At 42.2% G+C, this 72,089-nt stretch overlaps 1 protein-coding gene across 1 annotated transcript; it reads right to left on the bottom strand.

Annotated features, from left to right (window-relative positions):
• Positions 1–18,579: 18,579 nt before the first annotated feature.
• LOC143997147 (desmocollin-2-like) lies at positions 18,580–56,340 on the bottom strand. Its single transcript, XM_077492607.1, has 16 exons — positions 56,063–56,340; positions 45,338–45,422; positions 44,460–44,668; positions 42,440–42,556; positions 41,152–41,307; positions 40,706–40,850; positions 39,562–39,728; positions 37,632–37,766; positions 37,250–37,435; positions 32,925–33,184; positions 32,244–32,383; positions 30,514–30,741; positions 29,430–29,660; positions 26,996–27,117; positions 24,800–25,090; positions 18,580–20,730 (listed from the first exon to the last, which is right to left on the bottom strand). Exons 1-16 carry the CDS (start codon positions 56,117–56,119, stop codon positions 20,530–20,532), a joined length of 2,730 nt encoding a protein of 909 aa, XP_077348733.1. The 5' UTR covers positions 56,120–56,340; the 3' UTR covers positions 18,580–20,529.
• Positions 56,341–72,089: the final 15,749 nt, after the last annotated feature.

Below are 72,089 nucleotides of genomic sequence, written 5' to 3' on the forward strand. Positions count from 1 at the left end.
AGAGTTTCCTTCGAACCCACAGGAATGGCAGGATGCTGTAGCCCAATTCCACTGTCAGTGGGATTTTCCTAACTGTGGTGGGGCAATTGATGGGAAGCATATCCGTATTGTCCCACCACCCAACTCAGGCTCTTGTTATTATAATTATAAAGGCTTTTGCAGTATAGTGATGCTAGCGGTAGTGTCTACAAATTACTTGTTCCTGTACCTGGATGTTGGGAAGGACGACCGCAACTTGGATGGAGGCGTGACGGCACAGACTGAATTCTACTGTTGGCTACAGAATGGCAACTTACATTTGCCACCTCCTGAAGAGAATGTCGAGGGCCTCAATTATTTTATTTGTAACAGATGAGGCCTTTGTCTAGGGGAACATCTTATGAGACCCTTTTCTATGAGGAAACTCACCCCAGAGCAGAGGATCTACAACTACAGGCTCTCTCATGCCCGAAAAGGGTTGTTGAAAATGCATTTGGAATACTATCCTTGTGGGTTCAGGCTGACATCAATTAACCTGGCTCAATACAAGCTAAACCATGTTGGATTGTGCTGCTGCATACTGCACAATTACTTACGTAGGAATGCAAGCAGCTACCTTGCCTCACTTCAAAGTGAGATTGACTTTTTAGTGTCAGGCCCAGCTGATCCTGCTGTGATGATGGCTCTGGAAAGTGGCCATGCTGGGTTGCCCTCCCAAACTGCCCAAACAGTATATGGACTACTTTGTGGGTAGAGGGGCAACGGCTTTGCAGCAAAATGTTGCTGATCAGGAATAAGTCTTTTATTTGATACTAAACTCTTATTTCATTTGAATTACTGTTTGTGTTTATCTGTCTCCTAGGTTCTCAAATGGCCTTTATTTTGGCCATTTTCTTTAATAGTGCAAACGTAACTTATTTGCTCCATGAGGTGACAATCTCTTCTTCAGCTAACTATTATGTTGTGCTGTGGGTCTGCTACACACACACAATGTTATTGTTGTTAATGTATGTAATGCATTCATGTTAATAATATTCAGCCTTTTCAACTCCTTTAATTGCTTTGAGGCCCTAAAATTGCCTGAGTTTCCAACATTTTAGAGCACATTGTCACTGTAACTACACCAACTTAACAAATATACTGGTATTAAGCATTGAAATAAGAAGCCACACATTGTTTAGTATAAAACATTTTACTCTAAGCACATTCACATGTGCGTTCTAAAAGGTTTTTGAACAAACCAACATTTGGTGTATAACATGTATGTTTGCCATTATTTTGCCTTTTTTGGGGCTAATTAGGCATGTTTAAAAACATAAGATACAAATCCCCAACTCAGGAAGTTACAAAGTTTGACTTTGCTAAAGTAAAGGCCATATGAGACATTAGTATCCCAAAACTGTGTTGATGTTGCCTTCCTCAGATGGGGTGATCTTACCCCTCTAAAACACAAAATTTGAAGCCACGTACACGTAGAGGCATAAATGTGAAATGTCCCTTATGATCCCCTGCCTAAAATGTTAGGTTATTTCCTAAAGCCCCAAAACACACAGTGTGTCAACATGTGCTATCTCCCATCATGGTGAGAGGAAGGGGTTGCACCCCTGAAACACGTCCATTAATCCCCCATGATGGAAGCTAGCACATGTTGACACACTGGTGGTTATTCCTGAAAGGCCAATCCACTTTGCACTACAAGTGCACTTGAAGTGCACTTGTAGTCCTTTCGGCTGATGGGCCTTTCATAGTTGCGCAATCATAATAGTCGTGCTTCTCAAGGATACACACCATCTCCACCATCTCAGCCTTGCTCATGGGGGTGGCTTTGTGCCTCCTATAAGATCCACCATCGCTGGGATACCTGGAATCTTCGGAATCTGCCACACTCCTAAATCTTCCACCTTGTGTGTCACATGCAGAAGAGAGCTGGTCACGCCCCAGCATCATGACACACTGAGAGCGGAGTTTCATTCTTGCGCAGTGTATATAAAGCCATAACACACAGTCGATGTAATAGCCATAAGAACGATCTGGGAATGGAGTACAAATGATTGGCATCACCAATAGGAAACATAAAACGAAGGTACAATTGTAAATTGGGGCATCAGTGGTTAGTGGTCTATACTGCTTATAGATTGAGGCCTATATTGGGACCAGATTATTTAGGAGTTTAACCTGACATTAGGATTTGTCTTGTGTTGTGTCTTGCAGGCATCTGCTAATTGATTTCACTCACAATGGTGCATACACAGCGCCCGCCTCGCACTTACTCCATCCAGGTCATGGGCAGCTTCCCCAGCTTCTCCTCCTGGCCAATCTGGTGGCTTCCCCTCCTAGCCAATCTGGTCTTAAGACCCCCTTCCTGATTGGCCGAGAGGAGAAGCAGGAAGACAATAGCGAATGTTGATTCGCTAATGTCACACAAGTGAGTGGGCTCTGTGCCCCGAGCCCAACTTTTTTGAAGCAAATTAGAGCATCAGGCTCTAATCATGTGCTTTAAAAAAAAAAATCTAACAAAACAAAATCTAACAACTCCATGTGTCTGATACCCTGCATGGAGATAATTGGACTGGCGAATGCAGAATAGGGGGGCGGAGCCCCTGCGCCCCTTATGGAGCGGCAACGGCTGACCACCAGTATCCCCTGTGGAAAATATATATCTGCTCAGATTATGACAGAGAATCCATATATATATATATAGGGAACGCAAGGGCTGCTGTCACCGAGGCTCCTACCCATGCCCAATGCGTATATATGCCAGCTGTGGCAGGAAAGCGGGTGGGTATGTCTCTGGGCATGCATGAACCAACACTCATGACACATACCCAGAAAAGGTGGGATAGAGTCATAAATATCTGCGGCTGAAGCATCCGGGCCAGACCAGCAGAGCTTTGGAATTGACACACACAACCTGTGCATCTGTGTCCCCTCACTGCCCACGTATACATCACGTATAAAAGAAGCTCTGCCCCACCAAGGGCCCAGAAGTTAACTCACCCCCATACAGAGCATCCAGCCAACCAGCTACAACATGCCTCCCTAACCGACACCAAACAACCCAAATCACTGGCGATCAGCCAAACTCCAAAAAAAAACTATATATATATATCTATATATATATATATATATATATATAAACACACACATATACACACACATACATACATGCACAACCAACCAAAGGGCAAGAGAGATGACCTAGTTCCACATACACAGAACCAAAAATATAAAACAAAAGGATAAAATAATACAATTATGAAACCTGCTGCAATGCAGAAGGGCCCCACCCATGTACACTTGTGTTAGATTGTATCAGGCCATTTTGTTACATGTACTGGGACATTTAGACCCTACCCTCATCATGTACTATATATATATATATATATATATATATATATATATATATATATATATATATATATATATATATATATATATATATATATATATATATGTATATATATATAGATAGATAGATAGATAGATAGATAGATAGATAGATAGATAGATAGATAGATAGGGGTATGTAGTCTAGTATCAATAAATAAAGGGAACGGTTGAAATAATCGACCAGTTCAACCAAATCTATAAGTCCATTTCCATTAATCATCAAATAATGACAATGCCATGAGCGTGTTCATTAGCAAAGATGAGAAAATGGGGTTTATAGAAAGCAAAAAAAGGAATCCAAATAAGGGTCCTGATAAAAACACCACGGTGACTTCACATATGCTTTGTAGAGTGAAGAAACATCCCCAACCACCAGGATAATAATGCGCTTACCAGATGGTGAAGCGTAATGAGCATATAACCTCACCCATCAGTAGCATAAAGCATGTATTTATGTAGCACGCTGGATCAGAATCTTGCACTAAGATTGGTATTCAAATGTTCCACAGGGCAATTTCTCCAATAATTGCTCCTCTGCTGCCACTTCCAGCAATGTCTTCTCTCTACTTCCTCCCGACCAGTATTCTACTTCCTCTCGACCTGTGAGATGGGCTGTCCCCGCTCTGTGGCTTGTTTTCCCTTCTTCTTTTCTTTTCCATTCTAGTTAATTTAACCACTCCCCCATCTGTCTATTACTTAACGCCCCTGGTCCTGTCCATCAGTAGCCTTTGATGAAGGAGCGCGGTCGCCACTCCATCGCGACCCGTACGCTCAGGAAAAACGTCCCTGACCAATGACATCATCCCCCTGCATCCCGCTCACAGCAGCGCTTCAAGCCTCTTTTTTGGATGAAACACTGTATCCACCGCGGCCGGCATATGTACATCTAAGCGGTGGAAGCTTGTGGAAAGCGGCCAAGCACACTGTGATCTGATGGAGGTTATGACCGATCTGAAGTTTTATCTGATGGATTACAATGCTTTTAACCCATTATGGAAATGTGAGTTTTTTTACCTAAAAAGTTTGTGAATAAAATTGTATCTTAAAGTGGTTCTGCACCTAAAAAAAAATATTAAAAGCCAGCAGCTACTAATATTGCAGCTGCTGACTTTTAATAAAATCACACTTACCTGTCCCAGGGTCCAGCGATGTCGGCGGCAGATGACGAGCGATCGCTCGTCTCGCTGCTGCCCCCGCCGCCATCCTCTGTCAGGGAATTGGGAAGTGAAGCATCGCGGCTTCACTGCCCGGTTCCCTACTGCGCATGCGTGAGTCGCTCTGCACGTCTCTTCTGGTCCCCCGCTGTGTCCTGGGAACTGTTTGTTTCTCAGAACACAACGGGGGGAGGGCGTCTGTGGGGGTCTGCGGCGGTCTGCCCGGAAGTGGGTGCAGATACCTGGATTATCCAGGTAACTGCACCCCCCTCCCCCCTGAAAGGTGCCGATTGTGGCACCGGAGGGGGGGAGGGATCAGATTAGCGGAACTTCCCCTTTATGGTGAATAACCACTTTAAATCTACACCCAGAGGCGCCCCTCTCTTTGTTTTGTGTGTGCATCCCACCTGAGCTGTAGCCTATAGGGTTTTTCTTTTGTTAATTAATTTTTTAATTTTGTCAAGCGCGGTTTATTTTTTCCATGTAAAAACAGGGGTGAACATCGGCGCTAGGTATGGTGATAACATAAAATGATATACTGTAGCAACTGGAATATAGGTATACATAAAATGTGTGTGAATAAGCACACATAATATTAAAACATTTGTTTAAAACATAATGTCAATAAATGATCTAACATCTTGTATGATTAGCACCTGGAGGCAGCTCCCTTAGAGTGAAGCAATGGGCTCTGTGTAGAAATGGGACCAGAGGGGCGCCAGACTGAGTGCAGTATAAATTATATATTTAATAAAAACAAGTAGTATCTCACAGGTTAAATTAGATGAGTTCAGTATGTGGTGAAAATCGCCAGTCCTGGAGTCTCATAAATGTCTTCACTTTGCAGCCTGGTGCAATGGTGTGATCTTACAGGGATCCAGAGAATGCTGGGAACCAGGAGGCAGGAAACAAGAAGCAGCTTGGTCGTGACTTCACAGGAACAGGAAATGTGATTATTCACAGTGGCAAGGAATGATAATGCATTTCGAAGCTACAGCTTCTTCATCAGACCATGATTGGCTGGCAAACCTGGCAGTCTTAAATACAGAGGAAATAGAAACAGAGAGATCTGATGGGCTGGCCAGCCCGTCAATCAAATAGACAGATTTAAAGAGATAGATGGTTGGAGACCGAAGTGAATGTAAATATGAGTAAGAAGCTTGCTGATTAATAGTGGAAGATGATAATTTTATGACATTTTCAGAAATTTATCAAATAATTGATTAAATACATAAATATAATATGTATAAATATACCTCAGATTTAAAATGAATACATTTTTATGAGTAAATTAACTAAAAAATGAATTAAGAAAATTATTAGCAATTGGTAATCAATCGATTAATATAAATTATAATGAATTAATAAAATGGTGAGAATGGAGGAAGGAAAGGACTCTATGCTAGATATAATATTAAGGTTCTAAGTTATATCATGACCAAAAATACTTCTCAAAAGGATAAAATTGAATCTTCAGATAATAAATGGTTAATAGATAATGATGGTGATACCTACTGTGTATATATGTGTGCACACATATAATCATACATATACACATGTACATGTTTACAACTGCACATACGTGCAGGTATGTGGGTATGTATATGCATGAGTTGTTATTGTATTGTAAAAAAAAAAAAAAAGAAGATCATCAGGCAGAAAAGTGGTTTATAGTGAGGGGCCTGAATTGTCCTAGAACCCCTTTATTGGCCTTAAGCCTGCTGGCCATGTTTCATAGGGCATGCACTGCATTATGGTTTAAAAAAAATAATAATAATAATAATAATTGCATGGGCTTAGACTGAAAATTTGGAACCCACAAGATTTGCTGCAAACCCATGGTAGCAGCTAATAGAAACCTTATTTATAATGGTAGGACATAGCACTGGAGTCAGACAACAAGGAGCACATTTTCATTTCAGAAAAACTTTATTTTAAGGCATTTCTAAGTGAAAATAATAATAAAAGAAAAATCCTAAATAAAAGGGTACAGGTCTTTTAAAAGTATAGTAACCCATTGATTGCAATGAGTTACTATACTTTTTTAGTAGGCCAGAACAAGATGTTGCAAAAAAAAATACAATGCGAATAATAAATCTTACTGTTTAAAGAGGTTATAAGAGCAAGAAAAAGCAGATGTTCTAGTGGAAAGTGTAAGATGGGAATTCCCTTATTTTGTAGAGATCTCCCCTTACTTTATATCTTTTAGACTTGATAGGAAGTGAAAGGAACAATTTATCCAAAACAGGACGCAGATTGCAAGTAAAATGTAAGCTGATGGGGAATAGCTTGTTTGCCCCCTGTATGGTATGTGAAACATCATTCTGGTAAACTTGTGATATCATTATAAATATATACATTTGTTAAATGTTCTCAGTGAGGATACTAATTCTGTACAATTGTTTAGCCTTAATTAGCCTTTTTTTTTTATCAAGATGGTTGAACTTTATTTGAAATGTCAAAACTCGAATCATGAAACATTTGAATTCTAGCAGCAATACCTAGATTAAATACATTGTGCCAGTTCACATAGAATGCTCTGTGAGATTGCATGTGATTTGAACGGCACTGAAGTGCAAATAACATGCGATGTCCGTGTGAAGCGATTTCAGCCAGATAGTATGGCTGAATTTGCATCGCATTCGGGCCAAACTTGCACAGGGCCTTTTTTTGGTCCATACCAGAATCGTATTCATGTCCGAACTGTCAGTTCACAGTGCGATATGCAAGCTGAAATGGGGGGGGAGACTCATTACCATTGTATTGACACTCCCAGCAGTTTGCATATGGCAGTGTGAACTGCCGTGCGAGTCGGGTGCAATGCGGAAACCCACAGTGGATTTGCAGTGTTCCAGCATCGCACCTATGTCAACCGGCACTGAAAGTGTGTTTCCTATGGCTGAAGTCAGCAACCTCTAGCACAAATGCCAGGGCATACACAATGCCTTTTCTGCTGGCATGTGAAGGCATTGGCTTTAATTGACAGCTTTCAAGACTGTCAATTACAAAGCCTGGCCCACACACCTCCCTGAGGTCAGTGAAAGCAACCACAAACCTGTGTCACCACGGTGCTCTGCAATGGGGTACAAAACACTTTTTTTTCGTACATCACAGGACATAGAGCAATCATATACATTACTACCTGGGTTATACACCGCCTATAGGTGAATGGTCACTGGCAGAATAAAAAAAGATAGGAAGTTCCCCTCTATATAACCCCTCCCATACAGGAAGTACTTCAGTTTTTTCGCCAGTGTCTTAAAAGGTGGATGGTCACTTTTTATGCTCTGTGAGTTTTCTAAACTATGGTCCTGAGCCGGTACTTAAAAATCAAGAGACATTGATAAGAATAATGGTACACAAGCCTCATAAAGAAGATCAGAAGCAACTACGAGGTTTTGCCTGTATTGCGACCCTAAGCGGCACTGGATCCTGCGTTGTTGAAATCCTGGGAACTTTGGAACGAAGGCATTTCATGTAGGGTGCTGTACAGGTCCAAGGGAGTGGACCCTCACATTAAAAGGTTAACCAGTCGGTGAAGGTCCTTGGTTGACAGAACCCGCCATGATGGGTAAAGTCTGGACCTCTGGCTTAGGCCATAGGCCTGTGGCGGGAGTGGTAAGTGGCCCCTGTGCAAGCAGGGGCTTATTATATTATTCCCTCTAACAGTATATAAACCTAGGCTGACATGTTTTTTTTTTTTTTTAAACTTCCCTTGCCGGACTGTGCTTGTTGTTTTGCCATCTAGGGGGAATGGGTTGCTGGTCTGCATTTTCTCCTTCCTGGGCACACGCGGGAGCCTGCACGTTGCAGTGCATGGTCGCGGCAAACTTTAAAAACTATCCTGTGGTGGCACTTGAGTCCTTTAGTGATGGCAAGAAACAGCCTGTTTTACTGTCAGGAAGACCATGTCATTTAAACAGGGGTCTTCCAAGGGAAAATTGTGGTACTAAGGGACTTGTGTATTACACTCACAAAGCCAGTTACCATTTGCTCCAGCAAGCTATGTCTTCCAGAAAGCGCACTGGGGAAAGCGCTGCAGCAAGGGGCACAAGTGTTCCACCAGTAGCTCCTGTAGAAGCTAATCAGAACTCTGCTCTAAAAGCCACCCTTGAAGTCCAGAGGAGACCAGGAAGTCTGAGCCGCTGCATCCTCACCAGGCATTTTGGCTACTACCAGTGCTTCTACCTCAGCTTTTGTTACTAAGGAGGATTTATCATCAGCTTTGGCTGGTTTAGAAAGCAAGATTGCTGGAATGATCGCTCTGTCACACAGGGTGGCAGAAAACATGACAGATACTCTTCCCCTATTCCTCCTATATTGGAGCAAGACTAGGTTGATGAGGTAGAAGAGGTAACGACTAATGATGCAGCTCATTTCCAAACAGAGTTATCTGCCTCAGGAGAATCCGAGCCTGAAGAGGCTCAGATTGTATCAGCCTCTCAATCACACTTCTCATCTATGCTGTTACGCAAATGGTTCATACAGATTTCAAGTTGCCTCCAGTAGAAGTCCCTGAAACCCCTAGTTCTTCCCTGGGTTCTTTGAAACCTCAGCAGGGTGTGCAGGTGTTTCCTTTTCACCCACTTTTGGAGCAGGTGGTATATTCCGACTGGGAGCACCCAGACAGGATATTTGTACCTCCAAAGAGATTTTCCCTATTATATCCAATGGAGCAAAGCTTTGGTAAAAGGTGGAGCATACAAGTTGTAGACGAAGGTTTCCTCCCTGAGTAAGACCTTATCTTGTCCAGTGGATAATGCACAGGTCTTTAAGGATCCAGCGGATGAAAAGCTGGAATCCCTGTTAAAGGCTTCATTCGCTCTGGCAGGTTCTGCTATTCAGCCCACAGTGGTGGCAATTGGTGTCTGTCAAGCCTTGAAGGATCATCCTAAATGGCCCAATAGGGTAGAAGAGTCTGCTGAGGGGGTAGCAGATTTTCCTTAGGTTATATGCTTTTCTATAGATGCCCCCAAAGATGCCATACACCAAATCTCCCATATAGCTCTTATCTGTGCACTTGCGCAGAATTTTGTGCAGAGCTTCCTTGTAAAGGGGTGATGGTTCCTTCTCCATGAAATGGAAAACCAGCTATGTGCTGCTTCCTCCTCAGGTATTTCAGGTACTAGGCCGTTTCAACGGCACCAGGGATCCTGGGCCAAAGGTAAACAGCAAGGCCAGGACCAAAAGAGGCCTTGGGTCCAAAACTCCTCTAATACTGGCACCAAACCTTCCTTGTGAAAGGATGCCTCGACTCGAGCGGGTGGGGAGAAGGCTCCTGCAGTTTGCAGGAGTTTAGGGAACGCTGGTTTCAGGCCAGGTGGGTCATCTTCACAGTGTCTCAGGGGTACAGGCTGGAGTTCCAGGTCTACATTCCTCAAAGATTTTTTAAAGGTCCAGCATTCCCTTGGACCTTTCAAATAAGGGCTTTTTATTCCAGGCACTAGATCACTTAAAGGGGCAAGGTGTGATTATGGCGGTCCGGGTTCCCAAAAGGGGTACAGGGTTTTATTCAAACCTATTCACGGTTCCAAAACCAAATGGGGAGATAAGACCGATCCTGGATCTAAAAGGCACTGAACCGTTATCTTTTAGTGTGGCCTCTTCAGATGGAATCAATCCACTCTGTGGTGGCCTCTCTCCAAGTAGGAGATTTCCTGGCTACCATAGACATCAGGGATGCGTACCTGCACATGTTAATTTTTCAGCCTCATCAAAGGCTTTTGTGCTTTGAGATAGAAGAGCAGTACTTTGAGTTTGTGGCTCTGCCCTTTGGGCTTGCAACTGCTCCCCCCCCCCCCCCCCCCCCCAAGTCTTCACAAAGGTCCTGGTGCCAGTGCAAGGTCTTGGGGATCTTGATTTCAGGCTACCTAGATGATTTTCTACTCAGGGATCAGTCATTGCAGCTTTTTATACATAATGTAGCCTTTATAGTTAAAATTCCTGGAACACCTTGGCTGGATCATAAATGTTGAGAAGTCGGCTTTGAATCCAGTTCAAAATCTGGAATACTTAGGTCTGGTTATGCACACAGTCCAGGCAAAGGTGTTCTTGCCTCCATGAAGGGTCAATGCCCTATAGCAGGGATATTACTGCACCTCCAGCTGTTGCAAAACTAAAAGTCCCATCATGCCTCTGCCTCTGGGTGTCATGCTTGTGGTTGTCAGAGTCTGGCTATGTCTCATGGGACTCGTAGTTCTGCAACAGCTGGAGGTCAGCTAATTGCGTATACTTGCCCTAAAGATTTAAGTTTGGCAAATAAAGGGAAAGAGACACTTCTATCCGACTCTGTATGAGTCTTCTGGGAAGGATGGTGTCCTCATTCGAGGCAATTCCTTATGCCCAGTTTCATTCCAGGGCATTACATCAGAACATTGTCTGGGTGGAACAAGAAGATGCAAGCTCTGGATTCTTGCATTATCATAACCCCCAAGGCTCATGGAAGTCTTAGATAGTGGTTACTAGACCAGTACAAGGAAGGTCTTTTCTTCCGGCGTTATGGAAGATAGTGACCACAGATGCCAGACTGTTCCACAGTCCAGGGGAAATGATCTCTGGTGTTATAGAGATTTCCATTTCCATCAATGTTCTAGAGCTACAGGCAATATGCATCGCGCTAAACTTTTGGACATTCAAGGTTACCTGGCAAGGGTGTAAACCAACAATGACACGGCTGTGACACCAAGAGCCACCTGGCTCACATGGAAGCCAGTCATGTGCTGTCTTGAGCAGAAAAGAATGTGCCAGTGCGGTCTGTAGTCAATATTCTGGGGGTGGAGAACTGGAAGGCGGATCACAGCTGCCAACAGATACCACCAGGAGAATGGTCTCTGCACCCACATTTATTATTTATTTATGCAGGTTTGTCTGCAATTGGGCACACCGGATATAGATATGCTGGCATCCAGGTTCAACTACAAAATTCAGTAGTTTGTGTCTAGCGCAAAGGATCCCCTTGCAATTGGGGTGGATGCGCTGGCAGTTCCCTCAACCCAGTTCTCCCTAATCTATGCATTCCACCCAATTCCTCTCCTGCCACATCTCTTGTGCAGAATCCGAGAGGAGATGATGTCTGTCATCCTGGTAGCGCTGGCCTGGGCCAGGAGGTCCTGCTACCCGGAGATAGTGAGATTGGCAGTAGGCGATCTACTGTCACAAGGTCATATATTCCACCCAAATTTATGCTCGCTAAACTTGACGTTGTGGCTACTGAAGCCAGAGTGCTAGGAGATAGTGATATCTATATTGGTGAATGCCAGAAAGGCAGTCACCAGGAAGAGCTATCACAGGGTTTGTAAGGCCTATATTGCGTAGTGTGATGTCAGAAGATTACTTCCTCGCAAATACATGATGGGGAAAATTATCTTTTCTTCAGTCAGGCTTAGAGAAGAAGTTAGCCTTGGCAACAATTAAAGGACAAGTTTCAGCCTTGTTAGTGTACTTCCAGAAGCCTTTGGCTTCACATTCCCTGGTCCGGACTTTTCTTCACGGAGTACCTCATTTGTTGCCTCCTGTTAAGTTATCTCTTTGTCCTTGGGATTTGAATTTGCTTCTGTCGGTGCTACATAAGCAACCTTTTGAACTGATCCAGGAAATTCTTTTGCACAGAAGTTAGCCTTTTTGCAATTACTTCTGCTAGAAGAGTTTCAGAAGTGGCAGCCCTTTATTGCAAAGAGCTGTATTTGATTATGTATCATAAGGTGGTGCTACGTCCTTTTCACCTAAGGTAACTTCTGGTTTTCATTTAAATCAAGATATTGTTCTATCTTTTCTCTCAGCCCAACTCACCAGAAGAGAAAAACAGTTGGACTTTTTGGATGTGGTGAGGGCAGTCAGAATCTGTCAGAAAAGGTCTGCAACCATCAGAAGTTCTGAGGCACGTTTTTGTTTTGCCTGAAGGGCCCAAGAAGGGTTAAGCGGCTTTCAAGGCATCCATTAGGCCTCATGCACACGAGACGCAGATGAAACCTCTGTTAAAAAAAAGCTGAAACGCGCGTTTAGAAACGCGCATTTTGCCGCGTTTGCATGCCGTGTTTAGACGCGTTTAGACGCGTTTGCGTTTAAACGCGTTTATAAAGATAACATCATGTAGACCCTCCCCAAGCTCTCAAAGCATTTTTTTTAACTATTTCTGCTATTTTGATCAGAGTGAGCAGCAGCAGCATAGAGAGCAGTTGTACACTTGCATTTGCCGTGTCACTTGCCACGGCACCTGCCACAAGTTGTGGATTGTCCACTTGCCACAAGTTGGGGATTGTCCACTTGCCACATCACCTGCCACGTCACCTGCCACAAATTGTGGATTGTCCACTTGCCACGTCACTTGCCACATCACCTGCCACGTCACTTGCCACGAGATGTGGATTGTCCACTTTCCACGTCATCTGCCATGCCACCTGCCACAAGCTGTGGATTGTCCACTTGCCACGTCACCAGCCACATCACCTGCCACAAGTTGTGGATTGTCTACTTGCCGCGTCACTTGCCGCATCACCTGCCACGTCACTTGCCACGTCACCTGCCACAAGTTGTGGATTGTTCACCTGCCACAAGTTGTGGATTGTCCACTTGCCACGTCACTTGCCACAAGCTGTGGATTGTCCACTTGCCACATCACTTGCCACGTCACCTGCCACGTCACTTGCCACGTCACCTGCCACAAGTTTTGTATTGTCCACTTGCCACGTCAGCTGCCACGAGATGTGGATTGTCCACTTTCCACGTCATCTGCCATGCCACCTGCCACAAGCTGTGGATTGTCCACTTGCCACGTCACCAGCCACATCACCTGCCACAAGTTGTGGATTGTCCACTTGCCACGTGACTTGCCACATCACCTGCCACGTCACTTGCCACATCACCTGCCACAAGTTGTGGATTGTCTACTTGCCGCGTCACCTGCCACGTAACCTGCCACAAGTTGTGGATTGTCCACTTGCCACGTCACTTGCCACAAGCTGTGGATTGTCCACTTGCCACGTCACCTGCCACAAGTTTTGGATTGTCCACTTGCCACGTCAGCTGCCACGTCACTTGCCACATCACCTGCCACAAGTTGTGGATTGTCCACTTGCCACGTCACTTGCCACATCACCTGCCACGTCACTTGCCACGAGATGTGGATTGTCCACTTGCCATGTCACTTGCCACGTCAGCTGCCACGTTACTTGCCACGTCAGCTGCCACGTCACTTGCCACAAGATGTGGATTGTCCACTTTCCACGTCACCTGCCATGCCATCTGCCACAAGTTGTGGATTGTCCACTTACCACGTCACCAGCCACATCACCTGCCACAAGTTGTGGATTGTCCACTTGCCACACCACTTTCCACGTCACCTGCCACGTCACCTGCCACAAGATGTGGATTGTCCACTTGCCACGTCACCAGCCACATCACCTGCCACAAGTTGTGGATTGTCCACTTGCCACGTCCCTTGCCACGTCCCCTGCCACATCACCTGCCACAAGTTGTGGATTGTCCACTTGCCACATCACCTGACACAAGTTGTGGATTGTCCACTCGCCACGTCACTTGCCACATCCCCTGCCACAAGTGGATTGTCCACTTGCCACAAGTTGTGGATTGTCCACTTGCCACGTCACCTGACACAAGTTGTGGATTGTCCACTCGCCACGTCACTTGCCACATCACCTGCCACAAGTGGATTGTCCACTTGCCACGTCACCTGCCACAAGTGGATTGTCCACTTGCCACGTCACCTGCCACAAGTTATGGATTGTCCACTTGCCACGTCACATGCCAGTCACCTGCCACAAGTTGTTGATTTTCCACTTGCCACGTCACCTGCCAAGTCACTTGCCGCGTCACCTGCCACGTCACTTGCCACGTCACCTGCCACAAGTTGTCTATTGTCCACTTGCCACGTCACATGCCAGTCACCTGCCACAAGTTGTTGATTTTCCACTTGCCACGTCACCTGCCAAGTCACTTGCCGCGTCACCTGCCAGGTCACTTGCCACGTCACCTGCCACAAGTTGTCTATTGTCCACTTTCCACGTCACTTGCCACTTCACCTGCCACATCACTTGCCACAAGTTGTGGATTGTCCACTTGCCACATCACTTGCCACCTGCCATGTCACTTGCCACAAGTTGTGGATTGTCCACTTGCCACAAGTTGTGGATTGTCCACTTGCAATTGTTTAAAATATTTTTCTAATGGTTTTTCATCATTTGCAATCATTTTAGAGATTTTTAATGTAAAAGAAAAAGGTCACCTTTAAAAACGCATATAAACGCAAACGCGGCTAAACGCGGTAGCGGCGTTTTGCCGCGTTTTGCGTCTGAAACGCAGACATTTTTGTTTCTGAACGCATTTTTTTGCTTCTGGAAAAACGAGATTAAACGCAACTGCATATAAAACGGAAAAAAACGAGACTGTGTGCATGGACACATAGGATAACATTGAATGAGTTCAGGTGCAGTTGAAAAAAACTGTCCAACTGCATCTGAACGCGCGTTTAACTGCGTCTCGTGTGCATGAGGCCTTACACTTTGGATTCACCAGTTAATCACTCAGGCCTATTGCCCCAAATGGTAAAGCTCCTCCCTTTGAGGTGAGAGCTCATTCTACCAGGGGTGTTGGAACCTTCTGGGCTTTTGGCTATCAGGTGTCAGTGGCAGAGATTTGCAAGGCCACTACTTCGTCTTTCGGTATATACGTTCAAGATTTTATCAGGTGGATGTTGAAGGCAGGAAAGGAGTTGATTTTTGGCCGTAGTGTCTTATAGGCTGCTGTATAAACCTGATGGTTGTTTTCATACATTGTCTCCCTCCCCTCAAAAAGAGATCGCTCTGGGCCACCCCAGATAGTAATGTATATGGCTACTCTGTATCGTGTGACGTACTCAAAGAAGAAGTGGCTTTTATAGCAAAGTAGGAAAAAAAGTATGGAGTAGGTCTGTTTCTGTTCCAGTATGACTGTGCAGAAATCCAGGCTCATAAAGACATGGTTTGACAAGCCCTAATCTTACCCTTTGGAAGAACTTCAGATGAATTGGAATAAAAACTGATCTTATCTCATCTGTCAGTATCTGACCTCTGGCAAATGCTCTTTTGGCTAAATGAGCACACATTTTCACAAACTGCTGTCAAGGCTGTTAAAGTTCCAAGGTGGAGGGGGAGTGGACTTCATTAATGCCTTTTTTGGAATTAGATGTCCAAGAAAATCTGATTGATTTGATTGTGTCCACAAACGTTTGGTCACCTAGTGTACAGAGCTGATAGTAAGTTGCCACTAGTGTTTGCATATGATATAGTGAAATATTATACGTGAACAACTTAATATAATAAAAAAAAAGCTAAACTTTTCCTGTACGCATATTTAAAAAAAAAAAAATCTGTAATTTATAGTTTCCCCAAGTACAAAATTTTCCAATTCCTCTAGTCTTGAAAATGGCAAAACAGAGGATCGATGGAAAAAAATTAAAAAAATTTGAACAAATGGCACAGCACAAATTCTGCTAGTTTTTTACCCAACATGCTGATTTCCTATAATCAATAATGCAGGTATTATGGCCACTAAAGTGAGCAGATCGCAGAAAATCAACATATTAAGCAAAATATGGGTAGAGCTTGTGATGGCTGGGCGAATGCCTGTGACATTCATCCAACTTTATAATAAAAAAATAAATAAATAGTGTCATTCTTTAGTGTATGAAAGGAAATGTGTCCAAGCGTCTGGTTCCAAAAGGTACAAGACCTAAAATGAACTGTAATATGGACTTGCTTTTTTTTTTTTTAAAACACCAAAAATAAAATCAAAAACACAAACACACCGTTTTAAAATGTTTCACTTTTATTTAAAAATACTATATAGAGCTGTACCCACGGAAGTACAGAAATTTGGCATTTCCAGATATTTGTTAACTCTGCATAATCATTAAAACAACATGTAATTGCTACAGTATTGAGGGAACCAATTACCTTTGCTACCTGACCTAAATATTTGCTTCTAGTTGAAGAGGAACTGCAGTCTGCTCAAATATAAATTTGTAATAAAAACATCCTTGCCATTCTGAAGCTTCCCTCCAACCACTTTGCATATTTTATATATACTATGATTCTTTTCTTGCAAAATATGCTACAGAAATCCCCCTCCACCAAGTCTGGCTGCATCCATATCAACTGAGCAGCTGAAGCTGCTGCCTGTTCACTTCCTGGATTTACACAGACACAGAGGCTCTCCTGCAGCTCTCATTGGCCCTCTTATGACTCCCCACCACCTGGCAAACTCACGAGTGTGAAAGATGTGCATGTCGTCATAAACTTAGGCTAATGACCGGACAAGAAACAGGAAGTGGGCTGTATAAGGCATTTACTGGCAGAAAAATAATGTTTTACCATCTCAAGTTAAAACATTGGCAGAAGATTGAACTGATGGAAAGTTGAAAAAAAAAAAAAATTTACTGATTGTCCACTTTAATGATTCTCCAGAAGCAAGAATAAGGCCCCTTTCACACGAGGGCCGTTTGTTTTTTGTCCATGCATTCGTTAACGGATGAAAAATGGACATCAAGGTATCTATTGAAAAACTGATGTAAATGGATGATCACCTATTTACATGCACATTCATCAACATCTGTTTTTTTTTTAAACAGATCAAAGCTATTTTTCTTCCATTAAAAAAAAAAACAGATCAGAGCAAAGAGATGTAAACTGACAAAACAGTCCATAATTCCATCCATAGAAATTTCCATTATTTTTGCATTGGGAGTGGATGTAAAAAAAAATAAAAAAAAGTTATGAGAAAGTAATTTTTTTTTCTTTGAAAAGACGTGACTTAAAGTGGTTGTTGACCCACTATACTAAAATAGTGTTATCCCCTCTGTATCATAACATTTGTCCCTGGGTCTGTGTAATGTAAAAACTGCAGATCTGTGCCTGTATAAGCTGCACTCCGAGTGCTCAGCTGACATTTCAACTCCCTTGTTTCTCCATCTCAGAGCTGCAGTGGGCGGGGCCAAGCCAGCCTGCTGACATCAGCCAGTGGAGGGGGGGGGGGGGGGGGGGAGAGGAGAGAGAGCGCCGACAATCAGCTGAGCGACGGGAGCAGTTTATACAGGTACAGATTGGCTGATTTTTTACATTACACAGGGACAGCTGTTCTAATGCTACAGAGGAGATAAGATTAATGATCAGATACAAGATGAGAGTGGGGGTTGGGGGGGGGGGGGGGGGGGGACACAGCTATGAGCAGGGAGGGGATGGAGGAGGAAGACAGAGGGCACAGACACAGGGAGAGCTGCAGCTGATGGAATCACGCAAATAGACCACAATGTCAGGGGCTAAGCAGCCATGATTATCGTGGTATGTTTGCAAGGGGGGGGGGGGTGGTATAGCCATGCAGGATCAGCGAGATATATATCTCATTTATATTTATATACACACACACGGCCAAAATGACACTGCAAAAGCATTGTGATGTATAACACGCTTTAAAGAAAAAGGTTCAGGGTTTTTTTGGAGGGGGGGGGGGGGGGTTAACAAACGCTTTAAATAAATTAATGGTCTGCATGTGTGAAAGGAGCCTAGGGATGACAGGGCAGGAGCTTGCACCTTTAATAAAAAAAAAAAAAAGTCTGGAGCTGCCATAAACCTTTAAGAGGACTAAAATATGGTCACAGATATACACTAAAACATGAATGGTTTCAAAGAAACTACAACTTGAAGTTTCAGGTATTCTTTGTAACCTATTCCTGCTAGACATTCAATGTTTTCAGGAACTAAGGTTTTTTAGTTAAAATTTTTATATATATATATATATATATATATATATATATATATATATATATATATATATATATATATATATATATATATATATATATATATATATATATATATATATATATATATATATATATATATATATATCCTTATTGGTATTAGGAGCCGTAAGGAAGCAGTAAAAAGTATCTAGAAATAGTTCATACACATACAGTATTATATTTGATGGACAGGTCTGAAAATCAATTGTAATGAAAACGCACATTTCTTATAAAAATATTTAAGAAAATAAAAACAAAAATCTGTACATTTGAAAGTGGTGTTTTATGTGCATCTACAAAAGCATTTTACACACGAACAGACTATTGTACACTTTCTAGCTTTAGATAACACAAGACAAAAAAACACAAAATGAGTACCTAACAGTTTAGAAACAAAAATACACCACTTATAATTTTAAAAAAGTACATATTTAAATATCAGTGCAATTTATCTTGTAAAAAAAAAAAACCCACACAATTACATATCAGTAGGTCATTGGGAATGGAATGAATTGGCTCTTAAATTGTATAAGTTACTCTATTCTTGTCATTGGTTAGTTACTGTATAGGCTAGTACCAAATTATCAAAAAGCTACTGTATGTTGGCATTGGTCTACATTGCCTAGATTGCAAATGGAATTGCAGAGAGCAGCCCGGACCTCCTCTTTGGTGTGTGTGCTCCCGTATAAAAAGTTGCTTTCTATAGGGGCACTCCAGCAGGCTCGCTCCTGAGCCCTGCTGTCTATGTCTAAAGTGAAACTGCAGAACTCTGAGCTGCCCCCCTCATCACTGGCTTTGATTGACAGCAGTGTGATCCAAGGCTCCCAGTGCTTCAGCAAAGCCAGCAAGACCAGGAAGTGAGGGCAGAGAAGAGCTGCAGATGGACGCAGCACTGACTTGAACGAGGGCTCAGGCAAGTAAAATGGGAGGCAAGGCATGCATCAAGAAAAAAAAAAAAATTTAGGCTTTATAAACCATCTTAAATTTTATTGGCAAATTAAGGCCATATAACCCCAGCGCCTCCACCCCTGCACTTTACAAAAGTTAAATTTGGACATGTGAATGCCGTCTAGGAACTAGATTAAAAACATAACCAAAACTGTCGCAGTGTAGCTTAGCCTTACGTAACAAAAGAGATTTGTGCATTGATTTTTAAGAGTAATTTTGCTTGTGTTGCAGCTCTGTATGTTGCAAGCATTATTTCTTGGAGGGGGAAAATGTAAAAAAAAAAAAAAAAAAGAAAAAAAAAAAAAAATAAGTATATACACAAAGAACAAGGTGCAAATATCTCCACCTAACATGGACTACTAACAAAAAGGCATAAAGAACCACAAAAAGTTGTTTACTGTGTACTCTAAACAACGTAGCCAAAAAAAAAAAAAAAAAAAAAAAAAAAAAAAAAGTTAAAAAAACCACAAGACACAACCTTTACATATAAGTTTAAGACAAGCTTTGGAGAGAAAAAAAAAAAATAATAATTATATGGTACATTTTTACTAGCACATTTATACCATGAAGTAATATTGAACAACTCTTTAAAACATTTGGAATTTGCACTATTGTTCTTTACTGCATATAAATAGTGATGCCGCAAGAGCAATAGTTTAAAAGGGTCAGTTGAAAAAAGTGCTAAAAAAAATAAAAAAAAAATAAAATAAATTGCATTCTTTTTAACTGTCATGTTCATAGTAACTTCATATGGGTATTTGAACGATTGCATTTAAAGGTTTAATTAAAATTTGATCCCGTGCCATGATCACAATAAAATTGCATACACACAAAATGGGGTTTCACAATTTGAAATCTTTGCATCTACAAAATAATCGTCCTAAAACAAATGTGGGAATCGATCTTAAAGCGGTCCCAAAATCCATTTTATGTGTATGTATTGGGTATTTTGTTGGGTAGCAAAGCTTTTTGAGTGTTGAATATTTGGAAACTGACAGATTTGCAAAATTTTGGTTTCAAAATGTAAGATCTGCTAAGCAGCCGTACAGAATATGAACTTGTTGGGAATTAACATGACAATGATGATTAGAGGTACCCTTCAAGTACTGTAAACTAGTGTCAAAACAAATGAAAAAACACTTTGGGGCATTTCAGTTGATGCTTTTTCTGTAGGCAGTAATTTTACAAGTGACAGAGCGAAACTCTGTTTAAAATGAGATACTAAAAGACTGAGCACATGATAAAGACAGTCTGTTGATAAACCACTCATTTTTTTGCACAAACTTCTGCTAATGTCCTGAACTTTGGTTCAAGATGATTTAAAAAGTCCATCCTATCGTCATCACCTCGAAGTTCACTGCAACAGCCTACAGAACCAGCTGCTGATCCTCTTCCTTCATAATTGTATGGGACAACATAATCCTCACCATGCTGAGTGTCCTCATTTTGTCCACACACATATAATTTCTGAAAGGATAAAGAAGTGAGATTAAACAAAAAAATTCTAATAGAATTAACTAAATGTTACACAGGTCATGAGATCATGGTTCATATACTGATATAAAAATCACAAAATTAAAATAATGTAATTATCACAAATGAAGACATCAACATACAATTCAGAGCAATAAAAGGTCTATATAATGAAATGCTATCACTAAACATTACTGTCACTAGGGAAACAAAATAAATAAAAAAAAAAGCCTGCCAAGAACCCCCCCCCCCCCTTTTTCAACTACTGGGGCCCTTCTTGGATTTCCACATCATAGTGCCAAGCTCCACTCTTCAGCCTGAAACTCTCATTCTTTATTATAACAAATGGGAAATCTAAGGGAATGAAAACAGGTGGGCTAAAATGGGAACTTATGTGCAGATATAATTGGCAAGAAAAAAAAAAAAAAATAACCAACAAACAAAAACCCCACACACAGCACAGATGTCACAAGGTCTGTAAATATAGAAAGTGAATTGGTTGTTTAACCACTTTCAGACCGGACCATTTTGCTGGTAAATGACCAGAGGTCTTTTTACAATTTGGCACTGCGCTGCTTTAACTGGTAATTGCGCGGTCATGCAATGTTGTACCCAAACAAAATTTGCGTCCTTTTCTTCCCACAAATAGAGCTTTCTTTTGATGGTATTTGATTGCCTCTGCGATTTTTATTTTTTGCGATATAAACGTAAAAAGACCGCAAATTTTGAAAAAAAATGATATTTTCTACTTTTTGTTATTAGAAAAATCCAATAAACTCAATTTTAGTCATACATTTAGGCCAAAATGTATTCAGCCACATGTCTTTGGTAAAAAAAAAGTCAATAATTGTATATTTATTGGTTTGCGCAAAAGTTGTCACATCTACAAACTAAGGTACGTTTTCTGGAATTTACGCAGCTTTTAGTTTACGACTGCCTATCTCATTTCTTGAGGTGCTAAAATGGCAGGGCAGTACAAAACCCCCCCAAATGACCCCATTTTGGAAAGTAGACCCCCTAAGGAAATTGATAAGAGGCATGTTGAGCCCATTGAATATTTTATTTTTTTGCCTCAAGCGATTGAATAATGACAAAAAAAAAAATTTTTTTTTTTTTTTACACAAAGTTGTCACTAAATGATATATTGCTCACACATGCTATGGGCGTATGTGAAATGACACCCCAAAATAAATTCTGCTGCTTCTCCTGAGTACGGGGATACCACATATGTGGGACTTTTTGGGAGCCTAGCCGCGTACGGGGCCCCGAAAACCAAGCACCGCCTTCAGGCTTTCTAAGGGCGTAAATTTTTGAGTTCACTTCTCACTACCTATTACAGTTTTGAAGGCCATAAAATGCCAAGATGGCACAAAACCCCCACAAATGACCCCATTTTAGAAAGTAGACACCCCAAGCTATTTGCTGAGAGGCATGTTGAGTTCATGGAATATTTTATATTTTGCCACAAGTTGCGGGAAAATTACAAACTTTTTTTTTTTTTTTTTTTTCACAAAGTTGTCACTAAATGATATATTGCTCACACATGCCATGGGCATATGTGAAATGACACCCCAAAATAAATTCTGCTGCTTCTCCTGAGTACGGGGATACCACATATGTGGGACTTTTTGGGAGCCTAGCCGCGTACGGGGCCCCGAAAACCAAGCACCGCCTTCAGGCTTTCTAAGGGCGTTACAGTTTTGAAGGCCATAAAATGCCAAGATGGCACAAACCCCCCCCAAATGACCCCATTTTGGAAAGTAGACACCCCTAAATTTAGGGGTACACTAGTGAGACTAGGTAATAAATGGCGGGTGCCCTGAAACTATAAAAAAATAACTAACCAACCAGCGTCACCTGTAACAGTTATATGGTGATCACTGGTGAAAGGGTTAACTAGGGGGCAATCAGGGGGCTTTATGCGGTAGTATATGGGGGTCCCTGGCGCTATAAAAAGCTGCGGCGAACCTAAATACCTACCTGCCTAACTAGCGTCACCTGTGACACTAATACAGCGATCAGAAAAACGATCGCTTATTAGGCTGGGTTCACACTGGAGCGATGCGGGAACGCCACGAATGCGCGGCGGGTTCCCGCATCGCATGCCTCCCGGCGGCAGTTCACACTGCCCTATGCGAACTGCTGGGAGTGTCAGTGAAATGTTACTGACACCCCCAGATCAGTTCGCATATCGCAGTGCGATCTGCAAACTCGGATCGCATGGTGTGAACACCCATGCGATCCGATTCTGCTGCGGGCCAAAAAAAGGGTCCCGTGCGAATTTGCGGCGGGTGCGGCGGGTGTGGCGGGTGCGGCGAATGGCTGAACTCGAATCGCACAGAGATCGGATGTGATTTGCACTGCAGTGCGGTGCGAATCACATCCGTTCTCAAACCACTGCAATCTGAACCCAGCCTTAGTGACACTGGCGACGGGGGGTGATCACGGGGTTAAACCTTTATTGGGGGGGTTAGGGGGGTACCTTAGAACTAAAGGGGGCTAACCCTAACTGCCCTAACAGTTATTAGTCACAAATGACACCCGCCGGGTGATCAGGGGGTTAAACCTTTATTAGGTAATAAATGGCGGGTGCCCTGAAACTATAAAAAAATAACTAACCAACCAGCGTCACCTGTAACAGTTATATGGTGATCACTGGTGAAAGGGTTAACTAGGGGGCAATCAGGGGGCTTTATGCGGTAGTATATGGGGGTCCCTGGCGCTATAAAAAGCTGCGGCGAACCTAAATACCTACCTGCCTAACTAGCGTCACCTGTGACACTAATACGGCGATCAGAAAAATGATCGCTTATTAGGCTGGGTTCACACTGGAGCGATGCGGAAACGCCGCGAATCCGCGGCGGGTTCCCGCATCGCATGCCTCCCGGCGGCAGTTCACACTGCCCTATGCGAACTGCTGGGAGTGTCAGTGAAATGTTACTGACACCCCCAGATCAGTTCGCATATCGCAGTGCGATCTGCAAACTCGGATCGCATGGTGTGAACACCCATGCGATCCGATTCTGCTGCGGGCCAAAAAAAGGGTCCCGTGCGAATTTGCGGCGGGTGCGGCGGGTGTGGCGGGTGCGGCGGGTGCGGCGAATGGCTGAACTCGAATCGCACAGAGATCGGATGTGATTTGCACTGCAGTGCGGTGCGAATCACATTCGTTCTCATAAACCGCTGCAATGTGAACCCAGCCTTAGTGACACTGGCGACGGGGGGTGATCACGGGGTTAAACCTTTATTGGGGGGGTTAGGGGGGTACATTAGAACTAAAGGGGGCTAACTCTAACTGCCCTAACAGTTATTACAGTCACAAATGACACCAATGCAAAAAAAAAAAAAAAAAAAAAAAAAAAAATGACATTGGTGTCACTGTGACTGGGGGGCAGGGGTAATTGGGGGGGTGATCGGGGGGTAAAGGGGGGGTGTGAGTGTGCCTGGCATGTTCTACTGTGCGTGTAGAGTGTTGGTGCAACTCACCGATCCGCTCTCCTCCGTGTCGGAACGGAAAATACCGACACGGAGGAGAGAATACATCACTTCCTCTCCTGTGTTTACATTACAGGAGAGGAAGTGATGTCACGGGGGATTTCCATTCGTCGAGAGCGATCGCGAGGGGGTGGCCATGAATGAATGGCCGCCCCCTCATCCCGGATCGCTCTCGAAGAAATGCCGACCGCCGCAGGCACCGGGGGGGGGCCCGATCGGGCCCCCCACCCGCGGGCAGGCAGGGACTTATATATACGCCCATATGCCTGCCCGTGCCATTCTGCCGACGTATATCGTCGTGCGGCGGTCGGCAAGTGGTTAAGATGCCAGTAGATATCCAAAATGAAACACCAGTTTTGGATGAACTGCTGTTAATATCCATGCAATATCTTTGGAAAGTGGACAACTAAAAGGAAGTTTTGTTAATGCAAATACAAAATCTGCATAAAGTATTCATTATTCTTGTATTCCCTTTAAAATTCTTTGCTAGCCTAACAGAATATAATGGCTTCACTTCATAGGAAACAATGTCAAGTTACTTCTGTTTGTACAGTAATATTTTACTTACATCTCCAAGGTGAGCGTTCATGAAACTTTGCCACTCTGAATAGGTCTGTCTGCTGGAGTCAAACCTTTGATGTCCTCCTCCCATAGAATGTAGGGTACCCATACCTCCCATAGAATGTAGAGTACCCATACCCCCGCCTGTTTTTAGGTGATGGTCTGTCATTTTTGAAGTACTAATCTGTTGGTGCTTGATTTGAGTCATTTCTTGACCACTCTGATCATACGAACCAGACTGAGCATTTCCGCTTTTGTTGCTGCTTATAATCGTAATTGGGACTTTAAAATTTGGATCCTAACAAAAAAATAAATAAAATAAAATTAGTAAGGCATTCTTTAGTTCATTACTTAACAGTTTAGAGAAGGAATAAACGCTAAACCTTTACTTCTGTGATTACAGATGTTACAAAACAGTAGCACCAACTTTTTTTGTTTGAGGCATTGCATAGGGTTTTTTTATACCTCATTTACATGGAGTTGAAAACGAACGCACGTCAGTACAGTATGCAAAGGTCAGTTATAGGTTGGGGTTGTTGCCATTTGTTTTTACTGTTGGTGAAGGGACACACTAGATACCGTCCTTGCCCTTGAGCTCTTGCTGGGTGTTCAGTGCGTCCCTATACCTTTAAGGAGATGTGGGCTTCCTCCAGGCATTGCTGCCCTTAATCTATCCATTATAAATGTGCTCCAACTAGGAGACTCAAATTCATAGAGTTAGGACTGCAGTACACTGGGGTGTCGTGATGTGGCCACTGCAGCTTACGCATACATTTGCTTAAAGCTGCAGTAAGCTGTTAGACAGGGTCAATTTGGCTTGTTGCAGGCTGGCAAGTGAGCTAGGAACTTGACATGTGTCACCATTTCATATACTCCTTGCTGCCAAGGCCAGTTATAGGTTGGGGTGGTTGCCATTTGTTTGCAGAAGAAATTTACTCAAACATACCACTATGTCACTTTGAGGAATTCATTGTTTTAATAAAGGCAGAGAAAATCAAGTACAGTCCGTGATACTTTTATTTGCACCAACATACAATTTTTCAGGACAAGCTTTTGGGGTATGTCCCCTTCAAGGTCCAAGCAGTACTGCTTGGACCTTGAAGGGGACATACCCCAAAAGCTTGTCCTGAAAAATTGTATGTTAGTGCAAATAAAATAAAAAAAGTATCACGGACTGTACTTAAAAATTCTCTGTCACAATTGCACTAATACGGCTACAATCAAGTTACGTTTTAGTAAGGCCAAACTCAAGCAAGAGAAATGTAGCATCTAGAGTGAACAAACCTTAAAAAAAAAAAAAAAAAAAAAAAAGGACGCAAGTACCGATTGCTATTGCTCTGTATACTTGTTCTAGCTTGGCAATTCAGACCGCACCAAGCCAGAGAAAGACAGGAAAATATTCTCAGGAGGTAGTCAGGAATAACTGCTACAAAAGTTCTTATAGTACAGGTTTCCTTTAGGGTATGTTCCAGCCTAATTGAAATCGTTCACCCAAATCTCCTCCCATACAGGTTTCTGAAAGTTGGTAATGAGACCTGACCATTTAGAATATGTGTACATGTCTTGTGATCAAATCTCTAAAATTCGAGACAAGAGATTTATTAACAGTCATAGCACAACAATCCCTGCTGTATCTTAACTTATAAACACCTGGTTGCACCATTCTCAGGTACCTTGTGTTTGCCACAAGGGTGCCACTATACAAGCTCAGCAATCAAAACATAGGAAAACAAACCAGTTCATACCTCTTTGTCAGTTCTAGAACGTGCGCTATAGGGCAGCCAGTTGTGCGGGAACTGCATATACTGAAAGTGTTATGATTGGATAGAGCTATAGATTCACAGTGGTGAGAAGAATGTAACTTTACAGGCAAAGTCGCATGCTTATTAAAAGAACCTTTTTAATAAAAATGCAGCTCATTGTTTGCCATTAATGGTTCCGTTTCACGGCTCCTTCTCACAAGATGCAAGTATATGAATTGATGGTTATAAAAAAATAAAAATGCCTAAAAAATAAAAAAATCCCCTCTCTATGCACCCAATATATTATCTTAGTAATTGTTAGGCAGAGTATTAGAAGTAGTAGTACAAGAAAAAAAGAAAATTAAGTCACATTAGAAATAACTTGCTGCTGAGCATTGCAATAATTCAAAATAGGCGCCCATTGCATCAAGCATGAAACAAGACCATATAGACAACCTTACCATGACATCTGCTCCAGGTGCTTCTGTATTTGCAACAATCAAATTCTGCTGTGCTGCATCATCAACATAACCCAGATTGCCCTTGCCTGCTCCAGCGCCACACAGGCATGCCAACAAAAGACCTGAGGGGAAAAAAAAAAAAAAAGTGAGCTCCCTAATCACCTGCTATATTTTGTCTTAACGCAATTTATTGGGTTTATGTAAAACCTGTCATGCAAGAAACATGCGTCTGCCATTGCTGACTTTATTTTAAAAATGATAGTTGCCTGACTGTCATGCTAAGTATCTAGTGCCCTGACCGGGGCAAGTATGCAGGTCAGTGATGAGCTGATGTAGGTTAGAACATGGAGACAGAACCTGTCTGAGCTAGCTCACTAAGCAGCTGTCCAAATCTGCTTGAGCCAATCCCTAATGCAGCTCAGGCGTTCTGACGTCACTTGCATTCTTAGTTTTTGGTTAAAAAAATAAATAAAAACCCACACAGGAGATCAGCATTAAAGCCAAGTGAGAATTTCAGAAGGCGGTATGCAATAAATATTTTTTATGACTAGTGTCCTGAACTTTTATAATTAGGCCTGGAAATATCCTAAAAAGGGTTGTCAATTTGCTTTTTACTTTAGGAGAATACCCTGACACTTCAAACAGTTCATGATGGAATAGTTTCCCTAGTCACTCATGGAAGCCATGGACACTTAGGCCTGATTCACACCTAGGCATTTTTAGTGTTTTTTGCATTTTGCAGATTTGCACTACAGAACATGTTCCCCCGGAAAGCATGTTAATGGACTGTAGTGCAAAATGCAAAAAGCACAAAAAAATGCATAGATGTGAATCAGGCCTTAGGGGGGCAGATGCCGAGATGTTTACACCTATCATCACCAATATCTTACTTTAAATTAGCAGAAGATGTACAGTACAATATCACAGCATCAGCTGTCCTAACCCTATGCCCATAAATCGTAATCCAAATCTTTTATGCGGTTCAGTTTTTGTATAATGTGCAGCATCACTATAATGAGCGATAGGTGAATATAATGGGAAAAGTAAAGTAATGATTACATATGAATATTCAAGCCATTAAATTGAATACATCTCGGTTTATATCAAATTGAATATATATGGTGGCTGAATAGGAGAACCATAAATTTTCATATCATATCTAACTGTATGATCATTATGTAAACATGTGTCTATACAAGGAGAAAGGAAATAATCGGTCCAACCCGACTTTCTATTCCCAAATTATTTAAAGCATCTGAATAATAAACCAGCCTGTTGAACGGTTATTAATTCGGAACAGGAGCCCAAATTTTGCTGGAGCCACTAGTGCAAAATGTACAACAGCATGTTCACCCCCGTACCTAGAATTTCTGGATATTTGGGGATCTTTTTCTTTTTTGCTTCCCAAAAATGGACAATCAAGCTAAGAACTGTTCTAGTCAATTTTTTACTGTTATTTTGGACCATTAGAAATATTTGCCCTCACTTCCTGCACTGCCAACAGTTGCTCCAGACAGGAAGTGAATGAAAGGTTTGCAAAACAAACTAAAATCTGTCAGGGTTCTAGCCTTTCCCTACTCAACTGAAGAAAATCTATTTTGTTTCATTGTTACCGTTGGAAAATAATCAAAGGCAAGAGACTAGGACAGGGATGCATTTGTAGCTTTTGGAAAATAAATGAATAGTTCATCACTGGATTGGGTGTGCAGCCATTACTCCTTTTATCCGTTTCTCGGGAATGGGAATGAGTTTGGCAGTAGGAGCAGCAGCAGAGGCTGAAAGTAGCAGTCAAACTTGGCTTACAGCAGTGTTAAATTTTCTTTCAGTCCTGCTGAGAACATTTTACCAGACAGAGATTGGACATTAGTGTAAAGCTCTCCATCTGTAAAAACCAGATAGGGGTTTTAGCCTTTCCCTACTCATCCAAAACTAGGAAAAAAACTATTTTGGCTTTACAAACTTTGACATACTAAACTTGAACACAATAGGTCAATGCAGAAGCGATAGTGAGAATAGGCAAATATGGCTATAAATTGCTCAATAATAAGCCATGCTTGTTATGGTACAAGAGGATTTTCCAGCCATGGGTATGGAACTTGACCCTTCTTTCTCTGGGTAAGAGAAAATACAGCACACACAGTGCTACAGTGACTACACATCACAGCAGGTCCCAGCTGGTGAGCAGTCTATGCTCATTTCCTAGTACACCTAAAAACACAAAAACTTACCTATAAGCTGACATAAGTAATATAATATTCCAAAAAGGATGACAACCACTGGAATTTATTTATTATTCTAAAAAATGGTGGTTATTCTCATGTAACATTTTAAATATGGCTTGATGCACAACATACCAGAAAACGATTTATTTCGTAAAACCCTAGTATTTTCATAATAGGAGATACATTAGAAAAGCAATAAAAACCATACTTACAGAGAAGTAAAGCAAGCAGTAGTGCTGACAGAACCATTACAAGAATAGCCAGCCCTCCAAGCGCAGTAGATGAACCAGTACGTGATGAAACGCAGTTCTGACCATCAGGACAGTTGCACACTGAAATCCCCACATTCTCGGTCGTGACACGACCCAAATGATCAGTTATCTTCATCGGCACAACATATGTTCCAACATCATTACCAGCATTTTCAATTCTAACAGAATTACCTGTAGTAGAACAAGACATTTTTTTTCCCATTTAATGCTTGAAAAAAAAATTAATACACAAAATTTTCAGTGGCCATTCAGTTAGTAAAATAATCTAGAATGCTCAGTAGTGACCCAAGCAAAATCATTTTAAATACAGTTAAACATTTCTGTGAAGTCCTGTCACAAGCACAGTTTAAATAGGTACCATGTTGCAGTATGTGTATTATGACCAAGTAAAATGCCAATGTAACCGAGGGGCATGCAGCCAACCAGTATTTTTTGCTTTCACTTCATTGGATGGATTGAAGTAAACAAAAATTCACAATACCAAGCTAGGTGAGCATTCACTTTGCAGTGTAAACAGCCTTTACCATTTTAGTAAATCAACCCCATTAATTCATGTGAAGTTATGGTGAAGGAAACACTGAGCTCTCTCCTACTTCCTCATATATGCTGTATATGTAATCCATAGCAACATAGGGTTTTTGCTTCAAATTTTAAATTGAATTTGCCATTTCTACTGCAGATTAGTTATACCAACAGGGAGAAAAGGCGCCTAAATCTTTTAGCAATATAGGAAAAAAAAAAAAACCCCTACACCAAACACATTATATTCAAGTCAAATGTTAAAGCCCTCCTTCAGACACTGCAGCTACCTCATTTTGTACGATAGGTCTCATCCGCCTCTCCCTAACCTGGCTGTGCTTAGCTTGGTGCCATCTCCAAGAAAGTTTAGGATTTGGGAGAGAGGCAGGATGTGCAGTAATTGGCATCAGCTCACCAGTAATTAGGTCAGCAGGAGTCTCCATTCATTGAAGGAAAAGCTGAATACAGGTTTTACTTACAGTACACATTCAAATTATTCACATACCATTTTCTTGGGTAATGCGCCACTGATTCTGCACCCTTGCATCTACGCTGCTATCGAGTTGAACTCTGTATGGAAATTTGTTGACACTTGCATCCTTGTCAACTATTTCAAAACTGTCAGATGTTCTACCATTTGTGCAAACAGTGCCACTGGATCTAGAAAGCTGCGGTCCATGTTCATCAAGATCTGTAAGGTTTATCACAACAGTGCAGGTGCCAGTCTTTCCAGCTGGTTAATAAAAGTGGGAGAAAAAGCTTTATATTTATTTATACACACACACACACCTCAACATCTCATTGAATAATTCAGTTTGTTTGAAAAATAACTGCTTAAGATACAAACATAAAAATGCTGCTTTCAAATTCAAAATTAAAATGCATATTTATAAAACACAAGGCCCCTTTCACATGAACCACCCATGTTTGCTCAGTTTCTGCAGAGCAGACAGACAAAGCAGCACTGTTCTATGGGAGGATGGGAGTAAACAGACTCTGCTGTCGGTTTACACCCATTACCTAGAGAGAGGACAATAGATGCCCTTATTTTTCCATATCAGACCAGAGGTAGGCAGGTGTAAAAAAAGGGACACAAGTCCGTTTACACCCACCAGTTCATAGAGGTGAATAGACCATCTGACCAGGTACACCTGAAAAACAGACATCTTATCGGATCCTTCTTGTGAAAAGACCTTTAATCTTTCAGGGGTGTGTGTTTTAAAGGACAATGAATGATTCACCACAAGTTCACGTTTGGTGCAAGTCATTTTCACTTTGATAAATATGCCCCAAGTGTTAGGTGTATAGTTTTATTGTTTTTTGTAGCGTCAAGGTAAGTGTTAAAGGTTTTGCCCAGTAAATGTAATTAAACTCTGGGGAGAAAATGGGGAAAAAAATAAATAAAAAAAAACACAACACACAGGATACACTTGTTCTTGGCCTTAGGAGCTACATGGAACCAACACATTGCTTTACAGGTTGCATGGGTGCAACTAAACATCACAATCTGCTTGTATTTGGTTTTCTAAATGTGGGTTTCTTTGTGGATTCAAAATCGGTATTAAATTAAGGAAAGTCAGAAGTTGTTTCTGCATCATAACACTTCACTCAACCACAGTTACTACAATTTGAAGTTATGGTTATTTTAGTACTGGTATACACAGATACTTGATATAAAAATGTGAAATTAAGTTATCTTGACCTGAATGACAACATTTGGTCATAATCAATGAGGAATTCAGAAAAGGTCTTTAATTCCCCTCCCTTAGCCACATACATACCTTTGCCTCCCTATACGCCATGCAGCTGCTGGAAGCAAATAAACGCAGCCCAGTTTAAGCTTTAAGTCACTACGTGGAGCTCACATAGGGCCAAGGACTCTCCCTGCCTGCATGTGACAGAACTGGGTGTTGACAGCACAAAGGAAAAAGGGAGTATGTTTCTGGGCAGGGGGCATTAAAGTGAACCCATTGCTTTACTCTGCATAAGCAAAATAAAGATTTGCTTTTACAGTCAATTGTTAGTGCTGTAACCCACAGCACCGGGTTGAAACTCACTCTGCACCATTTAGGCCAGGACATGAATTGTGATTGACCACTCTGGGTCATGTCATGAAGTATAGACTTCACGACCGAGGCCTTTAATACAATGTATTGACAGTTTATAAAATGAAGAAAAAAATAAATAAAAAAAACACGCCCACTTCACATGCAACATAACAATTGAAAGCCTTACATGCATCAGTTGCCAAAAAGGTTACATTATACTTGTGATTTGGAACATCTTTGGATTCATAGTCCATGAGTTGAGCTGTAGTAATTCTACCATTATCAGCCACATTGACCCAACCTAGTGGATCTGTCAACTTCTGGTACCTGTGGGGAAGATTTAGATCTGTTAATCCATTGAAAACCAAACAGTTGCCTGCACCTATCCTGGGCAGCTCACTTAACTGCTGCTCTTCCATGCTACTCAGTCCCCCTACCAGGAGCAAATACAGAAAGCCCTGTTTAATCTTAAAGACATAATTTAGAGATCACATGCTGTTCAGGTCTTTCTAACATTCCATGATTGAACAGAAAAATAAAAAAAAAAATAAAAAAATAAACACAACCTCCAACAGGCTGGTTGTAGTGACATTGATGAACAGATCAACTACAGTACAACCAGCCTGCCCATAGATGGATTGAAGTTTGGCCGTGTTCAGCAATTTATGCTTCTGTAGCCCGCTTTATTACTGGGCATTTCACATCCAGCAACCAAGTGCAGCAGAAAAGGAATTTCCCAAAGTTAGCTAGTGTATGAAGCCATTGATTCCTTCTGAATTGTATTGTGACTAGTGTCTGTGCTCGTTGTAAAGCGCTGCACAAACTGTTGGTGCCATATAAATTCATAATACAATTTAAATTCACATACCGTATGCCAGTAGAACTTTTAGTTTCAGGATCAATTGCTGCATATTCTGTAATTAGGGTGCCAATTGTCTGATTTTCTTGAACAAATACTTCATTCATTTTTGGCTGACATTCAGGACCTTCATCGACATCTTTAACAATGACTGTGACTGGAATAGTATTACTACCGCTGGTTTTTGTCCCAGATGGTGTCATTAGGCTTACTTCATTAGCGACTGCAACTTGTAGTAGAAAGCGTTTGTCTTCTTCATAGTTTATTCCCTAAAAGTGAATATATAAAATATATTTTAAAAATACATTACATTTGGCTTCAGTTTCTAGGTGGCATATTGGTGGGGGGGAGCTGGTCTTTAATATAAAAACACACAGATTGAAAATATTCAGTCAGCTGCACTTGGCTTTTTAAACACATTAATGCCTTAAAGGTGGAAAATCTTAAAGTCTGAGCACAGTTTTGCAATTTAGGCATGTGCAAGTAACAAATCTGTCACAACTGCTTAGTATATCCAGGTAAATTATACCTTGTGATTTTCAGAGTATGGATATCTACCATTTTCCATTCTCGGATACCACATGTGAACATGTGTTTGCACCCATAGCAGGTTCAAGAAACAGTGCGCATTTTTTTTTTTTAAGCTTAATTTCAGGTTTAATTTAAAGCTGGTCCAAACAAACCATTTCCAGCACCTCAGCCAATCATGGGACATCTTCTATGCATTCAAGAAAAAAATAAATAGTGATTGATAGTGGCCCCCCCAACCGCTCTGGCAGGCATCTGAAGTGATTACTTCCGGAACTGGAGGAACTATCGGTTTGTATTTCCCTGAGATTGTTCGGGAGCGTCCACCACCATATCGATTGTTTCACCGAAACGGAAATGAAGATGGTCTGACACATTGAGACTTCATCCCACTGCCGTAAGAATGAGTTCTGTAAGGTTCTCATGTGCCACTGTGCCCATCGCACCATGGGTATGGTTGAAGACATGGACCCTAGTACACTCAGACAGGCTCTGGCTGATAAGTGATTTGTCGATAGCAGCTTCTGCATTTTCAGAATCAGGAGGCCGGATTTTCTCTTGTGGGAGCTGTATCTTGTTAATTTTGGTGTTCAGTTCTGCCCTAAAAATATCATTTTGTGTGGGCTGCAGACAGCGCTTTTCCCAATTGATTATCCATCCAAACTTCTGGAGGGTTGTAAGGAGGATATCCCGATGGTGAATCAACGTCTCTTGGTCCCTTGCTAGAAGTAGGAGGTCGTCCATGTAATGGTGGACGCATAAACCCTTTTCTCTGAGGAATGCCACCAACGGTAATAATACTTTTGTGAATGTCCTGGGTGCCGAAGAGATGCCGAATGGGAGGCACCGAAATTGGAAATGTTGGTTTATGGCGAACCGGAGAAACTTTTGAAAGGCTGGATGAATTGGTATATGTAGATAAGCGTCCGATAAATCTATTGAAAGCATCCAATCGCCCAGATTTATTGCCAGAATTATTGATTGAAGGCTTTCCATTTTGAAAGCCTCCACTTTGACATTCCTGTTGAGTTTTTTGAGGTCTAATACAGGTCGCAAATCCCGTCTTTTTTACCAGAAACAAGGGTGAGTAGAACCCTCTTCCCTTCTGGCATGCTGGGACCTCCAAGATCGCTCCCTTTTGTCTCAATTCTGCTATGTACTTTACTAGCAGGCTCTTCTGGGGTACTGAGGATGGAACTCTGGTTGCCTGGAAATGATTTGGCGGAAGTCCGTTTTTTGAATTTCCACCTGTGTCCGAATTGGATCGTGGAATATGTCCATAAATCTTTTATATGGTCTGACCAGATTCTGGTATAGTTCCTTAGCCTTGCACCCACCTGAGCTTGGTGGATGCGCAAAACTTCAAAATGACTTCTGTTGCCCTGCCGGGGTGGCCTTAGATTTCTATAGACTCATAAAAGGTTTCGTATTCTTCCAGTCCCTTCTGAATTCCCTACCAGGACGGTAGGATCTGGACTCTCTATATCTGTCAGGAAGATTACGTCTGTAAGCCGGTCCTTTTTGTGTTTTGGGTCTCCTATTGGAGGGGGATCAGGCCTGACTTCCTTCCCGTTACCTTGGAGATGGCAGAGTCTAACTTGGCACCAAACATATTAGCACCATCATATGGAACTCTGCACCAATTTACTTTAGGATGCTGTATCGGCCATCCATGGTTTGAGCCAAAGCGTTCTTCTTGCCGTTTCGGAAGCCAGCATAGCTCTGGCCGAAGATCTTATAATGGCCACTGATGCCTCTGCTACAAAGTCCCCTGCTAGCTTGATTTCTTGCAGAGGAAATAATCTCAATGCCATCCTGTAGATACTTTTCTACTTTATCAGCCCATCCTGAGATGGCTCTGGCTACTGCTGCTGTGGTAACCGCCGGTCTACAGGCTCCCCCAGCCGTGGAATATGCTTCTTCAATTCTAGGTCCATTTTCCGGTTGAGCACATCCCGAAAGGAAACCGCATCCTCGATTGGAAGTTTGACGCATAAGTGAGGAATCAACGATGGGAGCATTAGTCAGGGACTTCACTTTTGACTCCTTTAAAGGGTACATTTTGGCTAATCTGTTTGTAAGACTAGATCTTTTGTCAGATCTCTCCCATTCGTCTTTAATGAGATCCTCCAGCTCTTCTATAAATGGGAAGGATACCGGATCCCTTTTAAGATTTTGAAAATACTTCAGTTTTTTTCTGAGGTTCTGCCGTATCGTCTTGCCAACCGATTGGCACGGACTGTGCAAAGGGTTCTACCAGGGAAAAATCAAAGGCTACTGACATTTCCTGACCCTCATCCTCAGAGGAACATTGTGATGCCTGAGTGAGTGAGATTGGTGTCTGCGGAAGACGTACTGGGAGCAGCTCTAGGTGTTGTCGTTTCCAGTATGGACTCCCACACTGACTCTTATGAGGTCTGTAGCAATTCTTGCGTCTGCCTCTCTTTAGTAGCTTTGTTGAAGCAAGAGCGACAGGCAAGTTTATCTGGCAGTGCCAGAGCGCCGCATACCTAGATCTTCTTCCATGCCGGGAGCTTGCGGCTCTTGATCTAGACGGGCTGCCGAAAAAAAACCCAGCATTTAACATCTGGCACTCTTTTTTCCTCCCCTTCAATACTTACCGTTTTTGGTAAAAAGCCTCTTACCCAACTTGCTGATGGTGGTCTGCGTGGGCAGTGGACTCCATAGAAGAAGAAAAAAAAAAAAAAAAAAAAAAAAAGGGGGGGGGGGAAGGACAGTCTAAGAATAGAGGGGGGGGGGGGGAGAGAGAGTGTCCAGATATAGATATAGATCCCACAGGGACTTGCCTTAGACCTGAAAGGTGATTACTTTGCAGGGGGAGTAATCTTCTTAGAGTTTGCAGAGTAATGCAGCATACAGAGAAAGACATTCAGTATTTAAAAATAGCGCCATTGCGGCGGCTAATTGACGCGCCGCGCATGCGCAGAAGCATCTTGAATGCTCTGGCGCCATCTTAGAAAAGGTAACACACAGAAAAACATAGGGAAAAGAAAACTGGCTCTGCACGTGCGCAGAGCGGCCAAACGGCGCCATCTAGAGTGTAATTACAGCTCAGAACAGAAACAAGTGCAGGAAAAAAAACAAAAAAACAAAACAAACGAATGGCCAGCCGTGGGACTAGAAGACACAGCGATCCCAAGGTAAAGGGGAAAAAGAATGGAAATCACATCCCTGTTAGTATGGATAGCAAAGGTAGATATAAGCAAAAAAATAAGAGGGTTTTAGAAGAAAATAAAGAGGGGAGTCCACTGCAAAAAGTAAAAGCTTCTTTAAAGCTTATAAAGTGCCAGAATCCAGTAGCCCCGAGACCACCAGAATGGGGGTTCCCTCCATAGTAGCTCCTTTAGAGACTGTACAGGAGGGACTTCCAAACAGGAGAGGCTTGAACCTGCTGGGGCGAATGCAGTAGAGGCTTATTCATCTGTAACAGGCAAAAAAAAAAAAAAAAAAAAAAAACCCCGTCTGTCCAACCTGTCAGGGGGAGGATAAAAAAAAAAAAAAAAAAAAAAAAATGCAGCGGGGGGTCTCCCCTTCAAATTTATAGCTATCCAATCCTATCAGGTTGTGGGGGCGGAGTCCCAACCCAGTGTGTGCTGCCATAAAGGTGCCAGGAAAGAACATTTTGGCTGGCGTAGGGCTTTATTGGCAGCATGAATTTAGAAAGTAGAAATAATTTTACACATTGTTTTAAAATGCTGTTAGATTCCCTTTAGGAACTGCAAATCCAAAGCTAGCATGCAGAAGAAAAAAAAGGGAATAACCAAATTTTTTTTTCCTGCACTTACCTTTACAACTGAAAGCAGGCCTTCATTTGTCTTTGGATCAGTAGTTATATTGAAAAAGCGCTTCTCGTTTCCTTGTGTGATTGTATACACAGCTTTCCAGTTTGAAGTATCACGCAAGTCATTGTCTGTTACAGGGATTCTCAGTATGACCATTCCATATTCATTTTCATTTACTTCAGTCTGATACTAAAAACAATAAAAATAAAAGAAAGATTCGTTACACTCAGATAACTATAAAGATTTTATTGCTCTTTAAGGCAAGGCCATACAAAGAAAAAAAAAAAAAAAAACAACACACACACGATGTCTGCTAGCATGGAAGCATAATAAATCCTGACCAGTACAATTGTTAATAAGTTTAAAAGATGAAATGCAAACTTACGGATGACTCTGAGAAGATTGGTGCAAAATCATTCATATCAACGACCGTTATAGACATGGTGCCAGTGGAAGACAAACAACCTATGCTGCCACCCATATCACGCACTTCAAGTATAAGAGTGTAATGGTCTAATGTCTGCAAAGATAAGCACATGCTAAAGTTTAGAGAAATGTCAAAATTAAATAGAACAGTGCTTGGTTAAAATATTTGCTCGTTTGTATCTGTTGTCCGTTAATTGCCATTGTAACCCTTAACACTGAGCTTGAGTAAAAATTAAACACATTTTGTACATGACTGCGCCCTAAATATGAACTCCGTAATGTCAATTAATGCAATTATATAGTCATTACATTTTAAAATGGAGCTAGTTTAGGTACTTGAATTTGTCTTGATATCGGCCTCCTGCAGCCCCCCCTGTACAGTGACACTCAAACTGGGAGGGTCAGCACAGAATTACAAGTTTGGTAAGAACCAGTTCACATAGGTTATTTTATTATAGTTTGTAAAAGATGATGCAAGAAGTTAGAGTAGGGAGCCCATGTTTACACACATGGCTTAGTGATGGAAATACCTGTAATGGCCTGGAATTGGGGGGGGGTGTTGGACTAAGCCCAGCATGTCTCGCGTCCAGTAACAACTCCTCAGCTTTTCCAAGAGCTCCCCCTCAGGCTGTGCAAAGTGGATTGGAACAGTCAGTCAAGAATCTCATCTACCCAAAAGGTATTGGTGGTTAGATCAGATTCTTGATTGACAGCTGCACTTTGCTATATACAATTTCTTTCCTTGGCTGTCATTGTGCTCAGGCTTGTACAGCGCACCACTGTGAATCTTGTGTCTTGCTCTGTAATGAGAGTTGGAGGTTCAAGTGCAATTCTGGCTCACTGGCAACTGATAAGTCTTAACAGACTATTATAGCATTTGAGCTGTTTAAGCCTGTATGCTGTCCTGTGCATAGCATAGTAACGCCCAAGGAAAGATTGTGTAAAGCAGTTGTCAGTCAAGGAACTAATCCAACCACCAAATGGGACAGATCAGATACTTGGCTGACAGCTCTAATTCACTTGTACTGCCTGGCGAATGGCCAAAAAAAAAAAAGCTGAGGGCATGTGACCAGCTTCAGTTTTGCCCCCGTCTTCAACCCAGGCTGCACTGCAAGGTAAAGAGGGAAAAAAAATAAATAAATAAAAAAAAGTGTAATTGACCGCCACATTACATGAGGAAAAATAGGTACTTAAAGCGGAATTCCACTCAAGTGGAACTTCCGCTTATATCTCCTCCCCCCTCTGGTGCCACATTTGGCACATTTCAGGGTGGGGGGGGGTGGACAGGAACCCATTTTTGACAGGTGCCTGGAGACAGGGCGGCGGCTTCACTGCCAGGTTCCTTTAACAGGAGTGGCGCTGGCTGCACCCGTCAGGCTGGGTTGCTGACATTGCGAGTGTCCATGTATTAAAAGCCAGCAGCTGCAGTATTAGTAGCTGCTGACTTAATTTTTCGTGGGGGGGGCTGGACCTCCTCTTTAATATTTAAAGAATGCTAAATGTAAATCAGTGGGTGATAGTGTGCACTCATGTAGAGATGGACACACTATTAAGGTTTAGAAACATTAATACAAAAGATTTGGGTTCTTTATATCCCTGTAAATATGCATAATTAGCATTAGTAGTTAAAATGCAATGATTTTGCGCAAGGCACATTCATTAATTCGGTGTACCATAAACCTGTATTCTCCACGAAAAGAAGAATACAAATTCTAATTTCTCAGTATGGTCTGGGATACATTTATGATTGGATTTGTAGAAGCCTATATGCCAAAGATAGATTTAGTAGGTCTGCTGGAATAAGTCAGAATTTTGGCTCAACCTATCCGCCCTTAAAATTTTGGGGAAGAAAAAAAAAAAAAAAAAAAAAAAAAACACCCACACATTACCTCTCTATCAAGGCTGTTTGATAATGTAGTGACTATGCCATATTCTGCATTCACAGCAAAAAGGAGTGGTGATGGAGGAATTTGTCTAAGAAGATAGTATCTTAGCAGGGTGTGTCGAGTTTTTGGCTCATCTCTGTCCGAGGCGTTTACTCTTCCCACAATAGTACCTTCAAATAAGAAACAACCACAATACATGAAGATTGATCAAATTGGAAAAATACGCACAATAGCTCAGATGAAAACTAGACTTCATAAAATACATTCATGAAAAATACACACACCCCAACACTACAGCAGAAATGGATGAGTTACTGTAGGAGCCATTGTAGGATTAGGCGCCATTAAGGGAGGGAAAGTTCCCCCAGTGGGAAAAGGCATGTGCCACTATTTTACATTTTGGGTTCCTAGGATTCGTTTTTATAGGGTCAGAGATGAGTGGACATGCTACCCACATTATAGTATACGTCTGACAGATATTCAAGGTACCAGTGCAGCCTCTTTCTAAAAACCTAGTTTCCTAGCAGTCATGCTGCACCAAAGATTCAAAACTTTCTAAGCCACGGACATGGAAGTATTAAGCAAATCAGGGTACAGCATTCATCTGCTACACACTTCTGGGTCAGTGACTCAAAGCAGAGCCAGGCAACTAGCATTTTCTGAAGGATGACGGTAATGGCAGCCTTCATATTTTAAACTTAACCCTTAGTGTTACCGCTAAAATTATGCATTTCCTCTCAACCTGCTTTCACACTTAACCCAACAATAGAAAAAAAAAAAGGGACTACACCAAGTTAATATAAGATGACCTCAGGTAAACAAGATCAAGACTTTTCTTTACCAAATGATTACTACCACACCAAAACAACCCTTCAATAGAGGGTTTAAGTTTGGGGATAGACTATCCAGGCAGTCTCATTTAATTGCAATCTTAATGCAAAATATTGCTATTAGTTTGTTTAGTCAATTGAGTAATGTCGTGCCATCAAGATTAAAAAGCAGTTATGAGTCTTTAGATGTGGGTGCAACTGAAGACATTTGAGTACACATAGATCCTCATGTATGACAAAATGTCAAAGTATGACTCACAATAGACAATTTTCTCTTATACATGTTAAAAATATGATGGCTACTGAAAGTTGCTTACCAGCTTTACTGTGCTCCATCACTTCAGCACAAAACACGGCTTCCGTAAACACTGGGGCATTATCATTGTCATCTTCTATGACAACTGGTAGCGTCAGAGGAGACTCCGGTGAATATCCATCTACTGACGTTGCATAAACGGTTAGCTGAATGCAAGATAAAAAAGGTAGGAGTTGTTATAACGCCTTACAAAAGCCTTTACACAAAAAAAAAAAAAAAAAAAAAAAATTATAATAATTGGTGAAGAGGGTAGGGGTTTGTTGGTAATTACTCAATAAGGATAAAGAAGGGCAATATAACCCTTTCAAGAGGTAAACCCTTCTTGTTCTAAGATAGAATAAAAAAATTATAAAAATAAAAAACACCCACAAACATTCAATAGAAGTTGCCAGTATGTATTGATAAACTTAATTCTGTAAGACTAAGGAAAAAAGGAAAACTGCATACCGGAAAAGAAGGGTATTCTTCCCGATCCACAATGCCATTGATGTACAAGTCTCCAGTTTTTGGATCCATCTGAAACAAACCTACTGGAGGCTGATCCACTCCTGGTCCAGAAATAGTGTAAATAAGATCATATTGCACCTGAGTGTCAGACTGGACCTGTGGGGGGAAATACATACAATATAAAAAGGTCTAATTGTGTATTCTATTATAATTGTACAGGAATAAGGTTGCTGCATACATCATCCTCCTGTTGGATCCTTCCTCTTACCCCACACTATGTAAAGTTCTCACTCAAGACGTGAATTTTTGTAATATGCAAATCTTCTTCTTGTTTGAAGCATATCTCCCTAAATGAAGTAGTGCATTACACCATATGGTCAGAGTTTGTGGACATCAGACCATCCACCCTATGTAGCCAAAATGAAGATACCCTTCTATATTTCTGGGTTTTCCAAGAAACAGTATGGTAAAGCTACAGCATATAAATACATTTCGGACTGAGAGCTTCCAACTTGTGACAACATTCCAGGGAAGACCTTTTTTCAATTCTAGCATGACTGTGCCCCTGGGCAAAAAGACAGGTCCATAACATGGTGTTGATGCACTTGTATGGCCAGCAGAAAGTCCTACCTCAGTCTTACTCAAAACCTTTCAGATAAACTGGAATGCAAATTATGAGCCAAGTAGTTTCCTCCAACATGTTCTTTTGACTTAATGACCACAAATAAAAGTCTCAAAACCTTGTGGAAAGTCAGAATACATTAGGAACAGTCATGGTTGCAGTGGGAAGGAAGCTAGAAGTCAACCCCATATCAATGACCACATGCCTAGGATGTTCAACAAGCTCATATTTGATATGCTGATCAGGTGTGCACAATATTTTTGGCTATGTGTATTTTACTGGGAAAATATTGTTTTCTTCATTTGAGAAAAAAACTGAGCATTTTCCACTGAAATCATGCAGACAAATTATGACGAGACTCACAAAATGAAAAGCAGCAAGTATCAAATTAACAGCATTAGGATATCCTCATTGCTCACAGAATTCTCACCATTGGCAGTGAAAAAACCAAGTACAAAATAAACCCAGATAAGAAGCCTTCTCAGACAGCTTATGTGGTGGCAGCTGTAAGACTTTCAAACAACTGAAAAGTGGTTTAAAACCAAAAACTGGCTTACTGAGCCTCAGATACCTTTTTTCTAACACTTCACTGAATAAGCCTGCTGGTAAACCAGATCCAGAAGCCAAAAATAGAGAGAGAAATATAGATTCAGATATGAGCCCTACCCGTTCAAGATAACATGGAAATTTCCCTCGATAGTTCTCATTAAATATAATGGGCAAAGGACTCCATCTCCTTTTTGTACGTCTTAGCAATTCTCTGGTATATCTTTCTTTCCCAGCCTAAAAACAATAAGAAAATAAAAAGGAAACATGAATATTTAACGAAATCCAAAGACATGCAGGTAGGCTAATTGGCTTCTGTCCAAAATTGGCCCTAGTATATGAATGGGGACCTTGGATTGTGGGCTCCTTGAGGGTAGGGACCGATGTGAGTGTGTAATGTACAGGGATAGGGACAACTGTAGACACTCAGGTTGAACTGGATGGACTGGTGTCTTTATTCAACCTTACTAACTATGAAACATGAATATTTAATGAAAAACACAAAGGAGACCAGCCAGTGTTAATATGGTCTCAAGAATGCTTTTGACTAAACCCGCCATACTTGGGATCAAATTGTATTCCTGATGAATTGTCCTAAATTCATTCCATAGGTAGCTTTATCGGCATCCCCCAAAAATTCAAGCGGAAGCATCTTGGCCAAAACAGCAACTACATCCAATCAGATGCAGGCACTCTTAAATTATTATTAATATCTAAAATGTGTATGGCTAGAGTGATAGGGTTTGGGTTTGTGTCAATGGCATCAGTTTGAAACACTTCTGAGCCCATTCAAAAACGTATAGGAGCATTTGACCCCGCTTCAAGCCAGTTTTGCATTCCCCTAATACTTGTACGGGAATGTAAATCCCATACAAAAAGAAAAGCTCCTTTGACATAGGCAGTAAAGTTCTATAAATATACTACGATTTGACAGGGTCATGAATCATACACCTTTATTCATGAACCTCTTATCCAGTTCAAAAAAAAATTATGAAAAGTAAGGTTAGAATAATGCACACATCAAAAGAACTTGAATTTTCTTGCATAAGCAAAAATGTGAGCTTGAACAAATAGGAGAGATTTATTTTAGAGTTAGAGGCTAGTGACTACTGCTTAGTAAAAAAAATAAAAATAAAATAATCTATGCACTTTATTCAATGCCGGTCTATTAGCAATAATTTGTTCACCATATCTTAGATTTTTAGAACAGGTTAAATATGCCGTTTGGCAACTGAGGATTTTCATCAGCAAAACAAGTGTTACTTTTCTACATGTCTTAACTTCTAAAGGATTAGCTGATGCAATAGCTTTAGGCTGGTTTCACATCTGCGTGGAGTGGCTCACAGCAGGGGTCTGGTGCTTCCCTGTTCACCATTTCAGGTCCGATTTCGGACCTGAACCAGACCAGAGGATGCACAGGACTCCTGTGCAATTAGCTCTGCAGCCATCCTGGAGTCCTGTGAACCGGCTCCATTGAGAGCCGGTCACAGGCGCCTGACAAGCAAATTGGATTTCTCCGCATCCAATTCACAATAGTGTGAACCCAACCTTAAATTTTCTGTTGATTATTTACTTGATTAAGTTAAACTTCAACCAGATATACCAAAATAGCCATCAACACAGCTATGTATTAATTTTAATCCTACTTCTGGGATTTTATTTTGGGAAAAGCAGCATAAAAGCAAGAAAAGGGAGGACATCTGTGTGCTGCTCATCTTCCACTGTCCAATCAGCAAGTTGGGATGGCTGAGGTAGTCTAACATTCTTAACAGGATGCATATATCCCTGTAGCTTTGAATCTGCCTTCAGACCAGTATTAAAAAGAATAATCAAAAAAAGTGCAGCGCATGTACAGGTGCCTAATAAATTCACAGAAAAAGTAAAATGTGACAGAATAGTAGTGCAAACAGTGATGAATGCACATTACATAGAGTCCATAGATTAAAAATGAAGAAACCTCCAAAACAAATTTATTAAGCGCAATATATTTTATATACACTGCACTTTTTTTTTTTTATGTTTATATGTTAGCTTGGTATCAAAGCCAGCATTGTCAAATGAATCAAAAGTAAAGATTTTCTTTTGGTTTATTAAAATGACCATGTCATAAAGAAGAAAAAAATAAATAAATTGTACTTACATTTGTTTCAGGTACAAGTGTCACTGCAACAATCCTCTCCTTTTTTGAATTTTGATTCTGCAGTATGATTCCAAGTGAAACTGGATTGGGCATCTTAACGCGTTTTGTGGCATACAAGGCAAAAGCGAAATCAACATGCTCAATTGTGAAATTAGAATTACTTGTTCCAACAACTGCTTCATCGGGGTGCAAACATTTATACAGATCAACTATGAAATAAAATAAAGAATGCATGTGGTTACCAATACATTTGTAAAGTAAATACAACAAATTAAAGAATCTCCAAAAAATAAATAAAAAATAAATATGATAAATTAAAAGTAGGTATCAAAAGCTACAGATGTTGCATGGCAATACATATAAGGAGGCTACTGAACTAGGATTTGTACATAATCCTCTCATTGTCAGTGTTCGGAGAACAGATCCTATGAACATGCAAGCTAAATTCTTTTAACCTCCTCTTCTTCCTGGATTAAATGGTGCTGCCATCTTGGGCTCCTAGTGGTTCCACATTTGGTGAATTTGAGGTGGTGTGCAAATGTGGCTATATATCCCACAGACACCTTTTCAGTTCTCATTTACATAGGGCACCTAACTAAACCTACATTTGGGAACTGGGGACCTCCTGGTCCTCTGTAACCTGCCTGTGAACATTGGTAATCAGTATTAATTAGACGTCAACCAAAAGACCAGAAAGACATGTCCCAAACTAAGGTTGTTGCCACAATTCCTAGATTCAGGCAACATGTTTATAATTCACTAAATACTCCCCCCCCCCCCAATGTTATTATTGCAAACTTTACATTTATTTCTGAAAGATCCAATTAGATGGATAAAAGACAGTGAAATCTACCTTTATTAAGACAATATAAACTCACCAGTGCCGACAAAGGATCCTGTACGGATAAGGTGATGCACGGGAAGTTTTATGTGGTGACAAGATTCTTCTGCTGCAACCAATGGCTGAAAAATATAATTTAAAAAAAAAAACTGTAAAAACACTTTAACAATTATAATATTGTTTTTCACAAACAGTCGTTATTTTATCAGTTAATCATTATCTCAAACATGAGCCATCTTGCTTTATGTTCATAGCTTATCAGGTTTGACTGTTATGAAATATACCACAGATACCGTTTTTATTTCTAAATGGCTTTTTTTGACTGTTGTGTGAACAATTTTATGCTCAGGACTATTGCCATCTTTCTTCTGTCACCAAAACCAGCCACAAAATAAACACTGAATTCCATCTGCATTTCTCCGCTACCTCATGATAGTAGGTTTCTGCCTAACAACTTTGTTCATTTGACAAAAAGCAATTTGTATAGTGGATCCTCAGGCCTCAAAATGGCAGTGTTAAGCCTATAGTTACATGCATTTAGAGAACATTCCTAAATTCATATAATGATTTTTCAACGGCATCAGTCAAGCTCAGCATTTTAGGTAGGTCAGGTGTGTTTAGAAAAAGTAGAACTTTGTGCTTCTAGGATCTGATTAGAGAATCTGAATTTGGCTAAACAAGTGTAAATGCAGCTAAACCTGCTTTAAGACAGGAATCACACCTAAACGACAAAAAGGCGATTTGGGAAGCAGATAAACTGGTTTATACGAGTCAGGGAATGTCTCCTGCATTTTGGAAAAAAAAAAATAAAACACAGGAGTGCAGGTGTGAATGTAGCTTTAGGGTTCCAAGGACAAGATCTTCCCTGTGGATTTCTCTGCTCAGCACTCTTTTGCGTCACGCTTACCATTTCTTGTCATATTTCAAAATAAAAGAAACCAACGTGCATGGCAGTACCCCCAAATATGATGTCAGGAAGGGGTTGGTTTGAGAAACCAGGTTAAAAAATCTTGACTCCTTGAATCTGCATCAAAGCTCTGTAGCTTTATGCAATAGGGTCACTAACAGATTGAACCAGTATGCTGGAGTTTACAGAAAAGAGTCTAAAAAGGGAAAGATACAATTTTTAAAAAAGTACAATAAAAGATATTTTGCTATACCTCTCACATTGGTCACAGGAGTATACTTACTTGTGCTTGCCTTCAACCCAGAACCAGCCAACAGCAGGCTAAAGCTGGCATTGCAGACTATGGAAGGATCCCAGTCATGTTGTTCAGATCCGCCCAGCTGCCCAATTGACAGCTGACCTCAGCTCTCAGCCTGTGGCTTAGAGCCAAAGTCAGCTATGCCCACCCCCTCTTCAGCCTTGCGGTCCAGTGAGCACTGGAGGGGGAAGAGCTGAGAGTGGTGACTGGCCACTCTCAGCCCACATTTACACGTTTCGGTCTTAATCATAGCTAGCTCACAGGAGCTGCAGCTTTAGTGCATGCCTGCTATCCAATCTGATTAGGAGGCGAGTTTTATATTGAAAGTCTTTAACAATAAAGTGCCTTTATTGTGAAGTCCCAACCCTTCTAAGTTGGGAAGCTGGCTCCTCATATCCGACATGGCTAGAAGAGATTCCCCTGTACTTTAGAAAAATCTCCAATAGCAGCAAGGCTGGTATAAAGAAAAACAGCTGAGTTGCGACATCTCTACTCACAAACTCTACTTTGCTCACAACGCACAGCCTGCGATGTCAGATATTGCCCAGAAGTGCATTCTGATCTGCTGCAGCCTATTGGCAACCACTTCTTGACTAATGTAAAATGCTCTCCAGTGATGACTGCATGACATTCTAAAAGGTTTTCCAATGGAAACAAGTGGACCACGGGTGTTAAAGTGACTGCTGAATGAGTCCATTGGGACTGAGTTTGCCTCATTCCACAAAGTAGATTACCTTTAATGACTTATTCTAGATCTGAATTGCTGTCGTTTGCTGTAAAAGATCTTAGCTTCAATGCCGGATACTATAGACAGTATTTCTTGTACTGTGCCTGAGAGCCCAGGCTCTTGTACAGGCAACAGATCCTGTTCACCATTCCTTTCCTGTTTCAATTCACAGAATACAAGGTGTTCGGTGAATGGACAAGGGAAGATCATATCCTTCATGATCCCCTTCTCTATTCACAGAACAACTTGTATTCTGTGAACAGAATACAAGGCATTTTGTGAATTGACAACAGGAGAGGAAAGGAGGGTGAAAAACCTCAGCTGCAGTGCCAGAAGTAGTAGCTAGCATCGGTGACACTATATTTCTACAGTAAACTGTAGTGTTCCAGACCTTGGAAAGTCAGTGGTAATGTACATGTACACATTTTTTCTCCCCTTTTTCCTAGAGTTCGGTTTTAGCCCCAGTGCACACTTTGTAATCGCAGCCGATTCCTGTACAAATTTGGTGCAGAGTCATACATTACGTATGGCTCAAGTCGCACTGGATCCGCACCAAGAACTGACCTTTTTTTTATCTGCACTGGAAATGGATCGTATGGCTGTTCAGATTCATGTGATCTGATTCCAGTTGATTCCACAGTTCACACTGCTCTACGAACTGATTTGGTTGGGGAGGTCGTTAACTTTATAATGACACCCATAGCGGTTTGCAAAGCACTGTGTGAACTGTCTGAAATTCTGATGCTGTGCAGGAAGCATGTGTCACAGTTGGTCTACATTCTGTTATCAGGGGGTTGCCATCATGCAATCGAGTACCACAGTACACAAGACCCAAAGACTAGAACCAAAATAATTCTCAACTGTGGGTCAAATTTACATTCAATACATGGGGGTAGATTTTCTAAAACTGGTGCACTCAGTCTGGAGCAGCTGTGCATAGCAACCAATCAGCTTCTAACTTCAGCTTGTTCAATTAAGCTTTGACAATCAGCCCATGTTTACATTGGGTTGATTCAGCATGCTTTTTGACATGTCAAATCACATGCAAAATCAGCTGCTATTGCCAGCAATAGCACCGTTCGAAACGCCGTACCAATTCCCAAAAGTAGTTCCTGTACTACTTTTGGCAATGTCGGGGGGGGGGGGGGGGGGGGAGTGATTTGAATAGACATCTATGCAGGAACCTGCACATAAGTCGGTCAAATTGTCCCCGAAGTCGGACTGCATTTGCAGATTTCTAACCCACATCATAGATACATAGGTCAAAAAAATAAATACATACATAACACACCACACACATCCATCTAGTATGGACCATAAAAATAATATTTAATCCTATACCCACAACTGATCCAGAGGAAAAAAAAAAAAAAAAAAACACAATTCAATTTGCTACAGCAGAGAAATAATTCCTTCCTGATCCCCAGAGAGGCAATCAGATTTTCCCTCGATCAACTTTACCTATAAAATGTTAGTACCCAGTTATGTTATGTACATTTAGGAAAAAATGCAGACCTTTGTTAAAGCAATCTACTGAGCTGGCGAGAACCACCTCTGGAGGGAGTCTATTCCACATTTTCACAGCTCTTACTGTGAAGAAACCTTTCCAATATCTTTTCTTCTAGACAAAGAGTGCCCCCTTGTCCTCTTTGTTGACCATATAGTGAATAATGCAAAACCGAGTTCACTATATGGACTCCTTATCTATACAGTTATAGATCAGTGTGAACCTTGGCTAAAACCTAGAAGCCGATTGGTTTTTATGCAGAGCTGCACCAGATTTTGCACTCTCCAGTATATTAACCCCATTGTGACTGGCTGATAACCAAAAAGACTATATTCTATAATTAAAATAATTTATTATTTTTTTCTACATGAAGGATAAGAGCCAGCTCATACAGGGGCGACTCGTCAGGAGACTTAGCCGCCTGACAAGTCGCGTCCCATTCTGTACCATGGAACCGTTCTAATAGGAGCGAATTCGAAAAAAAAAAGCTTCCTGTACTACTTTCGGGGCAACTTCAGGCAACTTGCATTGACTTCTATACAGAAGTCATTTTGCAAGTCGCCTGAGGCAGTTGTGCTGCCTCAGTGTGAACCAAGGCTAACAGTTTGTCCAGATTTATTATTTTCTATTTAAAAGAATAACTATAGGCAAAACGTTTTTTGTTCCCCATTTTGGATAAAGCATGAGGAAGTTCTAACCTGTCAGATTTTATTTTGTCATCTGTGTCTCATTGTGGAGATTTCCCTTAACATCCTGTCCCGTAGCCAAATAGGAAGCAAGAGGAAATCCCTGGGAACCCACCAGAACTAATGTCCTTATTGGAAGATTTCCCCTCCATTACTTTTCTGGAGGCAACCCAAGAATTTGGAATTCTCTTTAACTTATTTTCAATGATAAAGATAAAAACAGGACAACTAGAGGGAGGGTGATTCTCCTTAACGGGGGCACAGACAGCAATATTATTAACTGACAGATGTTCTAATCAAGCCTCTCAACCTTTTCAGCACAGAGGAACCCTTGAAGTAGTTTTCCAGTCTTGGGGAACCCCCTGCTAAAAATTAGAAATCTACAACTCATGATACAATAGTGTGATGGTCAGTGGGAAGAATGGTCCTTACACTTGTGGTAATTGGGAAGAATCGCCTCCTTACAGATAGCTAAAAAGATCAATGGTGTCGGTGGGAATTTATCTGAGAGGCAGTAATTGCCCAATGCTGAAGGAACCCCTAGCAACCTTTGGAGGAACCCTAGAGTTCCACTGAACCCTGGTTGAGAATCACTGTTCTAATCCCTCTCCACTCAATGTTATAGAGCCAAACCATTTTGTTTCATTTTTGAAAAGAGCGGGTTTTTATTGCCATCTGTATACCCATTAGGGGGAGGTCTCTCCAACTTCCTGTCTGGACAAGAATACATACATTGTACATATAGCCACAGTCCTCATTCTTGAAGAAGCATACAGACCATCACACACACACACCCCAAGTTAGGCCTTCGGCTTAATGCACAATGCAGCTGTCAAATGCCTGTTTTACAGGCATTTTACTTTTTCCGGCCCGTAACAGGTATTAGGAGGCGGGCATTTAGAGGCAGAAATCTGAACACACCAAAATAGTGTTCAGGAAGAAGATTTTTGGCAGAAAAAAAAAAAAAAAAAAAAAAAAATGTCCGATGAGTTTAAACGCTTGGCACATTAAGAAGCTTGCACGTCCATTTCAATAGTCAAAATAAATTACTATGGTAGCCAATTAATCACCCAAACACTGGATGCACCTGAACACACCTAAACACATTTAGAAACAAAGTGACTTTAGACTCATTTTTAATGCAGCTTTTCTCCTGCCAGGAGCAAGCAAAGTCTGTACAAGTAGTTTTGTAATTACCAAACTGCTGGAGGCAGTCTATTTTTTTTTTTAAACACATAAAAACACAAAAGTTACCCTATCAATTTGTCAAGCTGAAGAGTGAGAAAAAACTGAAAGTGACTTCCTTTTTTCCCCCCCACCAATGAATACAGGAAAGTTTGTGGTCACTGCATGTGACAATCAGTTCTTTGGCACTAGTCAGTCATACTGCTGAACTGTATGTACTTTACATACAGCATAGTCATATCGTATGTGCTCTCCATACAACAGGTGCGGCATCTATACAGATGATAAAGGAATGTGCACCTTCAGGGGCCCTACAGAATATTTTACATATGAACCTGCTGCACGTAACAATGAACACAGTTTGGGTTACTTACAGGATAAAAGAGGCATTTATAAGAGGTTTAAAAGTGAACACCGTTAGCGTTTTACGAGCCATAACAACACACATTAGCCATAAGGCCTCCTTCATACCAGCTGAGTATGTCGAGTTACCTAGCACAGGAGCTAGATAAGGCAATGTCCTTGGAGTCTGAGTTGAGTTTACGTCACCATAGCACATTGGTGCATGAAAAATAATTATATTTTTCACACTGTGCACTTAGGTAAGCTATAATGTGTCAACATGTTAATAGAATACAGTCAAAAAAAAGTTTGTTTTTACATATTTAAGAAATGCAACCCTGTTTATCAGAAGTTATGTCTATTCAGCCAAAATTATTAGTTGCGAGACCAAGTTCTGATTTTTAATGGGAAGACTTGGCTTATAATCCGACTTCCAACGAGTCCATCGGTGTTGGATAGGGTTGAGGTGAGGGTTGAGTGCAGGCCTTCTGACTTTTCCAATACCAAACTCATGATATTGGGGGGGGGGGGGGAGCAAAACAGTCTAGCTAGAACAAGAAGACAGCCTTTCTTAAACGGTTTCCACAAGGCTGGCCCACAATTCTCTAAAGGCCCATACACACGATCAGTTTTTTTTCTGTTGAGTTTTTCCTTCAGATTTACCAAAACCATGTAGCGCAAGGGCCTGCCTGATTGCATACAAATTGAAACTCCTAAGATTTGACCTCATTATATGGTTTTGGCAAATCTGAAGATAAAACTCAGCAGAAAAAACAGATAGTGCTACAGTAAAAAGACATAAAGCCCCATACACACTAACAGGACCTAAACTCAGTCTGTATGGGTGATACTGTTGGCCTTAAAGTGTAGCTGTGATAGATGGCCACAAACATTTGGCCATAGCTTGTAAGCAGCTGAAGAATTTTCTTCTAGCCATAGGGGACTACAAAGACAAAACCTGCTCTGCTAGCCCCCATGATGGTACAATAAAGCAAAGCTACTACCATTTACGTTTTATTCTAGGCTGGCTGTGATTGCCAGCCTAGATTTATGAAAATGCTAGTTGCCCACTTGCTAATCCCCTAGACTTAATGTGAACTGAAATTGACTTTGTCTCATTACTGGAGGAGGCAATCTCGCTCTCCTTCGTTGGCTGCGCTTCAATCACTGCCTACGCTTCTTCCAGATTTGGCAGTTTCAAGCCATCTAAATTGGCTGGCCTGGGAAGATGTAACCCATTCATCCCAGCACCAAGGAAAGCCAAGACTGTACATGGACAAGTGCATGCGCCGTTCACTGTACAAGCTTTTACAAACTGGGACAGCCAATTTCTGCAAGAGAGACATACATAATCTCTCTTTCAATTAAAGTCTTCTCACTAGCAACTTTTTTCAAAGCTAAAGTAACACTACAAACCCTTTGGGGTTTATTTACTAAAGGCAAATCCACTTTGCACTACAAGTGCAAGTCACTGTAGATCCAAGGGGGACATGAAAGGAAAATAAACAGCATTTTTGCTTGTACGTGAGTGGATGATATAAATCAGCAGAGCTTTCCATCATTTCAGATCTTCCCCTCAGATCTAAAGTGACTGCACTTCCAAGTGCACTTGTAGTGCAAAGTGCACTTGCCTTAAGTAAATCAACCCCATTGAGTCACTGACACAGAATCAGCTGAATTTCCAACTGCACGCTGCTCAAAAGAATGCACATTTACATCTATGTATATACATGCATTTACACTCCTAAGCATGTAAGATGCATGTCCTCCAATGCAATTTTTTTATAGTTACAGATCTGAATGCAGTTCATGTTTATGCACCTGTGTGCATGTCCTCTTTAAAACACACCTGCATTCAGATCAAAAAAAAAAGGCAAAGCTTTTACACCCCTGTGCATGAGGCCTTATAGCGGGGGTCAGCAACCTGTAGATCGAGGACAGGCGCTTGGTAGATCTCAGCCTGGGCTTGCTGACCTGCCATCCCAGAGCATCAGCGTGCAATGCAGAAGGACTACTTGTAAAGTCAGAGCTGTAGTAGGGAGCAAGACACTTTGCCTGGTGTTAGATTTCCACCTCTTTAAGGTTACCTACCCCTGCCTTATAACAATTCATAGTGGAATCTGCCCAGAAACCTATTACACCTACACTATTGGCTGTATAAAACTTAATTGTACCAGCTAAAACTGCCACAAGAATTTCTGCACAATACCCTCTCCCGAGGTCCAAACATAAATGGTAAAATACAAAAATCAGGGCTACCCCTGATTTATTACTGGCTAGCCAACCACAAAACGTCTCAGAATTTGCAAAGCTGCATTGAATTAACAAAAAATTATAAAACACATAATATATATTCTCTCCATTCAAATCCTTAAATTTAGACTGTGCTTTTCGGTACCAAAATTAAATTAATAAGGCTAAAACACTTCCATGTACAGCAGTCCAGAATATATTATTCAATTTTTTTATCACTAACTCCTGAATGATCCAATATAGAACCTTTGAAGATTTCCTCTTGGTAATTCATATTGCTGATTTTAGGCCAAATCACACCAAAGCGATTTAAAGCACAATTTGCAGCTCCATACGAGGTGCGTCAATGCTCAACACCGAGATTACCATTATATAACATGGTGCTTGTTTATACCCAAGTGTGGTGTGGCCTAAAAAAAAAAAAAAAAAAAAAAATATTTATTTTTAAAACACGAGTATTTTTATGGGGTAGCGTTGTTGATTTTGGCCTTCTATGGCAACACTTGAAATCACACGCAATGTGCTTTTTCCATATATTTCCTTGCTTAGGAACTGGCTGCAAATTAACACTCAAGCCTGAAAAATGCACAAATGCTAGAAAAAAAAAAAAAAATGCCCTAAAATAACCAAAGACACTCAAGTGTGAATGGTGCCTTATTCAGAAGTCATACATTTGTACAGTGATTGCTTTTTGAATGTACACCTTCCCTAATGCTGGCCACGCATTATTCAATTTTCTTATTCAACTTACTTTAGATTTACCTTCAGCTATGTAGTGCAAGGGCCTGCCTGATTGCATACAAATTGAAAGTGTTTAGGTTTGGCCTCATTATATGGTTTTGATAAATCTAAAGGAAAATTGTACAAGAAAATTGTATAATGTATGGCCAGCCTAACACCACAAGCAGACATTAAGTTGTATTTCTAGTAGAAATATAATCACTGTAGGCCTGAATACAAGCAGAGGCAGAATAGTTTACATAATCAAACCTACGATCACTAAGGCACCACTACCTGTACAAGGCCTACTTAAAGTGAAACTAGCGAGAGAACATCTGCAAGTATAAACCGACGAGCAAAAGTAAACAATCATTTATTTGGTTAGTAGAATAAAAAGGCCCCATAGCAAAAACACTGCATGAATACACTAAAGCATAAATTAGTTAGGGGTACAATGTCCATTCAGTAGGAACACAGCGGCTCAGGGGTCAGCACTTCCGCCTAGCAACACTAGGGTCATTGGTCCAAATCCCAACCACAGAACAACCTGCCTGGGAGGTTGCACATTCTCCCGATGCCTGTGTGGGATTAGTCTGGGTCCTCAGATTTTTTTCCCCCGACACTCCAAAAAGACACGCTGGTAGATTAATTGGATCCTGTCTAAATTGTTCCCAATATGTGTATTACGGACCTTAGATTGCAAGCTCCTTGAGGTCAGGGACTGATGTGATTGATGCTGTATACAACAGGGATCTCCAAAACTACGGCTCCTCCAGCTGCTGTGGAACTACAAGTCCAACGAGGCATTGTAAAACTGACATTCACAGATATGAATGGGCATGATGGGAATTGTAGTTCCTGTAAAAAATGGAGGGCCATAGTTTGGAGACCCCTGCTATATACACTGGAAATACTTGTGATAAACAACATCTCTTGCTTCTATCAAAACAAGGCACAAAAAAAGATCACATTTGTACTCGAAAATGAAAAGTCCTGATAGTCTCCAAAGAATCATTGGGACCTCTACCAGACAATATTGAGGCACGTTTAGTATAGCTAGGATTTCAGTCCAAAGTATTTTAGTTTTAGTCTAAACCAGGGTGGATTAGATATTATTATAATAAATATAATTATTAATAATAAAATTCTGGACTCCAGTGGGAAAATTATCTAATATATATATATATATATATATATATATATATATAATAAAATTTGACATTTGCTGGGTCCAGCTTACTTCGTAGCCCAACAACCCAATGTCCCTCGCACATATCCCAACATCCCCCTCATGTACCCCAATGTCGCTCTGTAGCCTGAAACCCAAATGCCCCTCAAAACCTGGCACACCTCTTATGAAGCCCATGACCCCAATAAACCTCAAAGCCTGACACCAGTGTTCCTTTAATGTAGTCTGACCACCCCAAGACTCCTCTGCAATCAGCTTCTCATAACCCAGATAGATACTTTAACTTTTAGGAACAAGCTTAAAAGATCACTGGTGTTAAAAAAATGCCACCAGATCACAACAAAGCTGAGTCTGAGCTAAGGTTCTCCTCAACTGTCAAAGGTAAAGAAGCCACGTCTGATCAGAGGGACTCCGGGGAAGGACACAAGTTATATTTATGAACAAAGGAGTCTTTCTTCTGTTCGGATTTCCCTGGTCAGCCACTAGGCAGCAGATAATACCTTCTACTGAACTTTATAGGAGTGGCCAATTAAACCTTCCATCACACAGGAGCTACAGAAGGCGGATTCCACAATAGGAAAAAAAGAAATGGTGTGTGCACGTTATACTTTATATATAAATAAAAAAAAAAAAAAAAAAAATATGTATGTATGTATGTATGTATGTATGTATGTATGTATGTAGGAATATTTTTTTTTATATTATATACATACATACATACACTAACAGAATGGTAACAGTAACTGTTGCAGTTTCCAAATGTTACACTAAAAAAAATATATATAAATATATATATATATATATATATATATATATATATATATATATATAATAATATATAAATAAACTTTTGTTTTGGCTACACTAACTAAAAGTAAACACATAGCTAATAATAATAATAGTAGTGCCGATGAGAAGAAGAATAGCAGGGTTTCTCGGGGCACTCACCAGGAGCAGTGCCAGGATGCAGCAGTACATGGTGACAGATCCTCGGGGTGACCCCATGGGAAGGACTGGTAAATCCCAGCACTTGGAAGTCCGATCAGAATCCGGGTGGTAAGTATCTGTGGCGGTAAGTAGGTGTGCGGTGGAGGTGCTCCCAGGTGTACAGATGACAGTATACAGACAGGCTGTCCCCTCCGATCCGCCTGTGATGTGAGATGAGGATTGTGCAGAGACTGGGCTCCAACACACTCTGTTCCTTTTCTTCCCTGCCTACACTCCGCACCTGTCCCCTCCCCACTCACCACCACCAAGGTGGGAAGAGACGGGGGCGGGACTGGGAGGGACACAAATAAAGTTTTTATTGAAACGGGACTCCGCCTTTCTCTGTGTGACTCAGTCCTAGGTAACATGGAGACTGGAGGGTAAAGTCCTGTGTGATCTGCAGCTCATTAATCATCTGTATGTGTGAGAGGAGGATGAGAGGAGCGGAGGGGGAGGGAGGGATGGCTGCATTCTCATCTGTCTGCCCTATGACATAACCCGTCCATACAGAGGGGCACACACTGCCCCTGACATAGCCCATCCATACAGAGGGGCACACACTGCCCCTGACATAACCCTGTCCATACAGAGGGGTACACACTGCCCCTGACATAACCCTGTCCATACAGAGGGGCACTCACTGTCCCTGGCATAACCCATCCATACAGAGGGGCACACACTGTCGCTGACATAACCCGTCCATACAGAGGGGCACACACTGTCGCTGACATAACCCTTCAATACAGAAGGGCACACACTGCCCCTGACATAACCCCTCCATACAGAGGGGAACACACTGTCCCTGGCATAACCCATCCATACAGGGGGGCACACACTGTCCCTGACATAACCCATCCATACAGAGAGGCACACACTGCCCCTGACATAACCCGTCCATACAGAGGGGCACACACTGCCCCTGACATAACCCATCCATACAGAGAGGCACACACTGCCCCTGACATAACCCTGTCCATACAGAGGGGCACTCACTGTCCCTGGCATAACCCATCCATACAGAGGGGCACACACTGTCGCTGACATAACCCGTCCATACAGAGGGGCACACACTGTCGCTGACATAACCCGTCCATACAGAGGGGCACACACTGCCCCTGACATAACCCGTCCATACAGAGGGGAACACACTGTCCCTGGCATAACCCATCCATACAGGGGGGCACAAACTGTCCCTGACATAACCCATCCATTCAGAGGGGCACACACTGTCCCGGACATAACCCATCCATTCAGAGGGGCACACACTGCCCCTGACATAACCCGTATATACAGAGGGGTACACACTGTTCCTGGCATAACCCTTCCATACAGAGAGGCACACACTGTCCCTGGCATAACCCGTCCATACAGGGGGGCACACACTGTCCCTGACATAACCCATCCATTCAGAGGGGCACACACTGTCCCTGACATAACCCGTCCATACAGAGGGGCTCACACTGCCCCTGACATAACCCGTCCATAGAGAGGGGCACACACTGTCCCTGACATAATCCATCCATACAGAGGGGCACACACTGCCCCTGATATAACCCATCCATACAGAGGGGCACACACTGTCCCTGGCATAACCCGTCCATACAGAGGGGCACACACTGTTCCTGACATAACCCGTCCATGCAGAGGGGCACACACTGTCCCTGACATAACCCATCCATACAGAGGGGCACACACTGTCCCTGACTTAACCCGTCCATACAGAGGGGCACACACTGTCCCTGACATAACCCATCCATGTCGAGGGGCACATAATGTCCCTGACATAACCCATCCATACAGAGGGGCACACACTGTCCCCGACATAACCCATCCATTCAGAGGGGCACACACTGTCCCTGACATAACCCGTCCATACAGAGGGGCTCACACTGCCCCTGACATAACCCGTCCATAGAGAGGGGCACACACTGTCCCTGACATAATCCATCCATACAGAGGGGCACACACTGCCCCTGATATAACCCATCCATACAGAGGGGCACACACTGTCCCTGGCATAACCCGTCCATACAGAGGGGCACACACTGTTCCTGACATAACCCGTCCATGCAGAGGGGCACACACTGTCCCTGACATAACCCATCCATACAGAGGGGCACACACTGTCCCTGAAATAACCCGTCCATAAAGAGAGGCACACACTGTCCCTGAAATAACCCATCCATTCAGAGGGGCACACACTGTCCCTGGCATAACCAGTCCATACAGAGGGGCACACACTGCCCCGAACATAAACCTTCCATACAGAGGGGCACACACTGTCCCTGACATAGCCCATCCATACAGAGGTGTACACACTGTCCCTGACATAACCCGTCCATAGAGAGGGGCACACACTGTCCCTGACATAACCCGTCCATAGAGAGGGGCACATATTGTCCCTGACATAACCCATCCATACAGAAAGGGACACACCATCCCTGATATAACCCATCCATTCAGAGGGGCACACACTGTCCCTGGCATAACCCGTCCATAGAGAGGGGCACACACTGTCCCTGACATAACCCATCCATACAGAGGGGCACACACCATCCCTGATATAACCCATCCATTCAGAGGGGCACACACTGTCCCTGACATAACCCGTCCATAGAGAGGGGCACACACTGTCCCTGACATAACTCATCCATACAGAGGGGCATAAACTGTCCCTGGGATAACCCATCCATACAGAGGGGCACACACTGTCCCTGGCATAACCCGTCCATACAGAGGGGCACACACTGTCCCTGACTTAACCCGTCCATACAGAGGGGCACACACTGTCCCTGACATAACCCATCCATGTCGAGGGGCACATAATGTCCCTGACATAACCCATCCATACAGAGGGGCACACACTGTCCCCGACATAACCCATCCATACAGAGGGGCACACACTGTCCCTGACATAACCCATCAATACAGAGGGGCACACACTGTCCCTGACATACCCCCATCCATACAAAGGGGTACTCACTGTCCCTGACATAACCCATCCATACAGAGGGGTGCACACTGTCCCTGACATAACCCATTCATATAGAGGGGCACACACTGTCCCTGACATAACCCATCCATACAGAGGGGCACACACTGTCCCTGGGATAACCCATCCATACAGAGGGTAACACAATGTCTCTGGCATAACCCATCCATACAGAAGGGCACAGACTGTCCCTGACATAAGCCATCCATACAGAGGGGCACACCCTGTCCCTGACATAACCCATCCATACAGAGGGGCACACACTGTCCCTGACATAACCCATCCATACAGAGAGGCACACACTGTCCCTGACATAGGCCATCCATACAGAGGGGCACACCCTGTCCCTGACATAACCCATCCATACAGAGGGGTACACACTGTCCCTGACATAACCCATCCATACAGAGGGGCACACCCTGTCCCTGACATAACCCATCCATACAGAGGGGCACACACTGTCCCTGACATAACCCATCCATACAGAGGGGCACACCCTGTCCCTGACATAACCCATCCATACAGAGGGGCACACACTGTCCCTGACATAACCCATCCATACAGAGGGGTGCACACTGTCCCTGACATAACCCATCCATGTCGAGGGGCACACCCTGTCCCTGACATAACCTAACCATACAGAGGGGTACACACTGTCCCTGAAATAACCCATCCATGTCGAGGGGCACACACTGTCCCTGACATAACCCATCCATACAGAGGGGTACTCACTGTCCCTGACATAACCCATCCATACAGAGGGGCACACACTGTCCCTGACATAACCCATCCATACAGAGGGGCACACACTGCCCCTGACATAACCCATCCATACAGAGGGGTACTCACTGTCCCTGACATAACCCATCCATATATAGGGGTGCACACTATCCCTGACATAACCTGTCCATATAGAGGAGTACACACTGTCCCTGACATGACCCATCCATATAGAGGGGTACACACTGTCCCTGACATAACCCATCCATATAGAGGGGTACACACTGTCCCTGACTTAATCTATCCATATATAGGAAAACACACTGTCCCTGACATAATCCATCCATATAGAGGGGTACACACTGTCCCTGACATAATCCATCCATACAGAGGGGTACACACTGTTTCTGACATAATCCATCCATACAGAGAGGTACACACTGTCCCTGACATAACCCATCCATATAGAGGGGTACACACTGTCCCTGACATAACCCATCCATATAGAGGGGTACACACTGTCCCTGACATAACGCATCCATACAGAGGGGTACTCACTGCCCCTGACATAACCCATCCATACAGAGGGGTACACACTGTCCCTGACATAACCCATCCATATAGAGGGGTACTCACTGTCCCTGACATAACTCATATATATATAGAGGCGTATATACTGTCCCTGGCATAACCCATCCATACAGAGGCGTACACTCTGTCCCTGACATAACCCATCCATGTCGAGGGGTGCACACTGTCCCTGACATAACCCATCCATACAGAGGGGTACTCACTGTCCCTGGCATAACCCATTCACATAGAGGGGTACTCACTGTCCCTGGCATAACCCATCCATTTAGAGGGTTACTCCCTTTCCCTGACATAACCCATCCATGTATAGGGGTACTCTACTTGGATGGGTTATAGTAGATATGAAAATGACTAAAATACTTGTAACCAATGGTAGTAGATAGGAAAATGAGACTAGTAAGACTTGTAACTAATAGAAGTAGATAGGAAATTGAGACTAGTAAAAGAATGACCAATGCTTCACATTGACTTCTTCCATCAGGACTACCTTAAGATGTCAGTGGACCAAGGAAAAAGAGGTAGATAGGAAACTGAGACTAGTACTGTAGAGGGGTACTCACCATCCCTGACATGGCACATCGATATAGAGGGGTACTCACTGTCCCTGACATAACCCATCCATGTAGAGAGGTACTCACTGTCCCTGACAAAAACCCATCTTTGTAGAGGGGTACTCACTTTCCCTGACATAACCGGTCCATATGGATGAGTATTCACTGTACCTGACATAACCCATCTATGTGGAGGAGTACTCACTGTCCCTGACATAGCCCATCTATATAGAGGGGTACTCACTGTCCCTGACATAACCCATTCATATAGAGGGGTACTCACTGTCCCTGACATAACCCATCCATGTAGAGAGATACTCACTGTCCCTGACATAACTCATCTATGTAGAGAGGTACTCACTATCCCTGACATAACCCATCTATGTAGAGAGGTACTCACTGTCCCTGACAAAACCCATCCATGTAGAGGGGTACTCACTTTCCCGGACATAACCGGTCCATATAGAGGAGTACTCACAGTTCCTGACATAACCCATCTATGTAGAGGAGTACCCACTGTCCCTGACAAAACCCATCCATGTAGAGGGGTGCACACTTTCCCTAACATAATATAGAGGAGTAATCACTGTCCCTGATATAACCCTCATGTAGACAAGGTGCATCCTACTACTTGTTTACTTTTTCTTTTTCTTTAAGGCTCGTACTTATGGAAACCTTGTTAAAGCTTGTCAATGCTCCTATAGCTTTAAAAAGGATTAGTAAAGTATTAACATAACATTGCATAGCATTTTGTCAGTCGACTTCTCTTATGCCAGAGCAATGGGTGCCGTAAGAATACAGAAATAATAAACAGTTCCCAGGAGTTGAGAAAACATTAAATGATGCATAATACGATTGGTTAGACAACAAAATCTATATTTTATGTGGAACACAGTGGCGGCTGTCACTCAAAATTTTTGGGGGGCGCAAACAAACTGAAACATAAAAAAAAAAAAAACATCAATTGCAGCCACTGTGCCATCCAACAGAGCCACTTTGCCCATCAAACACAGACACTGTGCCCATCAAACGCAGCCACTGTGCCCATTAAACGCAGCCACTGTGCCCATCAAACGCTGCCAGTGTGCCCATCAAATGCAGCCTGTGTCCCATCAAATGCAGCCTGTGCCCCATCAGGTGCAGCCTATGTCCTATGAAATGCAGCCTGTGCCCCATGAAATGCAGCCTGTGTCCCATGAAATGCAGCCTGTGCCCCATGAAATGCATCCTGCGTCTCATCAAATGCAGCCTGTGTCCCATAAAATGCAGCCTGTGCCCCATGAAATGCAGCCTGCGCCCCATGAAATGTAGCCTGTGCCCCATGAAATGCAGCCTATGTCCCATAAAATGCAGCCTGTGTCCCATGAAATGCAGCCTGTTCCCCATCCAATGCAGCCTGTTCCCCATCCAATGCAGCCTGTGCCCTATCCAATGCAGCCTGTGCCCCATGAAATGCAGCCTGTGCCCCATGAAATGCAGCCTATGTCCCATGAAATGCAGCCTGTGCTCCATCAAATGCAGCCTGTGCCCCATAAAACCCCCTCCCCCTTCTCCGTGGGAGGTCTGGACCAGCATAGCAGCACTTACTTTGCTGTATAGTGTCCTCTCCTGCTGTGTTGTGGAGGAGTCCGCTCCTCATACTTTCGGTTTTCTCTCTTGGGCCCAATGGGAGAGAGAAAACAGGAAGTGACATCTAAATCAGATGTCAATCAAATCCCTCCACCGGCCGTAGTAATAGATACTACAGGTGCCGGGCGGAAGCTACTTGGCACTTCGTAGAGTGCCATAAGTCGGAACAAAAGCCCGCAAATGAAGCACAATCTCGTGATTGCATAGACGTGGCACTTCCCATAGTGCACGGTGCCCAGCACTTGAACACAGTGCACTTAAGGACCTTTTTTCTATTTATTTATTTCTTTGACTGCCTGGAGGGAGGGGCAGTGCCCGTGCACCCCCTATGGACGGGCCGCCACTGGTGGAACAGCAATATCTCTAATTTTAAAAATTCTCTGGGACTCAAGGGGTTAGACCTAGGGAATTAGGTGGTTTAGAAAAAGTGCACATATCTTTTTTTTGCTGCTTTCCCCTGAGCTAATTTAACCTACTTTACCTCTCTGCATATGCATATTTACTTCAACCCAATGGCTGTGGCCTACCAAGTTTGTTTACATGCAGTGCAGCAAGTGTTAATCTTGGGGACACACTTGCACATAACATCCCCATAGATTTTGCATAGCTGGATGTAAATAAACACAGGAGGCTGCAGCCATTAGATTGAGGTAAGTATGCATCTGTGGAGAGGAAAGGTGCCATTTTTGAGTTAAGTACTCATCTGGAGAGAAGGAGGGTGGGTAAGGTTACGTCAGAGGAAGGGGCACTGAATGAAGAGCTAAGTCAGGGATACAATTCACAGCCACAACATGATAAACAACATTGTAAAAATAGAAATAGAGGTATTCATAGTAAATCTTTCCCTGTGCCCTTAAAGGGCAAAGATTAGATCCCAGATAAGTAATTGTCTGGAGATTGGCTTTAACCTTTCCCTGTGCCCTTAAAGGGCAAAGATTAGATCCCAGATAAGTAATTGTCTGGAGATTGGCTTTAACTGCAGGAGAAAAAAGTGAGGCCGCCAGCTTTGGTATGCTATTTCTAGGGTGCCTTTAGAATCAATGTAACATTTTTACTGCTCTCTTTGTTCATATAAGAGAGATTTCCCTTTACATCCAGAAAGAGGTTGGAAGAATGGGGCTAGAGAGGGCAACAAATGCAAACTATTTTATTTATTAGAGTGGTGAGGGCTTATCAGTTTGTCTTTTCCTTTGCCAATAGCCAATAACACCTTCTCATTTCTTGTCCTGATATCACAAGAACAGGAAATGAGCGGAAAAGCCTCCCAATACAGCCACACACAATAATACCATTTCCATACGCTGCCCCAAAACAAATATAATATCCTGGTTGACTGGTTGGAGAAATCACAAAATTAGAAAATACACCAGGTTGGAGTAGACAGTTGAGTCTGTTGTTGGCTGTGATGGTGGCAAGAGCAAACACACTAGCCAAGGTTCAAAGGCAGGGAAATGCACGGTGCTGAGCTGTTAATAGTAGAAAACAAATTTATCTATTCATCAAATCGAATACTTTTGAGGACAGGTTGCTATTGTTCATGTATACATTCCTTCATTCTCATCAGTTGTTGGCACAGTGCAGCCTAAAATGAAAATTCAGACCACAAATAATATAACATCTATGTCTTGAGGCACCGGAAAATGGGAGAGGTTGGGTTTTTCTAATTTTATTTTTCTGGTTAAAATGTGTCTGTGTAGTGATGCATGAATTAGGAAACTGAGACTATTAAAAAACTAGTAACTGATAAAAGTAGATGTCAGTGGCGGCTGGTGCTCACAAATTTTGGAGGGTGCAAACAAGCTGAAAAATTCTGGAAAAAAACATCAATTGCAGCCTTGCTGTGCCCATCAAATGCAGCCACTGTGCCCATCAATTGCAGCCACTGCGTCATCAAATTCAGCCACTGTGCCCATCAATTGCAGCCACTGCATCATCAAATGCAGCCACTGTGCCCATCAAACGCAGCCACTGTGCCATCAAATGTTGCCATTGTGCCCATCAAACGCAGCCACTGTGCCATCAAACGCAGCCAATGTGCCATCAACCGCAGCAACTGTGCTATCAAATGCAGCCACTGTGCCCCTTCAAATGCTGCCACTGTGCCGCATCAAATGCCACCACTGTGCCCCATCAAATGCTACCACTGTGACCATCAAAAGCACCCATTGTATCCATCAAATGCTGCCACTGTGCCCCATCAAATGCTGCCACTGTGCCCATCAAATGCAGTCACTGTGCCCATCAAATGCTGCCACCGTGCCCGATGGGCACAGAGGCTGCATTTGATGGCACAGTGGCTGCATTTGAGGCCACAGTGGCTGCATTTGATGGGCACAGTGGCTGCATTTGATGGTCACAGTGGCTGCATTTGATGGGTACAGTGGCTGCATTTGATGGGTACAGTGGCTGCACTTGATGGGCACAGTGGCTGCACTTGATGAGCACAGTGGCTGCACTTGAGGGCACAGTGGCTGCATTTGAGGACACTGTGGCTGTATTTGATGTTTTTTTTTTTTTTTCCAGTTTGTTTGCACCCCCCCCCCCAAGAATTGTAAACACCAGCCGCCACTGATATCTTGTATCATGTCTGAAGCCTCTGAACATCTCCTGTATCACATCTGCAGTCTCTGATCATCTCTTGTACTATGTCTGCAGTCTCTGATCATCTTCTGTACTATGTCTGCAGTCTCTGAGCATCTCCTGTATTATGTCAGCACAGTCCCTGACCATCTCCTGTATCACGTCTGCAGTCTCTGATCATCCCCTGTACTATGTCTGCAGTCTCTGATCATCTCCTGTACTATGTCTGCAGTCTCTGATCCTCTCCTGTACTATGTCTGCAGTCTCTGATCATCTCTTGCATCATGTCTGCGACTCTCTCACTCTGCGGAAGGAGCTCCAGAGCTCACTCCACATTAGTGTTTGCAATTTAAATGCAAGTTGTAACTCTGTGATGTAAAGGGGAATGCAGTGGACTCTGATATAAAGGTAATCTTTGGTCACCAGAGCTCCCCCCCTCCCTTACATTAGAGTTCCCCTTTACACCAAAGTCTGCAGGTTGCCCCTTAGATCATGATCCACAGTATTCCCCTTTATATCAGAGTTCCCTTGCACTGCAAAGGGGAATCCTGCAGACTCTGATATATGGGGGAACTCTGTGCTGGCTGAGTTATATTAACCTGACCTTCATGTCAAAGGAAAAATATGCATGTTATATATAATATATATATGTAAAATATATATTTGATTAAAGAAGAATTGGTTAGAGAACATTCTATAAACAGTAAATTCATAGTTCATAGAATTTAAAACTCTTAATATATGCAATTTATACAGTTAATTTTGATCGCTTGAATTATTTTTCCCATTATGGATCTGAATGGGGCCTCATGTCTCAGATTTGCCCAAGGCCTCGCAAAGCCTAGAGCCGCCTCTGCCTGTGTCCTCCATGTGTCTCCTCCCCTCCTCATGATAGGCCTCCAATCACAGTGCCTGTATTTTTAACCAATCAGTTAATGGGTATCAGACCCACGCTATCTGATTGGTGGAGAGGAGGTTAAGTGTTAGAAAAACAAATATTCCTTTGCTTTTCTAACACGCCTGGCTTTGCACTCCGAGTTTGCCTTTTTTGAAAAAACGGCTCTAATCAGGGGCTTCAAAAATAAACCCACGCCACTGCAATTCAGGTGCGTACAGGCGCCTCTCGGTGTAGAAGTAAAAACAGTTTTTAATCCCCCCGAATAATGATTGAACAAAAGAGGGGGTGAGATACTCTAATGGCCCACACTTACTATGCTATAATTACCAAGCTTACCCTGCGTAATATAGATTTTCTGTGTATAAGTAATTGGCACACATATAGGGCCAAACCCAGATTCGTAAAAAGCATTTAGACACTCAGTTTGTAGTAAGACTGAAGATGATTTATTATATGCCTTTTTGTAATGAGTGTACTATTGGCTTGTATATTACACTGCTTTATGGTATTATTTCTGTTATGTTTGCCATTATCTCTAATAAAAGAAATTCTTTATGAAAAAAAAAAAACTGTTTTAAACACAATATAAATATACACAGGCAACTCAGATTCTGAGAGTAATAGGTGAGCCTTGAATAAGATAAATCCCCCCGCCCTCCCCCCCACCCCCCCCCCCCAATCTGAACCCTATTGATGATCTGATCTAGCTGTTCTTCTTCACCCCGAGGTTGAGCTAGTGTATGATTGTTCCATGATCCATCCAGTTGTTGTTACCTCGTTTCTATTAGACTGTCAGGGAGAGTGATACTCTCCATTATGTGGTTTATGGGTCGGTGCCCCGGCACCAATTGTTACTTGATCTATTGCTATCTTATAGCCTGTACATTTTCGAAAATGAGAAAAATTTTATATGTACTGTTCACCCATTTGTAATGCACCCTTTTCTTTTCTCAATAAAATTTTTTGAAAAAAAAAAAAAAAACAAGATAAATCCTAAATATGGGGGTCATCAGATTTGTCAAGTCCTCCTGCCAGCTGGGACGCTGGGTCTGCTGTATCCAGGAGACTGCACAAAGAGGAAGCGCCGGCTGCAGCAAACTGGAAGCAAAGCGAGGTTTGGAACGCGGGCGGAGGATGATGACGTCACTGGCAAGTGACCAGTTTCGTGAGCACTCGGGCTGAGATGACAAGTCAGCCGCGCTCCTTTGCAAAGCAGAAAACTAATTTAATCAAATTCAGCCAGTCATGTGATACAATACTATTAATAATAACTACAAATACACATAAAAATGCTATTAGTTGAATACTCTGATGACAAATGCTATCCATAAGACTATTAATTGGAAGATTATGAATATCAAAATAGAAATGTCTTGATACCTTTGATCTCTCAATTAAGGCACGTAATATACCAACTAATATACCTGAGTCTTTCCAACTCAAAATTATTGTGTCTCAGCAGTGCAGGTAGACTGTTAACAAGTTGCCATCCTTATTAATTACACAAACTTCCTGCTGCGACACCTCCCACTACCTCTAAAAAGGCATAATGAGCTAGTATGCATCTCATACAAGCTCATTATGTAATACTCACCTTAGAACGAAGCCGTTGCAGTGGCGCCCATACACTGCTGAGATGGCGGTACGCGTTTAGGAGATATTTTTACTACCTATAGGTAAGCTTTATTATAGGCTTATGGGTAAATGTAAGCAGAGGAAGTTTACTTCCTCTTTAAGGTGGGGGGAAACATCTATTTCTGGCAGACACTACCTTCCACTTCTTGATGATCCCAGTGGAAGTTCTCTCACCTGCATCCTCCTCTGACCTGGCAGGACATTCATAGATGGCAGTGGGGAGGTGGCTGTGAAGTGACAAGGAATCACAGCTGGCTTCCCACAGTTAATATGGTGGCCCTGCAAAAATCAGCAAAAAATGGACATTAATTGAATGCTTGGCTAAAAAAGGGAAGCCTGAATCCAAGTTGACACCTAGCACATATAAGCAGAGGGTAGGGTAGTTGTGCTATTATTTCTGATGGTAAAGTGATCTAAGCTTTTAAACAATTGATTTTTTGGAAGTGGTTTGACATCCATACTCATATTTCAGTTAGTGGATTAGTGATGAGAAAGGAAAGTAAAGGGGTCCGTTGAGGAGTAGAGAGATCAATTTCAGTGTTGTCAACATAGAAATGGTATTGGAAGCCATGCAAGGAGGTGGAAGTTAAGTGATCTTGAAGGAGTGCTTAGATGGGTAGGAAATTCAAAAAGTAGCAGAGTCTTGGAGACCAAGGAAGTGAAGCTTTTTGAGGAGCAGCTAGTGATCAACTATGCTGAAGGGTGAAAGACTTCTGTAAGGGAGACAAGAAGGTTGTTATCAGTGAGGTACTAGCTCAGACAGTTGTAGACTGTAGATAAGAGAGAAGAAAAAGGGTGTTAGAGAAGTTCTATGGAGTGCAGAGGCAGGAGAATACAAGGTCAAGGGTCTTGCCATGAGAGTGAGTAGGGGTGTATTTCCAATGTGTTATGTCAAAAGATGAGGTTAGTTTCAGTAACTGAGAGGTAGCTGAGGTGTTCACATTAACAGGAATGTTGAAGTAACTGTTGAAGGATATAATTAAAACAAAAAACGATTCAACAAAATACTGACAGAAGGGGGTGATAATTTATTAAATTCAGTGATTCTGATTTTGATTTTTTTCTTTCTGGCATGTTGGTGTTATATCTTTCACTTGGATGTTATAAGTTGCACTGAGTAAATGCATCTGGATAAAAAACAAAACAAAAAACGTGTCTTTATTTCAGGCTTGCAAAGCAACAACATTTGATTGGGTGATGATTCTTTTCTATATATGAACTATAGATGTAAATTTTTAAAGTATATATACACTTTGAGACTAAGCTGTTATACACAGGTTGATTTCGTTATAGTGTTTGCATTTGACTCAAAAGTAAACCCAACATGGGTGCATCAGAAGTTAAACCATCTAACACCTTAGTATATTACTAGTGTAATGTCCCGTATGTCACCACATCATTAAAATAAACTGTGTGACAAGTATATAATTATGTCAGATGATAGTGCTATCTGCTAGAAGAATTCATGAATCACTGTCTATATGGTGAGTGAATTGCAATTTGCATAGTTGCCATATTACAGATCAACACTACATATTGGCCTGTATGAATATTTCAGCTATTATAGTGCTCTATTTGCTAGAAGTATAAGTCCTGAATAAAGGATAAAGGTGTAATACCATTATACAACTTAAAGTGGAAGTAAACTCCTCTATCGTTTTCAGCCAAGGAAGCTGCCATCTTTGCCTCTGTTTAATCTTCAACTGCTATGGTGCTGCACATGTGATTCGTTATGACACCAGCCATTGGATGGTTTGATAGTTTGGCTGAGAGCATAGCCAATGTGCAGTTAGCATTCCCGGCATGCCTTTTTTTTTTTAACTGTTTAAATCCATGGGTTTACTTCCACTTTAATACATACATAAAGAGTAGGGATGAGCCGAACACCCCCCTGTTCGGTTCGCACCAGAACCTGCGAACAGACCTAAACTTCGTGTGAACTTTAGAACCCTATTAAAGTCTATGGGACTCGAACGTTCACAATCTAAAGTGCTAATTTTAAAGGGTAATATGCAGGTTACTGTCCTAAAAAGTGTTTGGGGACCCGGGTCCTGCCCCAGGGGACATGGATCAATGCAAAAAAAAGTTTTAAAAACTGCAGTTTTTTCAGGAGCAGTGATTTTAATAATGATTAAAGTGAAACAATAAAAGTGTAATATTCCTTTAAATTTCGTAGCTGGGGGGTATCTATAGTATGGCTGTGAAGGGGCGCATGTTTCTGCTGCTTAGAACTGTCCCTGCACAAAGTGTCATTTGTGCAGGAAAAAAAGTCTTTTAAAATCACTTGCGGCTAAATTGTCGGCTCCCCTAATACAGAGAACACTCAATGAGTGTTCTCTGTATTAGCCGACAATTCATTCATTCATTGATAAAAAAATAAAAAAAAAAAAAAAACGTGGGGGTTCCCCTAAATTCATTTACCAGGCCCTTCAGGTCTGACATGGATATTAAGGGGAACCCCGTGTCAAATTAAAAAAAAAAATTGACGTGGGGGTCCCCCTAAATATCCATACCAGACCCTTCAGGTCTGATATGGATATTAAGGGGAACCCCGCATCAAATTAAAAAAAATTGACGTTGGGGTCCCCCTAAAAATCCATACCAGACCCTTTATCCGAGCACGCAACCTGGCAGGCCGCAGGAAAAGAGGGGGGGAGGAGAGAGCGGCCCCCCCTCCCTCCTGAACCGTACCAGGCCACATACCCTCAACATTGGGAGGATGCTTTGGGGGTCTGTGACCCCTCAAAGCACCTTGTCCCCATGTAGATGAGGACAAGGGCCTCATCCTCACAACCCTGGCCGGTGGTTGTGAGGGTCTGCGGGCGGGGGGCTTATCAGAATCTGGAAGCCCCCTTTAACAAAGGGACCCCCAGATCCCGGCCCCCCCCTGTTTGAAATGGTAAGGGGGTACAAAAGTACCCCTACCATTTCACAAAGAAAGTGTCAAAATGGTTAAATAAGACAAACACACTTTTGAAAAATTCCTTTATTAAAAATAAAAAAACAGATTCCAGCGGTGCTAATCCACTCTTGCTATCCAGCGACGGATCTCCGGGGTCCAGCGATGGATGATCATATCCAGCGACGGGGGATCTCTCAGTCCAGCGTTGTCCATACATCCTTCTTCTGTCTCCATTGCGGAAACACTGCGGAGATCCCAGCGCTGATGTTTCTTATATTAGGAGGGCGGGGCCACTCGTCACCTGACCCCGCCCCCTCTGACGCTGGTGAAGGGAGCCAGGGGTTCCCCAGTGACGTATGGGTGACCCCGCCCCCTCTGATGTAACGGAAACCTGCGTTACATCAGAGGGGGCGGGGTCACCCACACGTCACTGGGGAACCCCTGGCTAGAAAGGACACTAAACACTCCTAAGCTCTCCTAAACTCCAGTACAAAAATGCTCTATATGAACATTTTTTTTCTGCTAAGGGAACTGGGAGGCTGAAAGTCACCTAAAGCCGCGTACACACGGGCGGACTGTATGGCCTACTTAGTCCGCCGAAACACATTTCAGCGGACAGTCCGCTCGTGTGTGGGTTTCAGCTGACTTTTTCAGCGTGCAGTCTGGCGTACTAAGTATTTCGGAATTTCCGTAATTCTGTCCGTCATACTTTGGTTTCAGCGGACAATCCGCTCGTGAGTAGGCTAGTTCGACGGACTAAGAATGGCGCATGCTCAGAAAGGATTTACACGGCAGAAGGTTGCATTGCTGTGTATTGGACTTCCTATTTCTAGTCCCGTCGTACGTGCTGTACACGTCATCGCGCAAGCTTTTGACGGACTGTTTGTGCATCCGTGTGTGGTCAAGTCCGTTCATTCGAAAGTATGACGGACTGTCCGTCGGATTGTATGACGGACTAAGTAGGCCATACAATCCGCCCGTGTGTACGCGGCTTAAGTCTAACAAGGTTTGCTAATGTGTGAATTTTCCACAAAGCAACAGCTTCAAGACCTGGTCATTCCACATATCACCATTCAAGTGGTGTTCAGCCAAATGATGCATTCTCTTCTGTATGGAATAAACTTGGTGATAAGCAGTTTCCTATTGGGTGCTCTCTACTTAAGTTACAATTTACAAAATGGACTTCTGATTTCAATTTTTATAAGGTCTGGGTAATTATGTAGCACAGGTAAGTATCTTCTATTTCTTTTTTCTTTTTTTTCTAAATGTAAACTTACCTTGATCTTAACATAACCTTAACTCACCCATATATTTTTTTTAACAGTTCTATTCTATATCTTCTTTATTGCTTGTTTGTCTTGCTCTTCCTTTTATCCTGTAGCAAGATGTTACTGATTTTTGATTGCCTTAGGGTGCTTTTGGCTGCAGTCCTTGTTTTTCTAATTATTAGAAGGTTTGAAATGTCATACTTGGATGTCACTGTTTGTAAT

Source organism: Lithobates pipiens, unplaced genomic scaffold, assembly GCF_037356315.1.
Source record: "Lithobates pipiens isolate NorthernLeopardFrog02 unplaced genomic scaffold, aLitPip1_a1.2 Scaffold_19, whole genome shotgun sequence".
NCBI lineage: Eukaryota > Metazoa > Chordata > Amphibia > Anura > Ranidae > Lithobates > Lithobates pipiens.

What these genes read in the sequence shown, in the direction of transcription:
- LOC143997147 (XM_077492607.1), bottom strand. Translation starts at nt 56,119, where the DNA reads ATGGGGTCACCCCGAGGATCTGTCACCATGTACTGCTGCATCCTGGCA. An exon ending in GCATCCTGGCACTGCTCCTG is followed by an intron (nt 45,423 to 56,062) that starts GTGAGTGCCCCG and finishes TATATTTTTCAG; the next exon opens with CCATTGGTTGCAGCAGAAGA. An exon ending in TTCCATGTTATCTTGAACGG is followed by an intron (nt 41,308 to 42,439) that starts GTAGGGCTCATA and finishes TTCCCCCCACAG; the next exon opens with GTCCAGTCTGACACTCAGGT.